At 31.4% G+C, this 72089-nt stretch overlaps 4 protein-coding genes, 1 long non-coding RNA gene, 2 other non-coding genes and 1 pseudogene across 7 annotated transcripts; 5 read left to right on the top strand and 3 right to left on the bottom strand.

Annotated features, from left to right (window-relative positions):
* The first annotated feature begins 17569 nt into the window (after positions 1 to 17569).
* On the top strand, positions 17570 to 21704 carry LOC100812406 (LRR receptor-like serine/threonine-protein kinase RGI2). The gene is made up of 2 exons (XM_003543901.5): positions 17570 to 20443; positions 20924 to 21704. Exons 1-2 carry the CDS (start codon positions 17647 to 17649, stop codon positions 21391 to 21393), a joined length of 3267 nt encoding a protein of 1088 aa, XP_003543949.1. The 5' UTR covers positions 17570 to 17646; the 3' UTR covers positions 21394 to 21704.
* A 4697-nt stretch (positions 21705 to 26401) lies between these two features.
* Positions 26402 to 26508, bottom strand: LOC112998910 (small nucleolar RNA R71). Its single transcript, XR_003264089.1, has one exon. It is a non-coding gene; the product is annotated as a small nucleolar RNA R71 (small nucleolar RNA).
* A 7705-nt stretch (positions 26509 to 34213) lies between these two features.
* Positions 34214 to 34285, top strand: TRNAM-CAU (transfer RNA methionine (anticodon CAU)). The gene has a single exon. It is a non-coding gene; the product is annotated as a tRNA-Met (tRNA).
* A 3301-nt stretch (positions 34286 to 37586) lies between these two features.
* Positions 37587 to 38507, bottom strand: GASA19 (gibberellin-regulated protein 19). Its single transcript, NM_001371552.1, has 3 exons — positions 38377 to 38507; positions 37965 to 37995; positions 37587 to 37873 (listed from the first exon to the last, which is right to left on the bottom strand). The coding sequence occupies exons 1-3, from the start codon at positions 38440 to 38442 to the stop codon at positions 37689 to 37691; spliced, it is 282 nt and encodes a 93-aa protein (NP_001358481.1). The 5' UTR covers positions 38443 to 38507; the 3' UTR covers positions 37587 to 37688.
* Positions 38508 to 39806: 1299 nt separating this feature from the next.
* Positions 39807 to 42078, top strand: LOC106795456 (uncharacterized). The gene is made up of 2 exons (XR_005888081.1): positions 39807 to 40966; positions 41069 to 42078. It is a non-coding gene; the product is annotated as an uncharacterized lncRNA (long non-coding RNA).
* Positions 42079 to 62387: 20309 nt separating this feature from the next.
* On the bottom strand, positions 62388 to 63388 carry GASA18 (gibberellin-regulated protein 18). The gene is given in 4 exon segments (XM_003541640.5): positions 62388 to 62631; positions 62634 to 62672; positions 62765 to 62795; positions 63233 to 63388. Coding segments are annotated over 4 exon segments (279 nt in total). The 5' UTR covers positions 63299 to 63388; the 3' UTR covers positions 62388 to 62488.
* A 5317-nt stretch (positions 63389 to 68705) lies between these two features.
* LOC100803131 (glycolipid transfer protein 3) lies at positions 68706 to 71128 on the top strand. Its single transcript, XM_003541643.5, has 6 exons — positions 68706 to 68885; positions 68980 to 69035; positions 69915 to 70045; positions 70157 to 70292; positions 70451 to 70594; positions 70682 to 71128. The coding sequence occupies exons 1-6, from the start codon at positions 68723 to 68725 to the stop codon at positions 70715 to 70717; spliced, it is 666 nt and encodes a 221-aa protein (XP_003541691.4). The 5' UTR covers positions 68706 to 68722; the 3' UTR covers positions 70718 to 71128.
* A 320-nt stretch (positions 71129 to 71448) lies between these two features.
* LOC121173266 (50S ribosomal protein L2, chloroplastic-like) overlaps positions 71449 to 72089 on the top strand; it is a 4822-nt pseudogene continuing 4181 nt past the window's right edge.

Here is a 72089-nt window from a genome sequence, read left to right as displayed (position 1 = left end):
AATGGTATCAAAGAAAAAGGAAAAGTCACAAGATCAACAAGTTGGTGGGGCCAAGGGGATAATACCAAATGGACTCTTACTAGTAGACTTATTAATGGAACTATTTTAGGCAAACTTAGCAGTATGAAATACTAGATTGCAGTCAATATTATCCCCTGCAAGACGCCTAAGGAAATCACCTAGATCACAACTAACAACCTCAGTTTGACTCTGTAGATGTGGGTGCAAAACAAAAGAGAATATTTAAACTAGGTGCCACACAACTTCCACTGGATTTCCAAAAGTAGCTCATAAACTTCATTCCTCATAAATTGAATTACATTGTTGCCAGAATTTCTATTTCCATTCCTCTTATTTTATTTATCTCTAAATCCATCTCCCGTTCCAGGTGTAGGATTTTGTTTCATAGACAATGAAACCAATGGCTATTGCTACCTTAAATACTAATAAAAGCCATCTGGATATTTGCTTCTGGAATGCTACCCTTGATTTAAGATATTTTTCAGCATACACCAACAATCCCCACCTGGTTTGTACTGTCAAGATTTGGTAGTTCAGCTTTCTTGACAGCCAATATAACTTTAGTCAGTGTTTCATACTTTGCAGTTGCACATAACTATAGTTTCCTCTAGAGAAGCATGTGCCTCTTTCTCCATAACAATTTAGCAATCCTCAGTTTCTTATCCAAATAATCCATCATTGTTTGCTTCTCCATTTCACTTATCTTTCTTTGTAATTGTAACCATTGCAAACCTCAATTATAATCTTCAACAATACAAAATTGATTACCAGCCTCAGCCAACTCACTCCCTATATAACAGAGTAGTTAATCACGCGCTATAGTGCTGCTACCATGCCGGTGCATCATATCACATGATGGCCCCACTCTTTTTTTGTCTCAGGTTGTGAAGTTACAAGATAATCACCACTCAGTTACAAGATATTAATTAGTTTATTGATATACTATTAACTATGTTACTCGTTTCTTTATAATTTTCCTCTAAACACATAAATGTAAGAACAAATAAAGGGTGAATAATGGCCAGAGTTATAATTTTATGATCCATTCCAACGATAAACAAATAATTGGACAATTTTGTTGGAGAAAAATACAAGAAGAAGAAAATGAAGAGGTCTACCATGAGTTACAAGGAGTTTATTGATTAACTACTAACCAAAAGTAACCAACTCTATCAACTAGCTAATAATTAGTAGTTTATTTATTAACTGCTAACCAAAAGTTACCAACTCTACCAACTCTATCAACTAGCTGATAATTACTAGTAATAATTGGAATGATGCCCATTGTAGATTGCATGAACAAATGAATTGGAATCCTTCCTTTAATAATCTTGTTCTTTTAGTTAGCAGCAAAAATAAAAGTGCATAAAAGAAGTGATAAAAATACATAAATATAAGAACTAAAACTTATTAGTCCAAAGAAAGATAAATCCAGAAATATTAGGGAAGCTCTTAGACACAACTACCTTGTTCTCTTTTCCAAATTCTTCATCATACTGCACTCCCTCTTTCATATGCCACCACATTTGTTCCACTTAGAATTTCCAATGTTGTGAGTGTTGATCCAATAGCAAGAAGATGCATGTGACCATAAGCCAAACCCATCAAGGTAGCAGCATAATATGCATTAACAGCTTCACTAGTACTCTGCTGATTTCTTCCATCTCCAAACTCTGTTAACCCTCCAACCCATGAGTGCAGTTTATAAAGGTCAAAACACCTTAGTCTTATGTAATTTGAGTTCAATCTTCTGATCAAGGTCATAAAATCAGCCATTAGTGAATAGGCTTGAGGCTTATACTTCCAACCCCACACCGGATCAATCTTAGCAAGCACTACAATTCCATAAAGGAAGTACCCCAAATGATGATGGTGATCATTGTAAATTCCAAACCCAAAATCAGCACCACCATCGGTAGATTGTTGATGAAGGATAATTAATTAACATCGTCTAATGTAATTTTCTTATTATGTATTTCATTTCAGCCTATTCATTTACATAACTTATTCAGTTTTGTGATAATTTTAATTAACTAATGTTTTCTCTTTACAGGCAAATGGCTACACCACCCAGCTCTCCTCCTCCTACTGGTGCAGCATCACAATCGCCATCTACCTTGAAGCGAACAAGAAAAGCCACACGGTTAAGATCATTGGCGACTAGACCAGTTGGGGCCAAGAGACCACTGGTCCATGTCGATCCTGCAACCGGGAAGGTCAACGGTCCCTACAACAAGAAGTTAAGAACATATTTGGGGATCGTCACTTGTGATAAGGTTGATGTGACATACAAGAATTGGAACCAAGTCCCTACTGCTCAGAAGGATTTGATATGGGAGGATATTCAGGTATTTTAGTTAAATCTTTCATTTTATTCATTGATAATCAAATTGTAATTTAGTAACAATAGAATGTATTTTTTTGTTTGTTAGACTGAATTTGATATCCTTGAAGCATCTGATCTAAGAACAAAAAAGAAAATACTTCAGACTATGGGAGAGCGGTGGAGACAATTCAAGTCTGATTTGATGTTGAAATGGGCACTTGTAGCCGACAAGGAAAGTGTCAACAACACTGTATGCGAAAAGTACGACATTAGCAAGGACAAGTGGGCCCAATTTTGTCAAACCCGCAGAGACCCATTGTGGGAGGTAACTAATTTGTGATTTTCATTGTTTTCAACTTTAAATTCACTTATTATAATACATTGTAATCATGAGTTTCATTAATGTTGACTTTTTGCAAGATGTGCAAAAAAAGGCACAGGCCATCAAAAAGCAAAACACAGCCCCTCACGTGTTGTCTCATGGGGGTTATGAATATTTAGAAAAGAAGTTAATGGATGAGAAGAGAAAGAAAAAACTGGAGGAAGCTTCTCAATCCGGAAGCACTGGCACCGTGATTGATCCTCCATCTCCCATTAGACGACATGTGAAATGGAAGATGGCCCGTGATGCAAGCTCCATTGGAGCTTGTAGGCCTAGGATCTTCTTCATCAATGGATTCCTTTGCTTCTTGGAAGATGAATGGCAGCGGAATGGAGAAAGGGAGAGAGAGAGGAGACGCCACTTCAAGGAGAAGATGAGTCTAGAAGAAGCTCACCACCATAGGAGGCCATGGATAAGAGCTTGGAGGAAGAAGGAGATGAATGAAGGGAGAGGGAGAGAAGAGCACGAAATTTTGTGCTCAAAAAAGAGCTCTGAAATCTGAAGTTAATATTCAAATGATCAAATTTTAAAAAAATGCACACACATGACCTCTATTTATAGCCTAAGTGTCACACAAAATTGGAGGGAAATTCAAATTTCACTTGAATTTGAAATTGAATTTGTGGAGCCAAACTTTGGAGCCAAAATTTCACTAATTATGATTAGTGAATTTTAGTTATGGTTCAGCCCACTAATCTAAGATCAATTCCAAGATTCTCCACTAAGTGTGCTTAGGTGTCATGAGGCATGAAAAGCATGAAGGACATGCACAAAGTGTGACTATATGATGTGGCAATGGGGTGTAGTAAGCAAATGCTCACCTCCCCCTCTAAAATTTAATTGGATTGGGCTTCTACCAATTCAATTAAATTTATTTCCAACCACACACATCAAATATCCACTTAGTGCATGTGAAATTACAAAACTACCCCTAATACAAAAACTAGTCTAGGTGCCCAAAAATACAAGGGCTGAAAAATCCTATATTTCTAGGGTACCCTACCTACAATATGGAGCCCTAAATACAAGGACCAAATATAATGACATCCTAGTCTAATATGTACAAAGATAAATGGACCCAACCTTGGCCCATGGGCTCAGAAATCTACCCTAAGGTTCATGAGAACCCTAGGGCCTTCTTCAGCAGCTCTAGCCCAATCTTCTTGGAGCCTCTTGCTCATGGTTCTAGTGATTGGTCCCTTCCTAGGGAGGATTGCATCATCCCCTTCCCCTTGAAGAGGATTTGACCTCAAATCTGTTAGTTCCTCCTCCTCAATATCAGCTCCACCTACAAAAGGAGTTAAATCAGAAATGTTAAAAGTGGTGCTGACTCCATACTCTTCTGGGAGGTCCAACCTATAGGCATTGTTATTGATCCTCACCAAAACCTGAAAAGGTCCTTCCCCTCTAGGGCTAAGCTTGGATTTCCTTTTAGTAGGGAATCTATCCTTCTTAAGATGGAGCCAAACCCAGTCACCCTCATTAAGAACTAGCTCTTTTCTTCCTTTATTGCCTTTAGTTGAATACACCTTTGTTTGGTTCTCTATTTGGTTCTTAACCCTTTCATGCAACTTCTTTACAAATTCTGACCTAGATTCCCATTCTTTATGTATAAAAGAAGTGTCCAGTGGGAGGGGAATGAGGTCTAACGGTGTTAGGGGATTGAACCCATAGACAACCTCAAAAGGGGACTGCTTGGTGGTTCTATGAACCCCCCTGTTGTAGGCAAATTCTACATGAGGAAGATACTTATCCCAAGACTTATGGTTGCCTTTCAGAAGAGCCCTTAAAAGGGTGGATAAAGACCTATTCACTACCTCTGTTTGCCCATCAGTTTGTGGATGACAAGTGGTAGAGAAAAGAAGTTTAGTTCCTAGCTTAGCCCATAACGTTTTCCAAAAGTGGCTAAGGAACTTAGCATCTCTATCTGACACAATGGTCCTAGGCAAACCATGGAGTCTCACAACTTCCTTGAAAAAGAGTTTTGAGATGTGGGAAGCATCATCCACCTTGTGGCATGGTATAAAGTGTGCCATCTTGCTAAACCTATCCACCACCACAAAGATAGAGTCTACACCTCTTTGGGTTCTAGGAAGCCCAAGGACAAAGTCCATACTAATGTCTACCCAAGGTGCAGATGGGATGGGTAAGGGTGTGTATAGCCCATGAGGCATCACCCTAGACTTGGCTTGTAAACAAGCCACACACCTAGTGCAATGCTTATGGACATCTTTCTTCATATGGGGCCAATAAAACTTTTCTTTGAGTAAGACAAGGGTCTTGTCTATCCCAAAGTGGCCCATGAGCCCACCCTCATGGCTCTCTTTCACAAGTAATTTCCTAATGGATCCTTGGGGTATGCAAAGCTTTCCCTCTTTGAACAAATACCCCTCAGCCAAATAGAATCCATCTTGGGCCTTTTTCCCACAACTCTCATAAATGGGAGAGAAATGTTCATCTAAAGCATACAAGTCCCTAATATTATCAAATCCTAAAATTTGAGCTCCTAGGGAGCAAAACAATGTGTGTCTCCTAGAGAGGGCATCAGCTACCACATTTGTTTTTCCCTTTTTGTATTTGATAACATATGGAAATTGCTCTAGGTACTCTACCCATTTTGCATGCCTCTTGTTTAACTTTCTTTGCCCTCTAATGTACTTAAGTGATTGATGATCACTATGAATGACAAATTCCTTGGAAACAAGGTAATGTTCCCAAGTTTGGAGGGCTCTTATTAAGGCATAAAGCTCTTTATCATAGGTGGGGTAGTTGAGGGTGGCACTATGAAGTTTTTCACTAAAATAAGCAATAGGGTGCCCACCTTGTAACAATACAGCTCCAACTCCCACTCCAGAGGCATCACATTCTAGCTCAAAAGTTTTAGAAAAGTCAGGAAGAGCTAGAACAGGTGCCTTAGTAAGCTTTTCTTTGAGCAAAGCAAAGGCTTGCTCTTGTTTTTCACCCCAGGTAAATGCCACATTCTTCTTCACCAGCTCATTGAGAGGTGATGCAATTGTAGAGAAATTAGGAACGAACCTTCTATAGAAGCTTGCTAACCCATGGAAGCTCCTAATATCTCCCACACTTTTTGGGGTGGGCCATTCTTGGATGGCCTTGATTTTCTCAGGGTCCACTTGGACCCCATTTCTACCAACTAAAAAACCTAAGAAAACTATATTATCTACACAAAAGGTACACTTCTCTATATTTGCATAGAGGGTGTTTTTCCTAAGGACTGAAAGAACTTGTCTGAGATGTCCTAAGTGATCATCTAGGCTCCTACTATACACTAAAATATCATCAAAATAAACAACTACAAATCTACCTATGAAATCCCTTAAGACATGATGCATAAGCCTCATAAAGGTGCTTGGTGCATTAGTGAGCCCAAAAGGCATCACTAGCCATTCATACAAACCAAACTTGGTCTTGAAAGCAGTTTTCCACTCATCACCCTTTTTCATCCTGATTTGGTGATAACCACTTTTAAGATCAATTTTTGAAAAGATATTGGCACCATGCAACTCATCAAGCAGATCATCAAGTCTAGGAATGGGGTGCCTATACTTTACAGTGATGTTGTTGATGGCCCTGCAATCTGTACACATTCTCCACGTACCATCCTTTTTGGGCACCAACAACACTGGCACAACACATGGGCTTAGGCTCTCTTGGACCCAGCCCTTCTCCAACAATTCTTTAACTTGAGACTCTATCTCCTTAGTCTCCTGAGGGTTAGTCCTATAGGCTGGCCTATTAGGAAGGCTTGCTCCTGGGACTAAATCTATTTGGTGTTCTATTCCCCTTAAAGGAGGTAGCCCAGGGGGTATCTCTTTGGGAAATATATCACCAAATTCATGTAAGAGTTCTTGGACCTTTGGGGGTAAGGTCTCAAATGTAGGAATTGTGGCAGTGCTAAGGGATGTTTCCCTTGATAGGAGAAGGTAAAAAGATTGTTTAAGAAGGAGTGCTCTTTTAATATCACCTTTTGTTGCAAAATGATTTTCCTTCTTAACAATCTTCTTGGAGGAATCCTTTCCCTCTTTTTCCTTCCCCCTGGCCTTTGAAGACAAGACTTTACTATCCTTCTTTTTCTTTTGTTTTTCTAATTTTTCTTCCTCATCCCTCTTATCTTTCATAGTTAGTTGATCTTTGGCCACCTGTGAAGGTGTTTGAGGATGCAACACAAATTTAGTGCCAAGATGGGTGAGGGTAATCTCATTAGTTAGGCCATTATAAATGATCTTCCTATCAAATTGCCACGGCCTTCCTAAAAGAATATGTCCTGCCTCCATGGGAACTATATCACAATTAACTTCATCCTTATATGTCCCAATGGAGAAAGGTACCTTCACTTGTTGGTTAACTATCATTTCCCCTTGCTCATTGAGCCATTGAAGTTTATAAGGTTTTGGGTGGGGAATGATAGTGAGGTTCAACTTGGAAACTAATCTTGTGCTACAACAATTGCAACAAGATCCACTATCCACAATGAGAGAACAAGTTTTATCTAAAATTTTGCATCTTGTATGAAAGATGTTCTCTCTTTGGGATTGAGATAGATCACAAGATTGACCTCCAAGGAGCCTTCTAACCATTAAGAGGTCACCTTCTTCATGAGGGTAGACTTCCTCACTAGACTCTTCACCCCTTACTTCATCTTCACTTCCACTAGAGGAAGGGCAAGAAGTAGTCTCCTCTTGACTACTATAAATGTCTTGACCCCTCATGATCATGGTTTTCTTTGTGGGGCATTGAGAGGCAATGTGACCTCTCCCAAGACATTTGAAGCATTTAATGTTGCTAGTCCTTTCTTGGGAACTAGTCTTAGGGGTGTATTTCTCTATGGTCTTACCCTTATCTTCCTTGGGTTTTGAAGGTGCAGCCCCTAAAATTCCATGGGCTTGGTCCTTCCTTGGATAAGAGTGAGAGCCATAAAATTTTGAAGAAGGCTTTCTTTTAAGTTGTTGCTCCACTCTTATACAAAGTTGGACTAGCTCATCTAGGTCCCTATATGGAAGGAGTTCAACCTTGTCCCTCACTTCCATATTGAGCCCACTAAGGAACCTAGCTATGCTTGTTCTTTCCTCTTCCCTAAGTCCAGCTCTTAAAAGGAGTAGTTCCATTTGTTGTCTATATTCTTCAACACTCATACTCCCTTGTCTAAGCCTTTGGAGCTTGTCCATAAGCTCCCTTTCATAGTAGGAGGGAATGTGCCTCTTCCTAAGGGCACTCTTAAGATCATTCCAATACTCTACTGGAGGATCCCCATGAATCCTTTGTTCTTTAACAAGGGAAGTCCACCAATAGAGGGCATACCCTTGAAAGCTAAGGGTAGCCAATGGAACTTTTCTCTCTTCGCTAATATGATGGCAAGCAAAGAGTTGTTCAACCTTCATTTCCCAATCTAAGTAGGCCTCAACATTATCTTTTCCGTGGAAATATGGGAGGCTAATGTTAACCTCTTGAGGCCTTCTATCCTTTTCTCTTCTTTGGGAGTGATGTTTAGTATGTGAACTATGACGCCCTCTATAATAGTCGCTAAGTTCTTCACTTAAACTCTTGCAAGAGTCATGACTACTATAGGAGGCATGTTTTTCTCTTTTCATTTCTTTCATTATTTTTCTTCTTTCTTCCTCTCTTATTTTCTCTCTTTCATCTTGACTTATTTCTTCCACTCTTTTTTTACCTTTTTCTTTTCTCTCTTGTTTTTCTTTCCACAACTTAAGGGATCTCAACTCATCTAATATCTTATACAAGGGGTCCTTAGGAGTAGAACCCTCACCATTAACACTAGATGAAGAATGAAGACTCATGTTGGTTCCTAAGTTATGGTTCTTTCTTGTTAGGGGTTTGAAAAAAAGGTTAAAGAAACTATGGTTGAAACTAGCCAAAATAAACACTAAAAAAGGTGTGAAAGATAAGGTAAAAACTAATTGGTAAAAGGCAAGCTATCTAGGCGGTTTGACAATGGAGGGTAAAGGAAATAAGCTATGAAAATAAGCAAGAAATTAAAGTGCAAGAAATGCAAACTAGGCGGATCCTAGGAGTGTTTGGATGACCTCATTTAAGGTTCCCAACAAAACACTCACTATCCTAAGGGGAAATTGCCTAAAATTATTACACACAAATGGAAGTAGGGTGACCTAGCGGAGGCTCCCAACTTACTTCCAATGAAAGGCCTTTTTGTTACAAAATTTGAAAGCAAAGCAAATTGCCAATTACAAAATTACAAAGAAAAAAAAAGTCCTCAATTGTGGTGGCTATTCTCTCTTTAGTGTTTCACTCAATTTGGAGTGCTTCTTAGTCCAATAGCTCTTAAGGTGGTTGGCCCCTTGCTTCTTGACTCAAATTCTTCAAGATATGGCACCAATCCTCCTTTCCAATTCCCTATATGGCAACTCACAAGCAAGGAAACAAAGAGACAAGCAATAACCAAAGACAAAAAAAAAATGAAATGAAAGCTAAACCAATAGAGTTTTAACAAGACAAATTTCCAAGGATTATTCAACAATTAAAGCAATGAAAAGCACAAAAAAAGCAAGCTAGGACTCAAAGAGAAACCTAGAATGGCTCTAGAGTAGAGTAGAAAAACTCTAAAAAAAAAAGACTCAAGAAACCTCTAGTTTTGGCACTTGTTTTCATAATAATTTTCAATTGAAATTTCAGAACTAGGATTGGTATAAAATAGGCACCAATTATAGAACAAATTTTGAGCCAAAACAACAAGCACACTTTCCTTTCACTTTTCTTTTTTTTTTCCTGGACACTGATTTTTCTGCCAACTTGTGAGATTTTTATTATTTTTTCCTTTAATCCAAATCGCTTGGTTCTTTTTTTATAATTTTGTTCCAGATGTCTAGAAAATTCAGTAAAAGTTTCAGCTCAAAAAACGTAGTGACCAGTTCCCAGTAATTTATACAAGTTCGTATGTTCAAGCTGCCAGCACCAGCGATTTCAGCCTAGAAATCAAGAGTAGTGTTTATGTTGCTTAAGGCTTGGATAGTTACAATTTGTGTTTGCTTATGCTCAATTATCTTGAATAACACAATTAAAGAGAGCTTAAGACTTATTTTGATTCACAAATCCAGCCACAACTCAGCACCACAACTGAACTTCATCATAGGCATCATGTAGGAAACTTAGAAAGCAAAAAAAAAGTTCAAGAACAAGACTACTTCTAGGATTTGATTTAGAACATGTTATGAACTAAATAACATGCATGAATTAGACTCAAAATTCAAAAGATAGGCTAAGAATGACAAGAATACATAAACAAATGTATCTAGAATTCAATCAACAAAATAAAATTCAACACAAACTTAGAACATAATGTGACAATTACTATGATTAAACATGACTCTAAGACAACATGGATTAAGTGATTTACACTTAGATTTTTGTGTTTTTTTTTCTAATCAATATTTTGGAACAAAATTTAGATCTAAAGGTTCAGCACAAGAATATTATGAATGAAAATTGATAGAACCTAAAATCAACACAAAAACAAGATTCAAGAGTAGATCTACAAAATTTGAACCATAGAAATGCAAGAACAAGTGTAGATCTAAGATTTAATTGGTTTATTTTTTTGAATCTACTCTAAACAGCACCAAACCACAAGACAATGGAGGATATACATGGAGAATAAGATGAAGAACAGGAATTAAAGAGAATTCACCGAACAAAAAGATAGAGGAAGCAAAAGAACATCACCTAGATGAAGATGCTCTGATACCACATGATGCAAGCTCCATTGGAGCTTGTAGGCCTAGGATCTTCTTCATCAATGGATTCCTTTGCTTCTTGGAAGATGAATGGCAGTGGAATGGAGAAAGGGAGAGAGAGAGGAGACGCCACTTCAAGGAGAAGATGAGTCTAGAAGAAGCTCACCACCATAGGAGGCCATGGATAAGAGCTTGGAGGAAGAAGGAGATGAATGAAGGGAGAGGGAGAGAAGAGCACGAAATTTTGTGCTAAAAAAAGAGCTCTGAAATCTGAAGTTAATATTCAAATGATCAAATTTTAAAAAAAATGCACACACATGACCTCTATTTATAGCCTAAGTGTCACACAAAATTGGAGGGAAATTCAAATTTCACTTGAATTTGAAATTGAATTTGTGGAGCCAAACTTTGGAGCCAAAATTTCACTAATTATGATTAGTGAATTTTAGTTATGGTTCAGCCCACTAATCCAGGATCAATTCCAAGATTCTCCACTAAGTGTGCTTAGGTGTCATGAGGCATGAAAAGCATGAAGGACATGCACAAAGTGTGACTATATGATGTGGCAATGGGGTGTAGTAAGCAAATGCTCACCTCCCCCTCTAAAATTTAATTGGATTGGGCTTCTACCAATTCAATTAAATTTATTTCCAACCACACACATCAAATATCCACTTAGTGCATGTGAAATTACAAAACTACCCCTAATACAAAAACTAGTCTAGGTGTCCAAAAATACAAGGGCTGAAAAATCCTATATTTCTAGGGTACCCTACCTACAATATGGAGCCCTAAATACAAGGACCAAATATAATGACATCCTAGTCTAATATGTACAAAGATAAATGGACCCAACCTTGGCCCATGGGCTCAGAAATCTACCCTAAGGTTCATGAGAACCCTAGGGCCTTCTTCAGCAGCTCTAGCCCAATCTTCTTGGAGCCTCTTGCTCATGGTTCTAGTGATTGGTCCCTTCCTAGGGAGGATTGCATCAGCCCGCACCAAGAAAACTAGGCAAATGACGTCTAAGGCAGCAAAGGAAATTGCTGACAAGATTGTAAGTGACTTTCAATTATTAATTGTAATTATGTATGCTTATTATGTGATTGAGTAAACCAATAAATGTGTTCTTTGTAGGATTCGTTGGAGAACCAGGCCTCACAAGGTTCGTTTATCGCCCATGGACGTCAGGATGTACTGACTGCTGCCATTGGTCGACCAAAACACCCTGGTCATGTGTGTGCTATTGGAGCGGTGTCACAATCAAGGACCTCCTGCACATCTTCCTCCATGGCTCCCGAAGACCTGGAGCAACTGACGCAACAAATCAAGGAGTAGCTGGAGGAGTCGATCACAGAAAAAGTGACTCGATAGCTAATATTATCCTTCAGCCAGATGTAGTCCTAGTTTCAGTTGCAGATGCAATCACAGGGTCTCGCACTGCCTCCTGAGCCTAAGGTTGGTCCTTCAGCTGCTTGTGTCAGCACAAAGGGGAGTTGTGTTGATCCCTCAGGGAACGATCCAGACATGGGTGACTCAGACAAATGCGGGTTGTACATCGATGAAAATCCTCCCCGCCTGGTTGCCCTAGGAAGAGTTTATGAGGGATCCATAATCGTTCAAAAAATTCCTTTGTTGCATGATCAAGTCAAGGTTTGTGTTGTGGAGGTTAGAGATGCAGGTATTTCAGTGTAGGGCAGACACTTAACACCTTCCTTGCTTGGCTGACACATATGATCAAGTGTTTATCAGAACAGGTATTTTAGTGTCATTAAATGCTTTTTTTCAATTAAAGTGTTCACTGTAATTAAATTATGTTAATTAACTATGTTGGATAAACAGGGAGTTGTGGGACCGGCAAAACCTGCAGATAGGCCAGATCATGAGGTCGATGATCCCCTGTATTTGATGACATTGACCATCCCACAGCTTTTTCTGAAGCCATTGCAAGTTATGTGGGATGCTACCGTGTTCGGGGTGTTTAATGAAGACTTCCCCTTGTACAAAAGCATGAAGATCTGTCTGAAATAACACACAGTGGTCAATGTCTCAGCATCTCTGTTATACAGTTGTGGATTCTGTAAGTCAATTTAGATTATTGTTAATCACCTAACTTATTATTTTAAATTCATACATAATTTACTTTGTGTTAACAACAATAGGCATATGGCTGAGACAAGTATGTGAGCGGGGAATACCAATGTGTATGGATTCCTCGAGCCACAGTCCATCCAGAGATCTGAGCAATCGCAATTTGAATAAGAAATTTACATGAAGAATTGGATGCAGAATTCAAAACGGGATATGTACCTAGGAGCCTACCTGAATGGGTAAGTTAAACTGAACAAATGAATTTAAATAATGTATAATAGTATAATAACCTATATTGGTCTCCACTGCAGTGCACATTAGCAAATGATCATTATTTTTCCTAAGGAAAATGTTGTTATCTGGTTTTGTTCGTTGCATAATAGGCCAAACAACTACCTCAAAGAAATAATTAACAGGTCAGTATTGTTTTTCAATACATTTGCATTATCATTAGTCAGGAACATCAATATTTTAATTGTACAATAACCATTCATGTTTGTATTCAACAATGCTTTGAAAGGACTTAACGATACTCCACAAAGTAAATCCAAGGCTGGTGCTAGGTGGATTGTTGTTAAAGTAAGTGATTTAAACAATGTTTCTACTTATATTTTATGTATGTGTACACTAATTTGTAGTTAACGTTGAATATCTAAATTTCATAATGTATTTAGTATAATAGACAAAAAGGAAGCACTGAGTGTGGGTATTACGTGATGCATTGGATGTCAACTATAATCTTAGGAAGTTTCAAGAATAATTGGAAAACGGTAATTGTTTAATTCAAACAAATTTGATTTTGTTATGATTGGTATTATATTATTAACTTATGTTTTATTTTATCATGCAGTATTTCTATGATGCTAGACCATTGGAACCAGAGAGATTGAAGGCGCTTCACATCCAGTGGGCAATGTATTATTTGAAAGTTAGAAATGAAACTTAGGATGTTTAGGCAATTTTGTAATTTTAGTTTACTTGTTTTACATTTTTTACAATTCATGTCTCCTTTTAACATTAAATATTCTTTTAATTCATAGTTATTAATAAATTTCTCATGGAATTTTTCTGCTAAAAACTGTTTCAAAACAGAATGAAAATTATATATGTTATGTTGTGTAGTCTGATGTAAAATTTGCAGGTTAATTTTTGGGTTTATTAAAAAAACAAACAGTGTATCAAAAAAAATCTCTAAAAACAACATTGGTTTTTAAAAAAAACCGATGTTAACCTACACTAACAACATCGGTCTTTTAAATAACTGATGTTAATTATCAACGTTAATATCGGTTTTCTAAAAAATCGATGTTAACGTATAATAACAATATCGGTGTTTTAAAAAATCGATGTTAACGTTGGCAGTTAACATCAATTTTCTACAAAAACTAATGTTAACGTTTTGGCAGTTGACATCAATTTTTTTGAAAAACCGATGTTAACATTGGAAGTTAAAATCGGTTTTTTTAAGAAAACCGATGTTAACTGCCAAAGTTGGTATGAACATATATACCTTTTTTGTGTAATTCTTATTATATAACATCAGTTATTTAAATAACCGATGTTATTTTACGTCAGTACTTTCAACATCGATTAATAACCGATGTTGAAAGTCCTAAATAACCGATGTTAAAAGTTTATTTTCTAGTAGTGTTTAATTAAAATTTGTTTGATGCTTTTTTAAGAGAAAATTTGTTTGGGTTACAAAGTGGCTTGTGTCTAAATATACTTTATCATGTCACTATCTTTAACTAATATGGGACTTCAATAGGCAGGGACTTGCCCAAGAGATTCAATGAATTGGGGGCCAAAAGAAAATAAATATATAAGCATTTAAATTCATACAAAATACTTATGTATTATCATATAAGAGAATACATTTAAATAGAAGATATTAAATATATTTTTAAAGATCCTAAATTACAATTGACAATAACCAATTTCTTAATTTATAATAAAAATTGGAATTTATGTTAACTATATCTTTCTTACAAAAATTCATATTAATCATATTTCAAAAATTAAGTAAATTTTAATAATTATGTTACTAATTAAATTATCTTTTAGGACAATAGTAACCATTATTGAAAAATAATTTACTTTCAAAATGTTGAAAAATTGAAGAAGAAAAATATTTGTTCTGACAAAGGCTACAACTTTAAACACAAATTATGACAAACACTTAGCATAACTTATAATTTGATATCTAATTTATTTTCCTAAGATTTAGGTAAAACACACAAGTTTGGATATGGTGTATAAATTTATTTAACTCTTGGATTAATCTTTAGTACATAATGGTATATTGGACTTCTCACACCCTATCATTCCTCATCCAATTCTCTTCCTTGTGAACCTCGACGCTATCTTGCACATCACTGTCCGGGGTGATTTCTGTTGGCTCCTCTATTTTTATCGATAGCCAGTCACAACCCACCATTGTCGTTCCCCTCGAATCACCACCCACTACCACCACAAGCACCATTGTCACCCACCAAACCTCCTTCTTTCCTTCTCCCCCTTCTTTTTGCAAGCCCCTTCTCTATTTTAATGAATAAGAAATTTGAACATAACAACATGGAACTAAGATCTAAATTAATGTACAATGCAGTAAAAACCCAGATTTGAAACACAAGCTCAACAAAGAAAAAAAATCCAAATCATGAAATCAAATATGATAGAAAATGACATCACATAACAAAAACTCAGATCTGAATTAACATACAATGACCAAACACAATATCGAACAAAAAAATGCTCCAGATATTTATCACACTTTTTAAAAATTGAAATGCTTCAGGCAGTGCTACGACGACGGCCTTGTTGGTGATATGTGCAATGTCGTCGGCTTTGCTCGCAAATTTCACCTAGCATAGGTGCGATCTTGTAGAAATGAACCCACGAGGAGTTGAATCCCAAAATGGGGAGGGAGCGAGCGCATTGGATCTGAGTGTGGTAGCGCTTGCGATGGGGAGACGAAAATGGCAATGAGATCAACCTGAGGCTTTGTACAAAATAGCTCAACACGAAACCCTCAAATCGTTGTTGCTCGTGTGCTTTAGATTGATGAACATAATCTTTACTTTGCAGATGATGTAATTGGAGGGTTGTGGAAAGAGTTTTGTTAAGGTTTTGAGGTTGTCGATCGGGTTTGACATAAACTTGAAGTTCAATGAAGAGTGGTTGTCGGAAGAGTTTGTGGAGAGGTGAGGGAATCAGGGAAAGGTTGTCGTGGTAGGCGTCAATGAGGGCACAGGGAGGTCGCGGTAGGCATGTGAAATGACATTTATAATCTCGAGTCTTAAAAAAATTGTTTAATTTGTCTTCTTTATAAATACAAATTTTTATTATATGTTCTTAAATCATTTTGCAAAACACATAATTATAATTTTTTGAATGAAATTGATACTGATATAATGAATTTTAATTTTTGAAAACTAGCAACAATAAAAGTTAATTAGAAACTAATGTTAAAAAAAATTATTTTAGGCTTAATTGTATTTTTTACCCTAACTTTTTAATTTTTGATGAATTTTACCTTAATTTTTTAATTTGGCATATTTTACTCACAACTTTTAAGAAAACTTGTGAACTTTACATTATATCATTTATCCATTAATAAGCATTAAAGTTAGGGATAAATTTCGTCAAAAAATAAAAAAGTTACGTGTAAAGTTTCCAAAAAAATTAAAATGGTAGGAGTAAAATTTATCAAAAAATAACAATTTAAGGGTAAAAAATACAATTATATAAGTAGTAAAATCACCGAGGATAAAATTCTTATGATTCTTTAAAGTTGGAGATAAAATATGTTAAATTAAAAAATTAAGAGTAAGATTTGTTAAAAAAAAAAAGTAGAGATAAAATATGCAATTAAACCTACATTTTATAGAAACTTATATCCAAACCAATTATTGAGTTGTTGTTTCTTCTGCCTTGTTGATTACACAGAGAGAAAATGGGACCCGAGAGGACCACCATGCATGCTTAGCATTTAGGTATAGTTCACTCACCATAAGAATGTTCTGCAACACATGATTTAATTTTGAGCTTTCGTATTTACTGTCCAACCAGGTATCTTGCCCCATATAACAGCATGTGCACCTAACCCAGAACACACTGAAACAGCCAACGCAGTCATTTTCGCAATCGATATCGTTTCGCATTATATGTTGCACACTATAGCTACAATACGTTCTGCCGAACCGTGTTCCAAAAACTTTATCAACTATATTGATATATCTGGTAAGCAACTTTGTGCTCAACTTGCTTATATGTTTTTTTCACAGTTTCTACATCTCTTATTAAAATTTACTGCAACAAAGGGTTAAATTAAAAAGTTGATATAGTAAAACACAACATTTTACCACATTTAATATGCACATTCATTAAAGGCTTTATATATACATCTCTCTTGCTAATGCTTCAAAATTATAGTATGTTGTTACTAGTTACTATTCTCGGAAAAATCTATACTTTAAATATAAACAGTAAATTCCACCGTACACCTATTCAACTAATACAATATTGTTCTAACTTAACTTAATGAGTAGTATTGAGATTTAGTTTTGTACATGCAAATATGTTAAATATTTGGAGAAAATTTTTTGCTACTCATAGTAATTTTTATCTGACTCGAGCACAATTTTTTCTATAAAAAATATGTGATTTATACCAAATATATATATAAAAGAGTTATGAGAAATCAATTTACTCCGAAGGATAATTTTATTAGAGTTACTTTTTATCTTAATCATTTATTTTATTAAAATTTAATGATTGTAATGTATTAATTTTAATTATTAAATTTCAAGAAAAACAGTAGCTAAGATGAAAAAGTTTCTCAATAACTTGATCCGTCCTCATAGTATATATATATATAAGTAAATGGAAAAAACTGAAAAAGAATAAAGGAACAGTCTACATCTTTATGAGTATTACTGTACATGAACAAATGGGAACTCCGGTATCCATTATCCAAGATACAACACAAATAATAGAGGACATAAAGAGTAACTTTAAGGAACTAGTGCTGTAATGCTTAAAACATAAAAAGAGAAATTGAAGAACAGTAGCAGAACACAGACCTCATAATCATCATCATGTCTAGCAATGCATTAACTCTTTTTATCTTGTTTCTCAACATCTCCTTGTTCCCAGCAGCCACCTCTTCTCTGAACCAGGAAGGTCTCTCTCTACTTTCATGGCTCTCAACATTCAATTCATCTGATTCTGCTACTGCTTTTTCATCATGGGATCCAACCCACCACAGTCCATGCAGATGGGACTACATAAGGTGTTCCAAAGAAGGGTTTGTCTTAGAGATCATAATAGAATCCATTGATCTTCACACCACCTTCCCTACACAGCTTCTTTCTTTTGGCAACCTTACAACTCTAGTCATCTCAAATGCAAACCTCACCGGCAAGATTCCCGGTTCGGTGGGAAACTTGTCATCGTCACTGGTTACATTGGACCTCAGCTTCAATGCTTTATCAGGAACCATTCCATCTGAGATAGGGAACTTGTATAAACTTCAGTGGCTGTATTTGAATTCAAATTCCTTGCAAGGCGGAATTCCATCACAAATTGGAAACTGTTCAAGGCTGAGGCAGCTGGAACTGTTTGATAACCAGATCTCTGGCTTGATTCCTGGGGAAATAGGCCAGTTGAGGGATCTTGAAATACTTCGAGCCGGAGGGAACCCGGCGATTCATGGAGAAATTCCAATGCAGATATCAAACTGCAAGGCTCTAGTTTATCTAGGCCTTGCAGATACTGGGATATCAGGGGAGATTCCACCAACTATAGGAGAACTTAAAAGTCTCAAGACACTTCAAATCTACACTGCACACCTCACAGGTAACATTCCACCAGAGATTCAGAACTGTTCAGCCTTGGAGGAGTTGTTTCTCTATGAAAACCAGCTTTCTGGAAACATTCCTTCTGAATTGGGTTCCATGACAAGCCTCAGAAAGGTACTTCTGTGGCAGAATAATTTCACTGGAGCCATTCCAGAAAGTATGGGAAACTGTACAGGCCTTAGAGTCATAGATTTTTCTATGAATTCTTTGGTAGGTGAACTTCCTGTGACTCTCAGTAGCCTTATCTTATTGGAGGAGCTTCTTTTGTCTAATAACAACTTTTCTGGAGAGATACCTTCTTATATTGGCAACTTCACCAGCTTGAAGCAATTGGAATTGGATAATAACAGATTCTCTGGGGAGATTCCACCTTTCTTGGGGCATCTGAAGGAACTAACTTTGTTCTATGCCTGGCAGAATCAGCTCCATGGAAGCATACCAACAGAACTCTCCCACTGTGAGAAACTTCAAGCACTTGATCTTTCACATAATTTCCTCACTGGGTCCATTCCAAGTTCACTATTTCATCTAGAGAATTTAACTCAGTTGTTGTTGTTATCAAATAGACTTTCAGGTCCAATTCCTCCAGATATTGGCAGTTGCACCAGCTTGGTCAGGCTAAGGTTGGGATCAAACAACTTCACTGGCCAAATTCCACCAGAAATAGGCTTTTTAAGAAGTTTGAGCTTTCTTGAATTGTCAGATAATTCACTCACTGGAGATATACCCTTTGAGATAGGTAACTGTGCTAAGCTAGAGATGCTTGACTTGCACAGCAATAAGTTGCAAGGAGCAATTCCTTCCTCATTAGAATTCTTAGTTAGTCTTAATGTCTTGGATCTTTCTTTAAACAGAATAACTGGCAGCATTCCTGAAAATTTAGGCAAGCTAGCATCTCTAAATAAGTTGATACTCAGTGGAAACCAAATCTCTGGTTTGATCCCTAGGTCACTTGGCTTCTGTAAGGCTTTGCAGTTGCTGGACATAAGCAACAATAGGATCAGTGGTTCCATTCCTGATGAGATTGGTCACTTGCAAGAACTAGATATCCTGTTGAACTTGAGTTGGAATTATTTGACAGGCCCCATCCCAGAGACCTTCTCGAATCTCTCAAAACTTTCCAACTTGGACCTCTCTCACAACAAGCTCTCAGGGAGTCTCAAAATACTGGCTAGTCTTGACAATTTAGTTTCTCTTAATGTCTCCTACAACAGTTTTTCTGGTTCTCTTCCTGATACAAAATTCTTCAGGGATCTTCCTCCTGCTGCATTTGCTGGCAACCCTGACCTGTGTATTACCAAGTGTCCAGTAAGTGGACATCACCATGGCATCGAGTCAATAAGAAACATTATCATATACACTTTCCTTGGTGTTATTTTCACTTCAGGGTTTGTTACTTTTGGGGTAATCTTAGCTCTCAAAATCCAAGGGGGGACTAGTTTTGACAGTGAAATGCAATGGGCTTTCACTCCATTTCAAAAACTCAACTTCTCCATTAATGACATCATCCCAAAGTTGTCAGATTCAAACATTGTGGGAAAGGGTTGCTCGGGGGTCGTGTACCGTGTGGAGACTCCAATGAACCAGGTTGTTGCAGTGAAGAAGCTGTGGCCACCAAAGCATGATGAGACACCAGAGAGAGACCTTTTTGCTGCAGAAGTTCACACCCTTGGATCAATAAGGCATAAAAACATAGTGAGACTTTTAGGGTGCTACAACAATGGAAGAACTAGATTGCTCTTGTTTGATTACATATGCAACGGGAGTTTGTCCGGATTGCTCCATGAAAATAGTGTGTTCTTGGATTGGAATGCAAGATATAAGATCATTCTGGGAGCAGCTCATGGATTAGAATATCTTCATCATGATTGTATTCCTCCAATCATTCATAGAGACATTAAGGCTAACAACATCTTGGTAGGTCCACAATTTGAAGCTTCTCTTGCAGATTTTGGCCTTGCAAAACTTGTTGCTTCGTCAGATTATTCTGGAGCTTCTGCAATAGTTGCAGGTTCTTATGGATACATAGCTCCTGGTGAGTATATATAAATCACCTTTATATTCTCACTTCTCACACCTAGTTCATTTTGGAAGTTTCCAATTAGAAACACATTTTATTCTCACATAAAAAATGTGCCAAAATAGACATACTCCAAAAATTAGTCTGTTCATACTTTACTGCCAGTCTTTTTTATTCCTTAATCTTTCTTCTAATAGTTCAATGAAATCAGATTTAAAATATACCACTTTTAGCATCTTCTTTTCTTCCTCATTTTACATTCTGTCCATTTGTGTTACTATCCTACCTCATTGAGAAAAATTATTCTGTACTATAAATACACCCAAGTAAACTGCCTTTGTTTTTTTTTTTTTTTAATAAGGTTACTTTCGTACCAAAGATTCAATTTAAGTGTCACATGTTTTATTGGCTGGGTGTATTACACTGAAATTAATTAAAAATTTTCTCTTAGTTTTGTGACTGTTGACTAATCATGCATTATCTGACTAATTGCAGAATATGGATACAGTTTAAGGATCACAGAGAAGAGTGATGTGTACAGCTTTGGTGTGGTGCTCATTGAGGTCTTAACAGGGATGGAGCCAATTGACAACAGGATTCCAGAAGGGTCCCACATTGTCCCTTGGGTTATCAGGGAAATCAGAGAGAAGAAAACAGAATTTGCACCAATTCTGGACCAGAAACTAGCACTGCAATGTGGAACACAAATCCCTGAGATGCTTCAAGTGCTAGGGGTGGCTCTCCTCTGTGTGAATCAATCCCCAGAAGAAAGACCTACAATGAAAGATGTAACAGCAATGCTCAAGGAGATCAGACATGAAAGTGTGGATTTTGATTTTGAGAAGTCAGATCTTCTACACAAAAGTGTTGTCACCAATCCAAAAGCTGCAGTTCAGTGTCCAAACTTCTCCAGATCTTGTAAACCTCTAACTGAATCACCATCTTCTTCAGTGTCACCACATTAATTACTAGATTAGTTCCATTTTTATTTTTCCTCTTTTAATTGTCTAGATTAATATTTATATATCTGATGGCAATTCAATTCCACATTGTAATTCATTTTCTATAGTCTTCTTTTAAGTTCACATTAATTACTAGATTAGTTTCATTTTTATTTTTCCTCTCTTAATTGTCTAGATTAATATTTATATATCTGATGGTATTTCAATTCCACATTGTAATTCATTTTCTATAGTCTTCTTTTAAGTCAAAACCACTCTCATAGGTTAACTATGCCTTAGAATTGCTGTCAATGTAAAGTACTACTCTTGTTTCATCCTCATTCCAATAAAAATCAAGACATAAAATATCTTCAAACTAGTTCCACCTTATAAGTTAGCAGTCTATAGTCTATGTATCTTCTATTTCTCATTTTATATTTATATATTTTTTTCAATATAACCATCATCTAATAGTTATTCATTTTCTAACAAAGGTTGGTTCTATTGGTAAGGAATGCGCTCATATCCTACAATAACATGAATTTGATTTTTACCACGATGTGAGACCTTATTAGTAGGTCATTTGTAATTGTCTCTATAAGCATTATTTGAACCCCGTGATCCAATTTATTGAAACTCTTTTTCATCGATAAAAATTATTATTCATTTATGGCAATCTAGGACAACCGAAAAAAAATGTTTGGTTCAAGAAAGAGATCAAAGCACCATGTGAAGGTGTTTTTCAATGGGGATTACGATGGTGGTGTGAAACCTGCAATCACTCCAACGTTCAAGTCAATGAGGTCAATGAGGATCTTGCATTGTGTGAAGAATGTAAATTGAAATTTACATACCAGAATTTTACGCTTTTATACCATGCGTAGAGGCGGGAAGATCAGTTATCCCGTTGTTATTAGTGCTAATCAGCTGTCGTTGCTTGTAGTACACGCTTCCTTACTGGGTCATGCAAAAAGCATGAGTCTCCTTATACATGTCGAGGGGAACCAAACCTGATCCAGGTATTATAGTCCATTGGGAGCAGCATGGCCCCCAGATGCAAGTCTAAGCTTCTCGGCAACCGAGATTAGAATAGCATCCCAAATCACTTATTGCTAGATCACTTCCAGAACAGTTGTCCCTAAAAGTCGATTTTTTTTTCATAGAAGCTGCAGACTTACAAGATTGTTGTATGTTTCCCATACATATACCTATCACAGTGACATCCCCCGGTTTACTTACTGCTACATCATTTCCAGAACACAAAACATGCTTTTTGGAGAGTCTACTCTCACCAATCTAAAAGCCTGTTCATATGACAAACCATGTTAAATGAAGTGAACACCGAACAACAGTTTCTTAGATCCAATGAATATTGGCAATTATTACTTAATAGATAAGGGAATTGGGAAAAGTCAGGTGACAGTGTCTTTTTTCCCGGCACAAAGCCTAGAGAACCCAAATCATGGAGAATAGAAGCATATGGACCACCATCTTTTCACAAACGTGCCCAATAATTTCATTTGTTATGATAAAGAAATCTCGTGCTACATGTTATTGAAAAGATCTCTCAATCTTGTAGTAATGCGATTGGATAAAATCCTAGGCCCACAATATCTTGTGTCCAACATTAAACAATCCCAATTTTCCCGTACACAAATATGAACATCGAGAATGGAAAAGGTAAGTAAACAGATGTAAATTATAAGTACTAAGGGTCCAACTGCTAAGCTTGAAAACCCAATTATAAACTAATATGATGATGTTGGATTGATAGATAATTATGTGTAATTAAAGATTTAATTTTTCTAGTTGATCAAAGATTTAATCTTAGATGGATCTCAGTATTTCAATAAATTAATTTTTAGTCTCTAACTCTCATAGAAAATAAAAATACTCTTTTAGGTAGTAGAAGTTTAGTTAAAATTGAGGTAGTAGAAGTTAGTTAGGAGTAGAGTATTGGAATGTGACTTATCGAATACTCAATTAAATTCATTTGTCATCCTATTTTTTTTTTTCTATTTCCATCCATCATATCTCTCTTTTTCCTATTTTCGTTCATCATATATTCTTTCCCAATTGTCAAATAGACCATTAATATTTGTGTCACACAGGTGTACTAATGTTGAAAGAAATCGAAATCATGTCACCGTTGTTTAAAAAATAAAAACCTAAAGTGAATATGAATACAATGGGATGAGCTATCACATATCACCATTGATGTTTTATATTAGAGGATGTACTGTTTCACTCATCATTTAATTATTACATTTTTTGTGTTGTGTTTAACAAAAAGTAATACCTAAGATTGTCCCAACTAAATATGCGGTTTAGATTGCATCAACCATGATGAAGGTAATGTTTATTTGTTAGATCATCATTATTAGGGTTGTTTTGTGTAGCAAAAAAGCTACAATTCAAATTCACCCTAAAATATCAACGATCCACATCTTATCGATCTATATGCATTATTTGTTCACCTGTCAGTCAATAATTAAAATATCAAACATTTGATATTCATAGTTTTTCAACAAATACCTTTTAAAAAATCAAGTCAAATAAAAATGTACAACGGAATTGAAATCATGGTTCTATTGTACATAACAATAAAATCATGATTTCAATGTATATTCTACAATTGCAATATATATATATATATATATATATATATATATATATATATATATATATATATATATATATATAGAAGCATAAATATGACTTTTTCTATATATATGTGATGTGCCATCATTTTCTTCTATTTTCTAAACCCTTTTTGCACCATTTTAATTATTGATTGGTCTTAATTGTCAATTAATTAGGCAGTTTTATTATTTGGGCTCATTTAGCTAATTTGATGTTTTTAATCTAATTTCAGGAATTAATGAAACATTGGGCTTAATCCGGATTTTAGTTGTGGACTTGAAGAGGGCAAATAAAGCAGCGCTTACCTTAGTTAATTTCTAATTAGGAAATTTCGCAATTTTATTTTATGTTGTTCAGTGTTTATTTCGTTTTGGGCCAGAGTATTGTAATAGGGCCCAGTGACTTTGAGTGACTCTTTTTAAATAGCTGCCTTGGGATTCGTGTAAGGCATGTTATTCTGCTATTTTCATTATTCAGAGCTCTGGTTTTAGGTTTTCACGTTTTTCTGTTCCCTTGTTACAATTTTCGTTCTTAATGCAAATTTCCGTTTTCTGCTTCTAATTACGAGTTCATTCGTGCTTCTTCTTCTACTTTCATTTACGTTTCTGTTCATTTACGTTTCTGTTCATTTATGTTTCTGTTTCATGTTTCATTTGCGTTTTCTATTTGAATCCATGGAAGGCTAGATTTTCTGGTGTTGTTTCCTTTTGATGACGAAGCCCAACTCTCTTTGAGGTTTCGCTTGTAATGTGGCTTCCTGACAGTTTTCCCTTCACCAGTTATCCCAATTTCGTGAATATTAATCAGTGCACGCTTCGTGTTCGATTAATTGCCTCTGAGCCTAACTTGCGTTCATGCTTAATGGATGAAGGGCTAACTGGTGTATGTGGTGCCTAATCACGTATTGAAAACCCTAAGTTGATTTTCGCTTAGTAAATTGAAACAGGGTTGGATTAAGTGGTTGACTGTTAGGGACGAATTTTCCATAACCCAGGATAAGAGAATGGCTTCTGAATCAGAGGAAACAACCCGTTTTTAATATTAGTATTTTCGTATTCCAGTTTACTTGTTCTGCTCTTTAATTACCAAACAACCAAACCCCCCCCCCCAATCGTTACTGTTACTGCAAGTATATTATGAACATTTGGTTTGTCACTGCTCGTTGGGAAACGACCTAGGATCACTTCCTAGTTACTGCATTTTCATGTTTATTTGATTCGGGTACGGCCTCGATCAAATTTGGCGCCGTTGCCGGGGAGCAGTATCCAAAGGTTCATAATAGCTAGTTAGTGTTGTGTGTTTAATCCTTTCGTGTTTTATGTTTAATTGTTAGTATGTGTGTTAATGTTGTTTAGTGTCCTGGTATTTTGTTTAATGTGTGTTTTGTTTCAGTTTTCCCATTAAGTGTTTCCCCTGTTTCAGTCTTGGGTGTTTTGCTGTGAAGAGTGTGCTTGCGGCAAAAACAGAGTAGTAGTAGAAATCAATTAGAGACGGATTTTAGCGACCACCCATGCTGAATTATTTGAGATTTTTTGTTTTAGTAGCTAGGGTTGTTATTTTTGGCTGATTTTTTTTTTGGTAACTTATTTTAATCCATATTTTGTGGGAAAAATAGCTAGAGCCTTTAGTTTGGTCAGATTTGAAAGTTCCAAAAAACTAGCAAATTTTGTGTTTGTCAAAACTTCAAACGGCCATAACTTTTGCTCCGGTTATTAGAATCGCAATTATTATATATGCATTTGGGGTAGAAAAAAATTTCCTACGCCGTGGCAGCCAGCCATAGGATGGCTGAGGTCTCCATCGTCCAAAAAAAGCGATTCTGTCAAAAGTTTTTTATTTTTCAAGTTTTATTCACTTATTTTTCTTAACTTACCATTTTTAGCTTTCATAGTTAGACTTTGAATTTTTGTCTGAAATTTTTTGTGCTATCTTCTCATCATTTTATAAGGTTGCTCACAAAATTTCAAGTCATTTGGATATCATTTGAGGGTAGCTGTAGTTCAAACCTACACCTTTATTTACATGATAAGGCAACTAGTTGTGTGCATGTTGAATGTAGTGTATGACTAGAGGTAATCCATCTGACTTACAACCCTTTGATCCTGAGATAGATAGGACATTTCATAGATTAGTTAGGCATCATTTTATACCTTTTGATCATTCTGAGCATTCCATTACTGGTGAATCTGTGCATTCTGTTATTGGTGATTTTGAACATCCTGATCTTGAGCATTATAATTTTGAACATTCTGATTCTGAGCATTCTGATTTTGCACATTCTGAGAACATGGCACAACCTCCACCCCGTGAGAGGACTCTAAGGGAAATGGCTGCACCTGATTTCACCTATGAAAGCTTGTGCATCCTTTTCCCTGCTTCCAGGACCACAGCCATCAGGAATGATATCTCAGGTATTAGACAACTCAGTGGAGAGAGCCTGTATGAGTACTGGGAGAGATTTAAGAAACTATGTGCCAGTTGCCCCCACCATCAGATTTCAGAACAGCTTCTTCTCCAATATTTTTATGAAGGACTCAGTAATATGGAGAGAAGTATGATAAATGCTGCCAGTGGTGGAGCCCTTGGAGACATGACTCCTGCTGAAGCCAAAAATTTAATTGAGAAGATGGCCTCCAACTCCCAGCAGTTTAGCGCCAGAAATGATGCCATAGTCATTAGAGGAGTGCATGAGGTAGCTACAAACCCATCTGCATCATCTGAAACTAAGAAGCTTGAAGGCAAACTGGATGCATTGGTTAACTTGGTAACCCAGCTGGCCTTGAATCAGAAATCTGTACCTGTCGCAAGGGTTTGTGGTTTGTGCTCCTATGCTGACCACCATACAGACCTTTGCCCTTCCATGCAGCAACCTGGAGCAATTGAGCAGCCTGAAGCTTATGCTGCAAATATTTACAATAGACATCCTCAACCTCAGCAGCAAAATCAACCACAGCATAGCAATTATGACCTCTCCAGCAACAGATACAACCCTGGATGGAGGAATCACCCTAACCTCGGATGGTCCAGCCCTCAGCAACAACAACAGCAGCCTGCTCCTTCCTTCCAAAATGCTGCTTGCCCAAGCAGACCATACATTCCTCCACCAATCCAACAACAGCAACAACCCCAGAAACAGCCAACAGTTGAGGCCCCTCTACAACCTTCCCTCGAAGAACTTGTGAGGCAAATGACTATGCAGAACATGCAGTTTCAGCAAGAGACCAGAGCCTCCATTCAGAGCTTAACCAATCAGATGGGACAATTGGCTACCCAATTGAATCAACAACAGTCCCAGAATTCTGACAAGCTGCATTCTCAAGCTGTCCTAAATCCCAAAAATGTCAGTGCCATTTCATTGAGGTCGGGAAAGCAATGTCAAGGACCTCAACTCGTAGCACCTTCCTCATCTGCAAATGAACCTGCCAAACTTCACTCTATTCCAGAAAAAGGCGATGACAAAAATTTACCTAACAATTTCTGTGCAGGTGAATCTTCTTCCACAGGTAATTCTGATTTGCAGAAGCAGCACATTCCCCCTCTTCCATTCCCTCCAAGAGCAGTTTCCAACAAAAAAATGGAAGAGGCAGAGAAAGAGATCTTGGAAACGTTTAGAAAGGTAGAGGTAAACATACCTCTGTTAGATGCAATAAAGCAAATTCCAAGATATGCCAAATTCTTGAAGGAGCTGTGCACTAATAAGAGGAAGCTTAAAGGAAGTGAACGGATTAGCATGGGCAGAAATGTCTCCGCATTGATTGGTAAATCTGTTCCTCGAATTCCTGAAAAATGCAAAGATCCAGGTACATTCAGCATACCTTGTATCATAGGGAATAGTAAGTTTGACGATGCCATGCTAGATTTAGGAGCTTCTGTTAGTGTTATGCCTTTGTCTATTTTTAATTCTCTATCTCTAGGCCCCTTGCAGTCAACTGATGTGGTAATTCATTTAGCTAATAGAAGTATTGCCTACCCTGTTGGTTTCATAGAAGATGTCTTAGTTAGAGTTGGTGAACTGATTTTCCATGTTGATTTTTATATTTTGAATATGGAAGATGGATTTTCTCAAGGATCAGTTCCCATCATTCTAGGCAGACCCTTTATGAAAACTGCTAGAACTAAGATAGATGTTTATGCAAGTACACTGTCCATGGAGTTTGGTGATATAACTGTTCATTTTAATATTCTGGATGCTATGAAATACCCATCTGAAGATCTTTCTGTATTTCGTGCTGAAATAATTGACCATGTTGTTGATGAATACATGACTGATCTTTATTCTAATCTGCATGCCTCTCACTCTTCATGCATTGAGTCTGAAATTGTACTTGATCATATGTCTGAATTTGATGCTGAGAGTGAATCTGAGAGTGATATTGATTGCATGCCTGGTGGTGGTGTTTTACCTCTTGAGATTGATTTTATAGAGTCAGATAGGACTAACCATGTTTCAGGAAGTACACATACCTCTGACTTTCTTTATGAGGTAAAGGCTGAGAAACCATCCCCTTCCACCACTGTCCAGCCGACCACACCAGAATTGAAGCCTCTGCCATCAAATTTAAAATACGCTTACTTGGATGATAGCAAGAGTTTTCCAGTGATTATATCTGCCTCCCTTACTGATGAGCAAGAGGAGAAGTTGTTGTCAGTTCTCAAGAAGCATAAGAAGGCTATAGGCTGGACCCTGGCGGACATTCCTGGTATTAGCCCATCCACATGTATGCATCAAATAAATTTAGAGGATAGAGCTAAACCAGTAAGACAACCACAGAGAAGACTCAACCCGATGATTCTTGATGTAGTGAAGAAGGAGATAACAAAGCTTTTGCAAGCTAGAATCATTTATCCTATCTCTGATAGCCAATGGGTGAGTCTTGTCCAGGTAGTCCCGAAGAAGACTGGCCTCACAGTGATCAGAAATGAGAAGGAAGAGCTGATTCCTCACAGTTGGAGAGTCTGCATTGACTATAGGAGGCTGAACCAGGTTACCAAAAAGGACCATTTTCCCCTGCCATTCATTGACCAGATGCTTGAACGCCTGGCAGGTAAATCCCACTACTGTTTCCTTGATGGTTTTTCTGGTTATATGCAAATTACTATTGCTCCTGAGGATCAGGAAAAGACCATATTCACCTGCCCCTTCGGCACTTTTGCTTATAGGAGGATGTCTTTCGGCCTGTGCAATGCCCCTGGTACCTTCCAGCAGTGCATGATTAGTATTTTCAGTGATTTTTTAGAAAATTGCATAGAGGTGTTTATGGATGATTTCACTGTATATGGATCCTCTTTTGATGGTTGTTTTAATAGTTTGGAAAAAGTTTTGAATAGATGCATTGAAACTAACCTTGTTCTAAATTTTGAAAAATGTCATTTTATGGTTGAGCAAGGTATAGTTTTAGGCCACATTATTTCCAATAAGGGTATTGAAGTAGATCCTGCAAAAATTTCTGTTATTTCACAATTGCCTTACCCCTCTTGTGTGCGAGAGGTGCGATCTTTTCTTGGTCATGCAGGATTCTACAGGCGCTTTATAAGGGATTTCAGCAAAGTAGCCCTTCCATTGTCCAACTTGTTGCAAAAGGAGGTGGAGTTTGACTTTAATGACAGATGCAAAGAGGCTTTTGATTGCCTCAAAAGAGCGCTGACTACCACCCCCATCATCCAGGCACCCGACTGGACAGCCCCTTTTGAGCTTATGTGTGATGCATCAAATTATGCATTGGGGGCTGTCCTTGCTCAGAAAATTGATAAATTGCCCAGGGTGATATATTATGCTTCTAGGACTTTAGATGTTGCCCAAGCAAATTATACTACTACTGAGAAAGAGCTTCTAGCCATAGTTTTTGCTCTTGAAAAATTTCGATCTTATTTGCTTGGTACTCGCATTATTGTTTATACTGACCATGCAGCTCTAAAGTACTTGTTGAAGAAGGCTGATTCTAAGCCTAGGTTGATCCGATGGATGCTTTGGCTCCAAGAGTTTGACTTGGAGATCCGTGATAGGAGCGGAGCACAAAATCTAGTTGCTGGTCATTTAAGTCGGATCGAACGTGTATCTGATGCAGATTCACCTATTCGGGATGATTTCCCGGATGATCATTTGTATATACTGTATAGTATTTCTGACTCTCTTTCTACTCCCTGGTTTGCTAATATTGTCAATTATTTAGTTGCTTCTGTTTTTCCTCCCTTAGCATCTAAACCCCAAAAAGATAAAATTAAAAGTGATGCTAAGCATTTTATTTGGGATGACCCATACTTGTGGAAATTGTGCAGTGATCAGGTCATTAGACGATGCATTCCAGATCATGAGACTGACTCAGTCTTGCAGTTTTGTCATTCTTCCGCACCGGGAGGTCATCTGGGTGTTCAAAGGACAGCTCGCAAAGTGCTTGATTGTGGTTTTTATTGGCCCACCATCTTTAAAGATGCGTGGAAGATTTGCAGCACTTGTGAGCAGTGTCAGAGAGCAGGAAATACACTTACATGGCGACAACAAATGCCTCAGCAACCTATGCTATTCTGTGAGGTGTTTGATGTCTGAGGTATAGATTTCATGGGTCCTTTTCCTGTCTCTTTTGGTTATGTTTACATTCTCCTTGCAGTTGACTATGTTTCAAAATGGGTGGAAGCCAAACCCACTAGAACTAATGATGCTAAAGTTGTCGCAGACTTTGTCAGGTCTAATCTGTTTTGACTGTTTGGAGTACCTAAAGCAATTGTTAGTGATCAAGGAACCCATTTTTGCAACAGGACAATGCATGCCCTGCTTAAAAAGTACGGGGTGGTACACAGGGTATCCACACCATACCACCCCCAGACTAATGGACAGGCAGAAATTTCTAACAGGGAAATCAAGAGAATTCTAGAGAAGATTGTGCAGCCAAGCAGGAAAGATTGGAGTACCAGGCTTGATGATGCTCTCTGGGCACATCGGACTGCCTACAAAGCACCCATAGGAATGTCTCCTTATCGGGTTGTCTTTGGAAAGGCATGTCATCTTCCAGTGGAAATTGAGCACAAAGCATACTGGGCAGTGAAGACTTGCAACTTCTCTATGGATCAAGCTGGCGAGGAAAGGAAGTTGCAACTGAGTGAGTTAGATGAAATCCGCCTAGAAGCCTACGAGAATGCCAAGTTCTACAAAGAAAAGACCAAGAAGTTCCATGATAGTATGATAGTTAAAAAAGACTTCATGGTTGGGCAAAAAGTGTTATTGTATAATTCTAGGCTTGGACTCATGAGTGGTAAGTTGAGGTCTAAGTGGATTGGTCCTTTTGTTGTTACTAATGTTTTTCCTTATGGTACAGTTGAGATCAAAAGCGACTCCACAAAAAAGAGCTTCAAGGTCAACGGACATCGACTTAAGCCATTTCTCACGAACCATTCTTTAGTGGACGTAGTGGTGGAAGAGACTTCCTTACTCCACCCTACTCTTCCTCCACCATGACTTAGGGAGTTTTTCTTTTCCTATCTCCTTCTTTGCTTTTATTACACTTGTCCGATTCTCTTTGATGATTTAATTGTTTTTAATCTTTTAATTGTGCTACATTGAGGACAATTTGTTGTTTAAGTATGGGGGGGAGTGTTCTTTGGTTTTGCTAGTTTTGTTGGTTTTGTTAATTTGTTAGTTGTGTTAATTTGTTAATGTTGTTAGTTTCGTCAGATTTTCAGTTTAATATTTTGGGTCAATTTTGTGTGCACGTACGAATTTGCATGTTTTTCTTTGAATTATAGGATATGTTCAAGAAATGGGTAATTGTTTTGAAAATAAAAGTTCTTGACATTTTGTGACTTGAAATCCTTGATTCTTCTCTACATGTCATGATAGTTTTGAAAGCTCAATTTGAAAGTGATGAGTTTACCTTTGTGAGAATTTGAGTCATCCATCATCATAATCATTTGGTGTGTTTTGCCCCATTGATTGCTTGCACAATAGCCTTGGCTTGATTCTTGTTGATGCGTCCTAATTCACATGCATATTTGGAAATGATTGAGGCAATTTTGTTCTTATAAGCTTCTAGCCAAATGGACTTACCTTGAATTAATTCCTTTGATAGCCCTTTTGAGCCTTGTTTCCCTTTCCTTGTTTTGAAGCTCACTACAAGCCTTAAGTGAAAAACCATGATATCACCATATCCTTAAGGAATTTTGGAGCTTTGGAATTGTTTTGGGAATAAGTGTGGGGGGTTTTTGTTTCATTGGACAACTTGTTTTGTTGGCTATGCTTCATGATGTATTTTGGGCCATACTTGATGTACATTGTATATTGGTTAAATGTTGGACATGCTGAATGAAATGTTGTTTCTCAAAGGCTATAGAATAAAAAAAAAGGATAAAAAAAAATTCGAAAAAAGAAAAAGAAAAGCAATAAAGTTGAGTGAATAAGATCTTAAATGGCACAAGAATGATGAAACTCTTGGTTCTACTCTTCATGTTTAATTTTTATCTTTACTTCTTTTTATTTTCTTATTTTTTTCTTAATATGCACTTATTCCCCTTTGCTCCTCTATTCCTTTGGGATTTAGCCACTTATTCCATATTTCTCCATACCTTGTCCTTGGCCCCATTACAACCTTAAAAGACCTTTTGATCCTCATGTGCTTGTGTTTGTGGGTTGATTGTCAATTTTAGAATCTTGCCAAGTCTATGTGGTGTTTGCTTTCATGGGTGCTTTGAGGGTAAATAGTAGCCTAGACACTTGAGAGATAGAGTGTATATCTTGTGAGGCTTTATCACTTTTCATTCTTGAGCTGATTAACTATTTTGCCATGATTGGGTTGCTTGGATGATTTTCATGAATGTCTTGATTTTTTGGATCTCCTTATGTTAGATGTTACCCATTCCTTTCATTCCTTGATGTTCATTGAGAAATATATGAATGTGTTTGTTTGTCTCTCTTTGATATCCTTGGATTTTGTTCTTTGTTTCATTTTGCCCAGGAGTGCAAAAGGCTAAGTATGGGGGGTTTTGATGTGCCATCATTTTCTTCTATTTTCTAAACCCTTTTTGCACCATTTTAATTATTGATTGGTCTTAATTGTCAATTAATTAGGCAGTTTTATTATTTGGGCTCATTTAGTTAATTTGATGTTTTTAATCTAATTTCAGGAATTAATGAAACATTGGGCTTAATCCGGATTTTAGTTGTGGACTTGAAGAGGGCAAATAAAGCAGCGCTTACCTTAGTTAATTTCTAATTAGGAAATTTCGCAATTTTATTTTATGTTGTTCAGTGTTATGTTACACAACAAAATTATGTTTCCATGAAAAAAACATGTTGGGAATAAGAAAAAAGTCATCCAAAAGGGTGATGAAAATAGCAACTGTCTTATAAAAAGGTAAACATATAAAGCTCAAATAAAGGACTAATATTACACAACTATTAAAATTTTTCAGAGGGGTGAGTTTGTTTTAACTTTAAAAAATTTAAAAAAATAAACATTTTTTATATAAGTATTTTTTTAAGAAATAGATACGACATTTCTTAAAATAAGCAAAAAAATATATTTTTTAAAAGGAAACATTTTAGAAAAACACATTAAAATGATGTATTGAGTTAGAATTTTAAATGATATAAATAAGTCTTGTGATATTTAATTAAGATTTTTATGATTTTTTAAGGAATACAATAAAATCTAGTGGTATTTAATTAGAATTTTTTTATAACTTAAACAAATCTTTTGATATTTAAAAATATATAAATTTCAATGAATTATCCATAAATATAAAAAATAAAAAATAAAAACTTTTTTTAACAATTAAGTTTAAACAAATCAATACACAAATGTCCATATTAAGATTATGCATGGATAGGCCTCCATCATTTTACAACACTGATTTGAACTTCCTAATAAAAAAAATTATTATTTAATTAATTAAATGGTTTAAAACTATTTAGTTTAATTTTGAGAGAGTCTAAATGCAGCTGGTTTCTCTTTGACAATTAAAAGTATATTGCTAGTTATTGATGTGAAGCAACCATTAAAAGACGCGAGTGGAAGATACTTTTCTTGATTTAAGAAACTAAAAATGGATTGAAAGGAAAACGTTTGAGGGAATTGTGTACGAGTTATTCCGGTAACTGATATCGATCAAACATTCAAACGTGTGTTATGCCTTCAGGATTTTTTACTTAATAATTGGACAAAAATTGTAAAGTATTATTTTAATATAACATAAAACAACAGTCAAATAACAAATCAGAGTGGCGCAGCGGAAGCGTGGTGGGCCCATAACCCACAGGTCCCAGGATCGAAACCTGGCTCTGATACAGAGTAGCTTCCGATTGATTTTCTTTTTGACAAATCCGATTACATTTATTATTTTCTCAATTTAATTTTTCTTTTATGTTTATGATTCCCAATTTAATTTAACGCTAAATTCTCTTTCCACTGTGACGGCTAAGTTAAAGCCCAGCACAAATACATTACAAATTTAAATTCAAATTTTCTGTTTCGCCCATTTTGGATGAAGTTATTTTATGAAAATAATTCGTTAAGGAAAACAAAAATTGTTATCCATCAACCATTGGTTTAAAATGAATTATAAATTTCTTTTAAAAAACATCAATTGTAAATTTATCCACTAACCTTGATATTTGACTCATTTGAGAGGTTAACGAAATAGAATTTTATGGGAAAGGATTGCCAGTTTAGATGAATTTATCATATGAAGAATAATTTGTTTTCACATAATTGTTTTCAATACGTAGGTTTTCTTACATTTTTTAAGTTAGAGTCTTTTTGAGTCTTGGTGTCATTCATTTTTGCATTTCCCTCACTCAATTAAAGGAATAAACCCTAACACTGAGAATGATTATTTGTGTTGATTGATAATTGAAAAAGGCAAAGTAAAAGTAGCTTAAAGCATAATGCAATAAAATTGATTTGAGAATGATTTCTGTTGCTATATGATTTATTCTCGTCATGTAAGTTAAGAATGACTTCACAAAAAGAAAATGATTTTTGTTGATTGAAAAAGAAAAAGGCATTGAGATCAACTAGCTTAGAGCAAATATATTAGTTAATATTATTACATAATATAACAAGCAAGGATTATTTGGAATCTGGAATGTATTTATATAGCTTAATTAATTATAATTTGTTAAATATTTAAATCACATCGTGTTGATTGAAAAAGATATTATATAATTTCTATATTCTTTTTAAACATTAGCTTAAAAACTTAAGAGTTTCACCCTTTCATCAAAGAATTTTCTCTAAATTATCTTTATTTTTTCTAAATTTCAACTTAAAAATTTAAGAGTTTAACCATGCTAAGATATCATATGATAATATTTCATTTTTTACTATTTCAATAATCTAAAAACACTACACAATCAAACAACAAAACAATAACAAGGTCTGCCAAACATACATGTAAGTGGGGATGTTACAATAGTAATTATATTCTAATTGATAATATAATTATATATTCAAATTTAAATTAATTATTAACACTTGGAAAATTTTAATTTATATTTATATTAAAAAATTTATGATATTTATTTTAGTCAAAGTAATTTTTAAAGTTATTTGTCATGAAAATGTAAATAACTTTTTTCATTCGCAATTAAGGATAAGTATATAATTATATTAATTAAAGTAATCATTCATTAGCATTTTTTAATTTAAGGAAATTAATAAATCAATACTAAAATAAAACACATCTCAATCATAAAAAATAATATTTATAAGTTTTTGCTTGAGTGAGTTTTATATAAAAATAATTAAAAATATATTAAAATATAATAATATAAAAAAATAGATTAAACCCAGCACCCGTGCATAACACGGTATTAAGCTATAATATATATATATATATATATATATATATATATATATATATATATATATATATATATATATATATATATATATATATATATATATATTGGGATCATGACAAATGACAATTTTATTTTCATTCGTTCTTTTATTAAATGCACAAATGCAATAAATTCTTATTAAATGCAATTAATTATTAGTAATCAATCAATTCTTATTAAAGGCAGTAACATATATTTTGAATAAATTTTATTACTCTCTTATTTTTATTTATAAGAGCTAATTAACTAATTCATGAAGATTAAAATATGATTAATTTATTTGATAATAATAAGTTTGTGCTAAATTTATAATTTTTTTCCTAAACTATCAATTGTAATTAATATTTTTCTCTCTTATAATTATTTGTGAATATACTATACGTCTTCTAATTATTTAATTTTACTGTATAATTTTTTTATTACTATTTAGATATTTAGATGTTGTGCAATTTATTTTAACAATTATATTATTTATAGCATTAATTTGTTTAAGATATAATGTTGATTATATCTACTATATCTACAGAAAAGATGAATATATTGTTGATCATATCTACTAGTATCCAAGTTCATATGCATCAATTTTAAAAACAAATTAATTATGGTTGCTTATATTTCAAAATGACATTTGTATATGAATAATAATATTTTTATTAACTTAAAAATAAATATTTAATTTAAAAAATAAGAAATCAGTTTTATGTTATTCCCACAACAATTTATAAAACATTATGTCTATTTCTCTCCATCACAATAATTAATTATATCTTTATCTCTCTTATAAGATTTGTTATGCAATTACATAAGAGCATTTATAATACATGGTTATTTAAATGGGTTGATTTATGAACTCTATAATCTATATTATCACATATATTTAAGAATTTTATAAAAAAAATAACTCTAATTTTAAGATTGTTAAAGTGAGTGCTTAACTACTTAATTTCTTTTATTTTTCTATTGTTAAAATAAGTGTTTAATTTAAATTAATAGTTGAGCAATGTTGTTTTAATGCTCAATTGACATTTTTTTATGTTATGTATGGTTTCTTGCTTTTAAGGCACTCGCATAAATAACTGTGTTGTAAATGCTCTAAATAACATTTCTTAAAATATAATGAGTAGTTTATATTCCTCTCTTTTTAGAGATACAGTATTACAATGTTATTTCTTCTTATATTAACGCATACAATTTAGTTTATTTGCCTTAATACCATTAAAATAAATTAAACTAATTTTCTTGGACAATTGCAAATATTATATTGTTCTCTCCTCTTATGTTCAAATATAGACTTTATCATATCCTTTTCTAACTGATGTACTTAAGTATTATATTATCTCACGCCTCTTATCTTAAAATAGATAGTTCAATTTAAAATATTTAAAGAATATAATGCTAAAATAACAATGAAGAATAAATTTTTTGAGATAAATATATTCATTACACTTATTTAAAAAACATTCTTTATTTTCTTTTAGATTTAACTTTTTTAAAAATACAAGTCTTTTATTTTATTTTCCTTGTTCTTAAACAATCAAAGAGTTAATGATTATTCATCCTAAAAGTTTCACTTTAACTTCTCCCTTTGCCAATTTCTTTAGAAACATTTACGAATCAAAAATTATTTTTATTGTTTATTATTTACTTCTTGATATTAAATTGTTATTATTTAATTTATATATCATCTTTTTTGTGAATAAAGTAAAATTGTAGGATTGATGGTAAAGAAGTTAAAAGATGGAAATAAGATAACCACAGCCACATTTATTTACGGAGGGCATATACCATAGCATGCCACAAGAATACAAATTAAATTTTATTGATGAATAGCAATAATGAAGTTGAATTAGGGGCACTTGGGAGTTCCTCTCTTTGTTTTCCAATTGTTATAACATGGACATTCTTCCTTGTGACCATAGGTTCCTGATGGAACGCACAGACATTTCGCACAGCACATGTTACAGAAGTTCAGGCACGCCTTCTTAGTCCGATCAGCCTTTGAACAACGATAATCGCAAGCCCCCGGACATTCTGAATTAATAATGCAACCAGTGTTTCAATTCTCAACATCAAATTTACAACAACAAAAAAAAAGTCTCAACAATATGACTAGAATCAGTACCTTGGGGCGTAAGTGATCCTTCGCCGCCACCCTGTAGATGTCAAAGAAAATAAAAAATCGGAAGTCAAAGGGGAGAGTAAATAATATATATGTTGCTTACACATTTGAACTATAATTATATTTAATTGGTCTCATTCTAATAACATATCTTAAGCTTTCTTTCAAAAACTGTGAACAAGGGTGAGAGAAGACAACAAATTCTTAAGTACGAATATATTTCGTATATTGTACGGATAAAAAAACGTAATTAATCTAAATAATAAGAAAATGTAGAAAAAAAGTAGAAAAGCAAAAAGTATCAAATGATAATAAAATTATATGATCACTAATCACTGTCTATAGCAGGCAGCTGGAGTTTTCAGTATATATTTATTGTTGCTGATTGTATAGGGAAAGAAACATCATCACTCACATAAGCAACTTGAGTCACAAAAGCCATGACAAAAATAAGAAGAAGTGCACACACAACTTTAGTCATGATGCTGTGATTGGTCTTTCTCTTGGAACAAAGTCTAACTAAGTTAATTAGAAAAGCAGCGAAGGTCAAGGAGTTATATAGAAATGCTGTAAAGTTCACGGAGTTATATAGATGCAAATAGAAAAAGTGATTGCACACTAATAATTAATATATTCAAGTTAAGATTAAATGTTTGAGTATTATCAAAGTTGAATTTTTTACTCAAACAATTATTAATCAGACTTTCGATCAAATTTTGAAGAATGAAGACAAAAAAATAGATATAAACACTCACCATGCAATTATATTTAAGAGTTATTTCTTTTGTCTTAATTTGGTTTTTGGCCGGTGCTTAAATTAATATTTCCATACATGCAACCTATTGAATTCCAATGTTTCAAAATATATATATAGAGAGAGAGAGAAGGTTTTATTTTACGGGATGGTGACATGTGACAATATAAACTTATTTTCTCTTTTATTAAATGCAATCAATTTTTATTAAATGCATGAATTTATATTTTGAGTCAATTATCAATTCTGCAAAAAATGATACTATTTTTTTAAAATATATATATATATATATATATATATATATATATATATATATATATATATATATATATATATATATATATATATATATAGTTTTGTTTTATGAGATGATGATGACAAGTGACAACTTCATATTCATTCATTTTTTATTAAATACAATTAATTCTTATTAAATGAATAAATGTAATCAATTCTTATTAAATGCATTAGCATATATTCTAAGTAAATTTTATTACTCCATTTATTTATATTTATAAGATCCAGTTATCTAATTCATGAATATTAAAAAAAATGGTTAGTTTAGTTAATAACAATAAGTTTATCTTAAATTTATAATTTTTGCCTAAACATAATTATATTTTTTTCTCTTCTAATTATTTATCAATATATTATATCTTTCTTTAAATTAAAGGTATTTATAGTCTAAGTATAATTAATGTAAGAAACATTATAGATTGAGTTTTATATATATATAACTATAACGCATAGTTGTTGATCATGTTTGTCAACACATATGTCAAACAATAGTTAAAATAGGTTCTGGGTAATTATTTTTTTTTCTTAAATCAAACAAATTCAATCAATAACTTTAATTTTACCAAGCTAAAACCGCAATATATCAATCAATCAATCTATTCTATTATCTATTATCTATCTATCTTCTATTATCTATATACAAACAAGGCCCTGACACTAATCCAATGGTCACGTGTCGCAGAGCCAAGCCCCCCTCATTTCCCGCCTAATATTTATTATTTTTATTTTATTAATTTTTTATTTTACTCAGTGGCAATGTGGCATACGCGTTTTACTTTTCTCGGTCTTGGGTAAGCAATGCATTTAAGTTTCCAACATGTCTCACAGTTATCAATGCACTAATTTTGTTCCCAAGGTTTTTGCATTTTCCAAACATACATTTCATTTTCAATTTTGCTTCTGACCTCTCTCCATTTCCCATTTCTTCTCAACTCTCCGTTTCCCATTTTTGTTCCTCTCTTCTGAACTCTCTGTTCCTCTCCATTCTTCTGAACTCTCTGTTTATCTCAAAACTTCATGAGTAACGGTTCATAAACACAAAACCTTTTTGTGTTTAGGTCCTTTTTTGGTGGTGTAATGGTTCAATATATTTTTTGGCATGTTGTTTGCAGAGAAGGTGGAAGAACACACTTTAGCTGCGATTTTTATCTCGATCACTAAAGGTGTGACCTTTTTGTTTATCTTTATGAGCTTTGTGTTTCTCACCATTTTTTTGTTGCGCAGGTATGTATTTTCATGTGGGTATCTCTTGCGTTCAATTATTTTTGGATGTTCCTAACCTCTCTATGGTCCAGAGCTCTCGATTTCTCTCGATGATGGTAGCTGTGACCTTTGTGTTGCTCTCGATCGCTAAAGCTGTGACCTTTTTGTTTAGCTTTTTGAGCTTTGTGTTTCTCACCATTTTTTTGTTGCGCAGGTATGTATTTTCATGTAGGTATCTCTTGCGTTCGATTTATGGCTTTGTTCATCCAGAAAGGTTTGATCTTTGTGAGCATGCGTTCCCTTTTTTCTGCGATTTATGGCTTTTTTCATCCAGAAAGGTTCGATCTTTCAGTGGCTGTCTCTGTGTTTGATTATTTTGTATTTTGGTTTTTTTACTTTTTTTGTACCACCAAAAAGGTCCAACCTTTGTGGGTTTTTTGCGTGCTCCTGACGTTTCCTAGCATGTTTGTGTATTTTTGGTTTGTTTTTTTTACGTTCCTATACTTAGCTTTTTGTGTTTTCGTCCCTTTTCGGTTCCTGGGGTTTTTGCCACTCAGATCCTTATGTTTCTCGATTTTTATCTCGATCACTAAAGGTGTGACCTTTTTGTTTATCTTCGTGAGCTTTGTGTTTCTCACCATTTTTTTGTTGCGCAGGTATGTATTTTCATGTGGGTATCTCTTGCGTTTGATTATTTTTGGATGTTCCTAACCTCTTTATGGTCCAGAGCTCTCAGTTCCTCTCGATGATGGTAGATGTGACCTTTGTGTTGCTCTCGATCGCTAAAGTTGTGACCTTTTTGTTTAGCTTTGTGAGCATTGTGTTTCTCACCGTTTTTTTTTTTGTTGCGTAGGTATGTATTTTCATGTAGGTACCTCTTGCGTTTGATTTATAGCTTTGTTCATCCAGAAAGGTTCGATCATTGTGAGCATGTGTTCCCTTTTTTGTGCGATTTATGGCTTTGTTCATCTAGAAAGGTTCGATCTTTCTGTGGCTGTCTTTGTGTTCGATTATTTTGTATTTTGGTTTTTTTACTTTTTTTTGTACGACAAAAAAGGTCCAACCTTTGTGGGTTTTTTGCGTGCTCCTGACGTTTCCCAACATGTTTGTGTATTTTTGGTTTGTTTTTTTTACGTTCCTATACTTAGCTTTTTGTGTTTTCGTCCCTTTTCGGTTCCTGTGGTCTTTGTCTGTCAGATCCTTATGTTTCCTTTATTTTTGTTGCATGTTCTTCTTTTGTTTGCTTTACCATCTTTAACTTTTCTATATACTGGCTGCACTTGCGCTATGTTCTTGGCCGAGAACAGCAAACAATCCAAGAATGACAACTCTCACAAAGAACACCAGTCATAGGTATCCCTCAACTGTAACTCAAGTTTGTTTTCTATATCATTCTTCCCCATTTCTTCATTTGTTTGTTTTGAGTCCGTTTTCATCTTTATCTTTCGGTGTCTATTTTGGTTATGTGAATTTCTGAAACAAACATACACTTTAGTCTGTTTACACCTTTGTTTTCCATCATTTGTTTATTGTGCTGCCTTCGTTGGTCATTTCTTTGTTGTAATGGGGTATCCAAACAGAAAAGGTTAAATCTTTCGCTGCCTTTTTTGGTTTTCTGACTTTTGTGTTCCTCACCCATCTCCACCTTTGTGCTTTCTTCCTTTTTTTGGTGGTGTAAAGGTTCAATATATTTGTTTGCGTTGCATTTTTGCATTCAGCTATAGCAATGGCAGGAAATCTTGACAGAAAATCAGCCTAAGCAGCAAAATTGGAGTGATGATAACCCCATTTAATTGATGAATAAATTTTTATGTTACTTTATTTTGACAGTTTAAAATTGTAATTTAATAATTATGATTTCCAGACAATGTATTTTATTAATATTGTATTCAAACATTGTCAAAAAAGATAGCTGCCTTTTTTTTTCCAGTTTATTATTAATGGAAATATGTGTGACTTTTGTATTACGGAAAATTAATTAGCTTCATACTTAAGAAATAGTTGCATTTCTATTTCAGTCCGCAATATTGTAGTATTGCTGGGTACACACATGAATTTGCAAAAAAAAAAAAAAAAACTGTTGGGTTCAAATTTAACTGGCTTTACATTGTGGTGTTGTTTATATCGGGATCACATAATTTTGGACCAATTATGGAAATTAATTTATTGATTTAACAGTTAATTTAAAATATTCTATTAGGATATGGAAGTGACAATTTCAAATTTTTATCTTCAAATTTTTAATTTTAAATTAATTCATTTGGTTTAACAGTAAATTGAAAATTCATTTGTGTCTATCTTCACTTCTCAGTTTCAAAGTGACAATTTTAAAATTCTATTCTGATTTATTCAACAAATACATATAAATAGCACTTTTAAAATAACGAAAGAAAGTGACTATTCCATCTAACGTACTGTCTTCCGTCCTTTACGTTTTTTTCATATGCGTGTCGAGCCAGTACATATTCATGCTTATATAGTGATATTTAAAGGAGAACAAAAAACTGTTTTTTAATTTCCAAAGTAGAAAGAAATACTACAAATAGTAAACTGTCTTTTGTATTCTCAAAATAAATACATTTTTAATATTAGTTATGAAACATGATTTGGATTAGTAAATTGAAACGTTTCAGTTCTAAATATCCAAAACTTAATTTTATAAAACTAAAAATAAAACAAAATGTTAGGGAAATTAAAAAAACCTTTTTATTAATATGTATTTAACAATCAATTTTAAATATTCTATTAGGATAAATCATTATTTTCAAACTAATAAACATATTCTATTAGGATATAGAAATAATCATTTGGATGTTGAGTTATTCCTAATTAGTAGGTATTTAACAATCAATTATATTTAAAAGTATATTTTATAAAACTAAAATGAAACAAAACCTTAGAAAAATTGAAAAGACATTTTCATTAATAGATACTTAACAATCAATTTTAAATATTCCGTTAGAATATGAAAATAATCATGTTACTTAACGATCGATTTTAAATATTACATTATCAATTTTAACATATTATTAAAACTAACTTCAATTTTGTATTCCTAATTATGTAATTATTTTTTCTTAGATTAAACAAATCATTATAATAAATTAATTATTTTATAATTTAAATGTTAACATGAGATTAATATTTCAAACAAAAGAAAAAATAACTAATAAATATAATTTAAATATATAAAAGATTAAATTTAAAATTTTGAAATTTAATTTATTCAAAGAAAACAAATAATTAAATTGATAAAAAAATTACACTAAACCAACTTCAATTCAAATGAGGTGCTTAACAATCAATTTTAACTATTAACGCTATCAATTTTAACATATTATTAAAACTATCTTCGATTTTGTATTTGTTTTCGACGTGATCGTTGTCAATTTACGAACATTTAATTAATAAGTATATTTTATTTGTGTTTTTGTTAATTTCCACTTCGAATTAATAGGTACTCAACAATCCATTTTTAAACATTCTGTTAGGATATGAGAATAATCATAATTTTTAAATTAATAACAATATTCTGTTAGGATATGAAAATAATGCTAATTTAAACGTTGATTTATTCCTAATTAGTAAATACTTGCATCAATTTTGTATTCCTAATTATGTAGTCATTTTTCCTTAAATTAAACAAAGCTTCAATTCTTGTCTCACTTCATGAGTACATGTTTCTTTTCTTTGTTTCTTTACTTTAAAGTTTAACTTCTCCACAACTACGATGATGTTTATCACAGATGTGTCGATATAGGATATGTCTCACATATTGTAGGTTTGTTACAACTATTGAATATTTTAAAAAAAATATTTTCATTTCATTTTTGGGGTATAATGAATTTCTTGATGTTTTTCATTTAAGAAATCAAAATGTTTTCTCAAGCAGCAAGAAATCATGGGTAAGTGTCTATTCTCATCCATCTTTTTTTATGATTAAAAAATGTGCACATGATGTATGATAACAAAAAAATCAACAAATATTGATGATATGTCTTTTGTTTAATTTGTTATTTTCATTTTCGTTTTTTGGGTATAATGGATTTCTTGATGTTTTTCATTTAAGAAATCAAAATGTTTTCTACAACCAGCAAGAAATCATGGGTAAGTGTCTATTCTCATCCATCTTTTTTTATGATTAAAAATAGTGCACATGATGTATGATAACAAAAAAATCAACAAATATTGATAATATGTCTTTTGTTTAATTTAAGGGACAAAAAATATTAAATTATATTAGTAATATGTCTTTGTTTATTATGTATCAAATGTATTTTTTCCCGTTAAATTTAATATTTAAATATTATATTTTTTTAAACTTTGTACTTAGTTTATTTGAAGGCATAGACTAACACTAATATCTTTTCCTAAAATTTGTTTGTTAACCAATCAATTATGTAGTTATTTTTTTGTGTCTCTTCATGTTTCATGGCTTAGTGTTCTTGATTTTTCTGTCGTGTTTTCTGCTGAAATCTCCATTCTTTTCTTTGTGTGGCCTTATTTTTTTGTGTGTATTACTTAATTTCTTTAGTTTATGATGGAGGGGATTCAATCAAAAAGAAGAAAAAAAATGCATTCAACAATTAGAAGGCGCGGGCTGACACTACTAATATCTGGTTATAGTCATGTGCATCCCAAAGGTTCTTTCATGTGCTTTCTTCTCATATTTTTATTGACATTGTAAGATTTCGATTACCATATGTAATGTTCTATAAATTTTAATCGTAGCTTAAACATGGATAAAAGGTTTATGTTCGGTCATTTTTGTGTCTGTATTACTTTTTTAATTTATGGTTTCATAACTTAATAAGGTACATATTATCCCATCATGTAATCGTTTAATTTACATATTTTTATTGTGCATCCTTCCTTTTATTCAAAATAATATATAATATCTTAAAATCATACTTTATTACCTACATGTAGCTTAACATTAATTATTCCAACTTTTCAATACTCAAATTGGAGTATCAGTCCGTGTATCGACATGGGTCATCAACTAGTTATTATATGAAACACAATTCCTTAGTGTGTCTCTTAGCACATGTGTCAAACTCGGGTTAAAATAGATCTCGCATTTATATATAATTTTTGTTAAATCAAAATCAATCAATAACTTTAATTTTACCAAGCTAAAATTTTCATATAATATAAAATATCTGATATATTAAGAAAATTCATTATTTAATATTTAAAGCAATAGATTAACAGTTTTAGAAATTAATTTGTGATCTATCTATATCAATATCAATATATTATATGCCAACCTTTTTTTTAGAAACTATGGTACGATTTAAAAAAAAAATCTTTTATACTAACCCATAACAATATATCTTTTCATTTGGTTTTTTAAAAAATACTATTAACGGCAAACTCATTTACTTAAAGAAAGAGAAATTAAAAATGATTATTTATTTAATTAATTGATATATAAGGCCTAAATTAGTATGAAGGGAAAAATTAAAAAACGATTAAAAAATTGGAACTCTAGATCTCAATCATGGACAAACTCATTTATTATTTTAAGAAAAAATATTTTTATACTAACCTTTTTAGTAGGAACTCTAGTATGATTTAAAAAAAATCTTTGTCTGCTAATCCATTACTATATCTTCTCATTTAATAATTTATTTAAAAATCAATATTAAGGACAAACTTATTTACTTTTAAAAAAAATAAAATGTTGGTATGATTTATTTGCTTAATCCTACAATAATATATTAATTGATTTAAGCAATTGATATATTAATAAAAGATTAATTAAGTTAATTAATATATTTAAGTAGCTAATTAAGGTAATCTACATGACGATTTAAAGATTTAATTATTTCTTTTTTAAAACGTTAAATTGAGTGAACATTGAACATCTCAACATCAAACCTTGCACAAGCTTCTCTTTCTACACTTTTCTAAATATCACTACTATGAGTTTTTACCTTGCAAGAACTTCTTATTTTCCTTCTTTTTTTACAAGGATTTTCCTTCTTCTACTATTTTGTAAACATCACTATATTTCTTTTGTTGTTATTAAATTCGTTTTTTGTATTTTCTTTCTTTAGGTAAGTATCTAACTTTTGGAACAGATTGTCATGTGGAATTCGTGATAGGTCAACGAGAGTTGTATATTTTGTTGATGTTTTTTTTATATATATATTTTTAAGAATTTTTGTATAGCCAAGCTAAATGCTGTTGTTATTGAATAAACATGACATATTACGAGTTTTTTATACGGTGGTTGGGTCTTCCTAACACGTCTTATATCTAGAAAATGACATACTTCAATAATAATATTTATTTTCTTTTAAAAATGTTTAATTTTAGCATGTTAATATTATTTAATTATTTCTACACAAGAAAGAAAAAAATAGTACTATTTAATCAATTTCATTCGTATAAAATTAATTATAATGCTTAAACAAAAATTAATTAGTTATGAAATTAAAAAGCCAAATTATATATATATATATATATATATATATATATATATCATTAAAAAATAATATAGATTAAATAAATAATATAACATAATATATAAATATTGATTTCAATAATAATAATTTATCTCTTAAAGAAATAGATTTATATGTATCATCACCATATTTATTTTCTTCCTCTAAAAACAAATTTTGGTTGTGTTCGACAAGATCTGAAAGTTCAAGGTTAAAAAGTCAACACGTCTTGGAAACTAATTTATTAAATTATAAGTATTTTATTGTAAAATTAGTTGTTGAAGTAATTAAAAAGTATGAAATAATTGAAAAAATAAAATTATGATTTATTTAAAAAAGATAAGTATGAAATTTGATAAATATATTAAGGATAAAGATGAAGAAAATATAAAAAGTTAGAAGCTAGTATTTTAAAAAATGTTACTTCAGGTGACATTTTAAAAAACGCAAGAAGTTATTTTAAGTTTGTCTTTATGTTTAGTCTGTCTACTTAACAAGCAATTTGAAATTATTGAGAGAGTTTTTCTTTTTTCGGTTGAATATATGAGTGATGTGCAAAATGCACTTCTAAAAGAAATAAGACAGAAAATATTAAATATGATTAGCTGACGAACTGAGGAGATTCATTAAGTTATGCATTTTAATTTATAATACATATTGGAATCTATCTATTTATATAAGTAAGACTCTGACTACCTTTTCTCTGTCATGTTGACACGTGTCCACCGCCTATTTTTTTTGTCCTGTTGACACCTGTCCATCTTCTCTATCTATTATACAAGCAAAGCCCCTTATGCTTGCTTCTTTGCTCAAAGCAAGACCCTCTGGATCTCTGTCGCTTTGACACCTGTCCAATAAAAAAATATTAAACCCTCCAATTCTTCTTGCTCTCTTCCGTCCACTTTCAAGCCCCTCTTTTATGCTCAACTCTCTTTTATGCTTACTTCTTTGCTCAAATAAACTCTCTTTTATGCTTGCTTCTTTGCTCAAATAAACTCTCTTTTATGCTTTCAGTCCACGTATCCTGCCCCTACACTGTCTTCCTTTTTTATTATTTTATTTATATTTATTTTGCTCATTTGTGGGAATCCCAATATTAACCAACACGTTGTCACATTATTTTTTAATTGCTCATTTGTACGTGGACAACAACTTCAAAGAATTCATTAAATTATTTTCTTTGACAACCAAAATTCAGTAAATTATTAAAAGCAAATGTTATCTGATTGCTAAGGAAATTTGTTAAGAAACTAAATGTCACTTTTTTTTATTTAAAATATTATTATTATTTTTATTAATATTACTATATTATATGATCATTTTTAATATATATATATATATATATATATATATCTAATAAATCTTTTAATAAAAATGTATTATTATTTATTATAAAAAGTATAAGGACATTGTATAGTATGATATATCCAAAACTAAAAATGAGTCGACACAAACGAAAACTATTAAAAGAAATAAATAGTAATTAATTTCCAAGTCTTATATTTTGCTTGAGGTGAGTACTTCCTGCGCCTTCTATTTTGCTTTCCAGATTTTACATTCTGAAAGAGGCATATGTTTTCGAAAAGTAATTTTTGGTGATGATAAAAGAAGGGATGCATGATATTGATGAACAAAAGCGACATAATAACGTACCTTAGGATAAAGATTTGACATAGTTGTAACATCTCTGGCACGGATCCGATTTGATTATTATTAATATTACTATATTATATGATCATTTTTAATATATATATATATATATATATATATATATATATATATATATATATATATATATATATCTTTTAATAAAAATGTATTATTATTTATTATAAAAAGTATAAGAACATTGTATAGTATGATATATCCAAAACTAAAAATGAGTCGACACAAACGAAAACTATTAAAAGAAATAAATACATAAAATAATGGAAAATGGACAAAAAGAAAAAGAAGAATTTTTATTTTTATTTTAATACTTTATACTTTATTTATGTGATGTGATTTTCCAGGAATTGACACCTGTCCATCTTCTCTATCTATTTATGCTTGCTTCTTTGCTCAAAGCAAGACCCTATGGATCTCTGTCTTGTTGACACCTGTCTAATAAAAAAATAATAAACCCTCCAATTCTTCTTGCTCTCTTCAGTCCACGTTCAAGCCCCTCTTTTATGCTTGCTTCTTTGCTCAAATAAACCCTCTTTTATGTTTTCAGTTCACGTGTCCTGCCCCTTTACTGTCTTCTTTTTTATTATTTTATTTATATTTATTTTGCTCAGTGCTCACACGGCTCCTCACATGCTCAAGTTTTTTTCCACAACCACAAGCCACATATCACTAATTGCCGGATTTCACCTCACCATTTAATTCTCTTTAATTCCAGAACTTTCTTCTCTCTTCCATTTTTGTTGCGTCCGTCCAGATTCTCTTCCCCCCTGTTTCTCTTCCTCAACTTCTTCTCTTTTCTTTTATATCAATATTCAGTTTCCTCTTTTTTCTCTTCCTCAACTTCTCCTTTTTTTTTTTCTCCGCTTTTGTTTCTCCTCCTTTATTCTTTTGCGTCCGTCCATATTTTGTTTCACATCAATATTCTATTTTTTTCCCTTTTTTGTCTAATTTTTTGTGCTTTGATTTTTAAGACAGTCTAACGACGGTGCTGAAGGTTACGAGGCTTTGCCCATGGAAGAGTTGGGATAGGCTACTAAAGAATAAAGGTATTGAAAAATAAAAGTTCCATTTTTATCTATTTTTTCTCCTTTTTTTGCCTAATTTTTTGTGGTTTGATTTTTGGGACAGGCTAACGGTGGTGTTGAAGGTTACGGCGCTTTGCCCATGCAAGGGTTGCAACAATAGGACTTGAGGTTACTGTTCTTTTTCGTTTTTTTAAAAGAAAATTATTTCCTATCATTTTTGCTACAAGAGTTGTTGCTGATTTCTTTTTATTTCTCTTCTAATTCTTTTTCATTTTTTAAAATGCAGGTTCGTAGACACAAAAGCTTAAATTTTTTGTGGTGTTCTGTCTTTATTTTGTTTTCTGACTTCTCTCAATACAAAAGTTTAAATTTTTTTGTGTTCTTTTGGCATGTTGTATGTAGAGAAGGTGAAAAAACACATTAAAGTTGCGATTTTTATCTCAAAAACTTCATGGGTTCAAGTTCGTAAACACAAAGGCTTAAATTTTTTTGGGTGTTCTGCCTTTATTTTGTTTTCTACGTGAGTACAGGTTCTGTGTTGAACAAAAAACATGTCATCTTTTTCATAATTTCCTTTTTTAAAAAAATTATCTTCTCCCATTTTTGCTACAAGAGTTGTTGCTCATTTCTTTTTGTTTCTCTTCTAATTCTTTTTCGTTTTTTTAAAATGCAGGTTCGTAGACACAAAAACTTAAATTTTTTGTGGTGTTCTGCCTTTATTTTGTTTTCTAACTTCTCCCAATACAAAAGTTTAAATTTTTTTGTGTTCTTTCGGCATGTTGTATGCAGAGAAGGTGGAAAAACACATTAAAGTTACGATTTTTATCTCAAAAACTTCATGGGTTCAGGTTCGTAAACACAAAGGCTTTAATTTTTGGGGGTGTTCTGCCTTTATTTTGTTTTCTACATGAGTACAGGTTCTGTGTTGAAGAACAAATGTGTCATTTTTTTCGTAATTTCCTTTTTCCAAAAAATTATCTTCTCCCATTTTTGCTACAAGAGTTGTTGTTGATTTCTTTTTGTTTCTCTTCTAATTCTTTTTCGGTTTTTTTAAATGCAGGTTCGTAGGCACAACAGCTTAAATTTTTTGTGGTGTTCTACCTTTATTTTGTTTTTTGACTTCTCCCAATACAAAAGTTTAAATTTTTTGTGTTCTTTTGGCATGTTGTATGCAGAGAAGGTGGAAAAACACATTAAAGTTGCGATTTTTATCTCAAAAATTTCATGGGTTCAGGTTCGTAAACACAAAGGCTTTAATTTTTTAGGGTGTTCTGCCTTTATTTTGTTTTCTACATGAGTACAGGTTCTGTGTTGAAGAATAAATGTGTCATTTTTTTTGTAATTTCCTTTTTTCAAAAAATTATGTTCTCCCATTTTTGCTACAAGAGTTGTTGTTGATTTCTTTTTGTTTCTCTTCTAATTCTTTTTTGTTTTTTTAAAAAAAATTATCTTCTGTCATTTTTGCTACAAAGAGTTGTTGCTGATTTTTTACATCTTCTCCATCTTCCATTTTCATTCCTTTCCATTCCTCTTCATATTCATATTCCGTTTCTATTCTATTTTTGTTTTGGTTCCATTTTCGTTTATCTCACTGCCTGTTCATTGTTTTTAATGAATTGCTATTGTATGCAGAGAAGGTGGAAGAAGACACTGAAGCTGCCATTTTTTACTCCAAAAAGCTTGCATTTTTATTTGATTTTTATGTCAAAAGGTTTGTCTCCTTTGTTTCTCTGTCTACATGTTCGTTTTCTTTGTTTCTGTGTTTCTCCATCTTCCTTTTTCGTTCCTCTCCATTCATCTTCCTTCATATTCTGTTTTCTTTGTTTCTTTGTTTCTCCAACTTCCATTTTCGTCCATCTTCATTCCTCTTCATATTCCGTTTTACTCCTATTTTTGTTTTAGTTCCATTTTTGTTTATCTCACTGTATGTTAATTGTTTTTTATGAATCGTTATTGTATGTAGAGAAGGTGGAAGGAGACACTAAAGCTGCCATTTTTAACTCCAAAAACCTTCGATTTTTATCTGATTTTTATCTCAAATAGGATTCTTTTCTTTGTTTCTCTATCTACAAGTTCGTTTTCTTTATATTCCATTTGACTTTTGTTTTCGTTTTGGTTCCATTTTTGTTTATCTCATTGCATGTTGATTGTTTTTCATGAATCAGTATTGTATGTAGACAAGGTTGAAGAAGACACTATACCTATCATTTTTTACTCCAATTATTACACTAAGTAACATAATATTATCATTATCTTCATATCCTAACGGAATAGGCTCATTAATTTGAAGATCATGTCCATTTTCATACTCCAACAAAATATTTAAAATTGATTGGCAAAAATTAATTGGCAAGTACCTATTAATGGAAAGGTTTTTTTCAATTTTCCTAACGTTTTTGTTTCATTTTTAAATTGGCAGTATAATGTTTAAAGCTGATTGTTAAGTAACATAATATTATGATTATCTTCATATCTTAACGGAATAGTCTCATTAATTTGAGAATCATGACCATTTTCATACTTCAACAGAATATTTAAAATTATTTCCAAAAATTAATTGGCGAGTTCCTATTAATGGAAAGGGTTTTTTCAAATATTACACTATCAATTCTACCAAATTGACAGCATAATATTTAAAACTGATTGTTAAGTAACATAATATTAGGATTATCTTCATATCCTAACGGAATAGTCTCATTAATTTGAAGATCATGACCATTTTCATACTCCAACAGAATATTTAAAATTAATTGACAAAAATTAATTGGCAAGTACCTATTAATGGAAAGGATTTTTTTAGATATTACACTATCAATTTTATCAAATGGACAATATAATATTTAAAGCTGATTGATAAGAGAATCTTGACGAGGCAAAAGAGATGGAGGAGAGAGAAGAAAGTTCTGGAATTAAGGGGAATTAAATGGTGCGGTGAAATCCGGCAATTAGAAAGCGACACGTGTGGCTTGGTGACACTGGAAAAAAACTTTAGCATGTGAGGAAGGTGTGAGCACTGAGCAAAAAAAAATTAATAAATAAATAAAATTAAAAAATGACATTGTAGGACACATGGGTTGAAGTGAGAAAAGAAGGATTGGAGAGTTTATTATTTTTTATTGGACAAAATTAATTGGCAAGTACCTATCAATGGAAAGGTTTTTTCCAAATATTACCCTAAGTAACATAATATTATCATCGTCTTTATATCCTAACGGAATAGTCTCATTAATTTGAAGATCATGACCATTTTCATACTCCAACAAAATATTTAAAATTGATTGGCAAAAATTAATTGGCAAATACCTATTAATGGAAAGGGTTTTTTCAATTTTCCTAACGTTTTTGTTTCATTTTTAAATTGGCACTATAATATTTAAAGCTGATTGCAAGCTCCTTTTACTTCCAAAATCACGAATTTACTATAAATTAAAATAGAGAAAGAACAAAATGTGATAAACAAAATACTCTTCACTATATGTGTCTTTCCTTCATAAATCGGGTTTATAATAGTGAAATCAATTTTCGTAACTTCATTATTATCAAAACAAAAAGATCATATCATACTTTTAATGAAAAAAATACGAAAGTGAAATGAATAAAATTACTAATATTAAATAACTCAGTGTAACTAATATAAAAAATATGTTTTGAATTTACGTTTTTCAGCAAATTGTAAACAATAAAATGCATTACCTGTAAATCATAATGATTAAATCACAACTTTAAACTGTCAAAATAAAATAACATAAAAATTTCTCCATCAATCAAAATGGGATCATCATCACTCTATTTTTATATGCAACTTCTTTTCAGATATTACACTATCAATTTTACCAAATGGACAATATAATATTTAAAGATGATTGATAAGAAAATCTTGACGGAGGCAAAAGAGATAGAGGAGAGAGAATTCGTTATTATCAAAACAAAAAGATCATATCATACTTTTAATGGAAAAAAAAAAAATTTCATACGAAAGTGAAATGAATAAAATTACTAATATTAAATAACTCAGTGTAACTAATATAAAAAATGTGTTTTCAATTTATGTTTTTCCAGCAAATTGTAAACAATAAAATGCATTATCTGGAAATCATAATGATTAAATTACAACTTTAAACTATCAAAACAAAGTAACATAAAAATTTCTCCATCAATTAAAATGGGGTCATCATCACTCTATTTTTATATGCAACTTCTTTTCAGATATTACACTATCAATTTTACCAAATGGACAATATAATATTTAAAGCTGATTGATAATAAAATCTTGACGGAGGCAAAAGAGATGGAGGAGAGAGAAGAAAGTTCTGAAATTAAGGGGAATTAAATGATGCAGTGAAATCCGACAATTAGAAAGTGACACGTGAGGCTTGATGGTATTGGAAAAAAATATCAGCATGTGAGGAAGGTGTAAGCACTGAGCAAATTAAAAAAATAATAAATAAAATTACACATGGATTGAAGTGAGAAAAGAAAGATTGAAGAATTTATTATTTTTTATTGGACAAAATTAATTGGCAAGTACCTATTAATGGAAATGTTTTTTCCAAATATTACACTATCAATTTTACCATATTATTCAAATCAGCTTTAATTTTCTATTTATTTTTGTCGTAATCATTGTCAATATATTAACATTTACATTTAATGTTTAAAGGTTCTATTTTTATCTATTTTTCCCCATTTCTTTTTGTCTAATTTTGATTTGTTTTTGTTGTCTATGTTTTCTTTGTTTCTTTATTTTTTACCGTGCAAAAGCTTAAATGTTTTTAGTTTGCCTCTATTGCATGCACATCTGGTAGAATAACACACTACAGGTGCAATTTTTATCTGGAAACTCCACGAGTGCAGGTTTGATTTTTTGGTTTATGATTAAAATTTTTCATATTCATCAAAAAGTTTTAGCTTTTGTCTTTTTTTGGGTTTTATGATTTTTCCCGCTTCAATCCACGTGTTATGCCCGTGTTTGCTTTTATTTCTTTTCCTCTTCCCATTATTTTGCCCCTCCCTCCGCGTGTCCTGCCCGGGTTTTTCCATCTCTTCTTTTCCCATTGCCATTCCATCCTCATTCTCACTCCGTTCACCCTTTCCCATTCCCATTCTCTTCTGATCCCTTTCTCTCACTCCTCATTTTTTCTAAAGAGAGAAAAGGTTGTGACAGACACAAAGAAAGAAGAGAAAGATCAGAAAAAAAGTGATAACGTAATTTCATGAGAGAGATAAAGAGGAGACAAGGGAAAACGTAGTTGCAACACCTGGCACTCAGGAGGGATTTTTTTGGGAAATAAATGAATTATTTATTAATTACAAAAACGAAATGTTGCTGGAGCTTCTACACCTTGCCTTGCATTTTCGGTTTATATCTGTATCATTAGTTAATTTTTAAAAAATGGTTTTTTACAGCCCAGAATCTTGGGCCTGTCTTCTAAGCTTTTTAAACATCTAAGGTTGCGATTTTTAAAACCAAATCTATGATTTTTATGTCTGCTTCCACCATTACATTACATTATTATTTATTTGAATTAGTTATTAAAAGCCATCTAATTTGGTAAAAAATCTTTGCTTCATGCCAAAAAATTAGTCTTCTCAGATTATTTATTTATTTTATTATATATATAATATATAATATATAACATAATTACTTTGTTAACACCTATCATATTAAATACATGTTGATTATTTTTTGCTCATATATTTGTTTCACTGCATTTTTATAAATATCAATATTGGTTGTGGACATTCAGTAAACAAAAAAAATAAAATTAGTCACAATGATTCAGATGACTCTCCACCTCCAATCTTGCCATACTCCATTGAATGCTCCACAATTCTCAAACCTTTTCGTATTCTGCCCCTTACACATTTTCACCAACCACTGTGTCACTTCAACATTTATTCTTCACAGGCCACTTCTTCAACATATATTCAATGTTCATTCCTTGAACAAAAAATACTAAAACAGCTTAGAGAATGCCTTCAGAGTTATCGACTGACTCAACCAAGACAAGTACCAGTTCTGATTTATCAATAGCTACAAGCAAGGTGCATGTGAAACCAATTACTCGCTTACTTTCTCAAAATATTTTGAACATTGTTCATTCTCTGTTTTCCTGAATTTTTTCCATTTCTGCTCCGTCCACTCTTTCTCTCCTGCGTTTTTTCCATTTCTTATTCTCTTCTATTCCCGTTCTCACTCCATTCACTCTTTCACTCCATTCACATGGGATTTTGTTTTGCTTCCTGTTGGCTTAGCTTTTAGTTTTGTATTTTACTTCCTTTACATTCTCGGCCCCTTGCATGTAATTGTTTATTTTTTTTTTGTTACTAAAATTTTTTATTTGGTTTTTATGTATATTGCTTTCGACTGAAAGACTGTTTAGCCTGAAAAAATGCGTGACCTTTGTCATACCTGCCTTTTCTTTGTCTCCTGCTATTCTGATCTAGCTATGCAGCCAAGCCTTCTTTCTTCCTTTATGTTTTGAATGCATGCACAAATATATTTTGACTCATTACTATTGTCAACTGTTATAAAGATTGTTTTGTTTATTTTTTACCAGCAGACAACGAATACACAATTTCCTTTGTTATTTGATTGTTAATCTATATTCCAGTCGAACGATACTTTATGCCAGCATCCTGTTAAGTTTGACATGAGTATCACCCTAAAAGTTTGATCCAAAAGATTAAAGGCACATTTACAGCAGTAAGAATGCTGCAAAATGAAACCTTTATGTCACAAACAATGTACATACAACTTTTTTTCATTTTAATATGTTGTTGTCATTCTCCACATATTTTAGACGTTCCTATTTCAGTGCCATACTTGATTTTCATTTTTGCATTTCCTCTCACTGCAGATTGAATATCCAACTCACACTAATCCATTAATCCTACAGTTCACTGCAGTATTCCATAATGATATGGTAATGTTACATACTAATTGTTTTTATTCTTCATGTTGTTTCATATTTGCTTTCTTGCTATAATTATTTGCAGGACAATATAGAAGTGCCCACTTTTTACCACCAACAATGGACACCAGAATACCCTGAGTTTGTCAACTTTAGATATGATGGAACAATATACCAAATCAAGCTAAGGCAGCATCGGGAAAAAGTCTACTTTGCGGAAGGGCTGAAAGAATTCAGAAAAGATTTATCAATTTACGAATCTGTGATCATTAAATTCTTGGCATGCAACAGCAAATCCATGTTTGATCTTTATTTCGTTCCCTCACTGGAATGCCAGACTTGCGGAAGGCCAGAAGTTATGTCAAGACAACATATTTGGACACTTGAAATCACACAATCAATTCTTGGTGCACCAGGACCACTGGTAACAATGAAAACCTCTTCAATGTTGCTTATTAATTCATGCTTATATATCATGCTATTTTTTTCCCATGCAAAGACTCCCCAATTATGCCATGACACATGTAAATGCCTTCAGTCAACACATGACCATTCTCAGGAGATTTGGACCTCCATTACAGTGGAATGTTGTGGTGGTTGATGGTGGAGTTGGGCGCAGATATGTTGTCCAACCATGGTATCAATTCCTTGCAGATAATGATTTCTCCCATGGTGATGAAGTCTCCTTCTATTACAGGACCATTGATAAAATATGGGAAATTGTCATCCGCCGGAGAAAGAATTGGGAGTATTAGAGTTAACTTATGTACTTTGATTTTTCTATCTTTTTGTCTTTTATGAACATTTTGTCAATTACATGGTCTCTTTCTTATTTACTTATTTGACTTTGAACATTAGATATATTATAAATGTTTAATCTTTTTTATTTTGCACATTAGCTTAAATTTTATTTCTCTTTTACACATCAGTATTGGTTCATAAAAACATTTTTATTTTATTTTTTGCCAGAGTTAAACATCCTACGCATGGAGTATATTTCTGATGCAGTTGAGATGTATTCCACATAAATTTTGGCTTTCAAATTTTGTTTTGTCATATGACATTGTTAAAGAATGTATTAGTGAGTTTTGAGTTTTCATGGTTTGAATTTGAATGAAATGAGTCTGTTTTATTTAATCTGCTATATTAGTAATTTATAACTGTTGTACTACGAATTTATTGTTTAGTAAACTGAACATTGTTGATGGAGGGATATTGTTGTCTACTCTGCTCATCTTACACATTCCCTGCTATGCTCATCTCATATTTATTTGCTGCTTATTCCAGTGCTTATGTTTTACAGACCATGTAATATCCATGTTCTGTTTTTAGATTTACTTGATTAGAAAAAAAAACTTATCCCACCATGCTGTGACCTTTCGATATTTTTGCTTCTAATTATTGAACATTTTAGTTTTTTAAAGTTACGGGGAAAAGTTTTTTGTTTTTTCCTAACCTTTGTGTTTTGCATTTTCGTTTCCCACAAAATTACCCTTCTTCACTAAATAAGAAACCCAATAGTAACATAAGCAATGGATTCTCTCATTCTCGTCCTGCATTTGGAAAACAACAGCACAGAGTAAAAAAAAGAAATAAAATATACAAAAAATTAAAGATTAAACAAAAATTGTGGATTTTTAAAGATATAAAAATCAAATTTTATATTTTGCAATAAAGAGATCATAGTTGTGAATTTTAATGATTTTAAAAATAGATAATCAATGTTTAATATAAATAAAGAGATCAAATTGTAGATTAAATAAAATTTAAAAAACAAAATTGCATTTAAGTTTAGCAATTTTTAACTATTAAAATGCTATATGTTTAAATTAATTTAAGCTGCATATTTTTTTACATTCAAATTGCTAGAATAGTTTTTTAACTTTAAACTACAAAGAGCATTAACTTTGTGTCCCGTAATCATATACATAACTAAAATTGTTCTAAAACATTATTTTTTATACATGATTATAATTTTTTTTGCTGAATTAGATTAAAATTTATTTAGGATAAGAAAAGGTTATTTTTAAATAATATTATTTATAGAGATTACAAAATTATTTAACATAACAACAAATTATTTTTATAGACTGAAACATTTTTTAAAACAATGACTAAAACATTATTTTTTTATAAGTGTAAATTATCTTTTATAATGAAAATATTACTTTCATATGCCCACTAAACATTTTTTAAAACAAACACTACAAAATTATTTTACAAAAAAACTTATTTTTTTTAAGTGTCAATTATCTTTTATAATGAAAATATTACTTTCATATGTCCATTAATTATGAAAATTTAGTCCCTTTTCACAATAAAATACATCTAAAATAAAAATTTTCCTGCAAAACCACAATATTTTTTAATTTATTTCCTATATTTCTTTTATATAATTTAAATCAATTTTAAAATGTTTTCAACACAATCAACTCTTGATACAAATTATCTTTATGTTATATACAAACAACACCCTGACAAATAGTATTTATGTCACTTACAGTAAAATTATACAAATAACACCCTGACAAATATTATTTATGTCACTTACAGTCGAATGATACAAACAATACCCTGACAAATAGTATTTATTTCACTTACAGTAAAATATCGACCCGTGCATTGCGCAGGCACTCCACTAGTATATTAATAAAATTAACTTTAAACTAAAATTGTGTTTACCGTGGTATTACAACTTGCATGGGATTTGCTCTTAATTATATGTGTGTATTTTTTTTTCTAATCATGGTACTAGTATGAAATACTCTCATTAAAAAATAGTGATTAATTTTTTGTTAAAAATTATAAGATAAATATTTGTTTCTTAATATAATTTATTTTATACTCCAAATTAATCACAGTTCGAATTCTAAACTATTTGATTAGAGAATATAAATTATTATTACTTATGTCAATCATTATTGGTGTTACATGTGTCTATTTTGAAATTGATTCTCTTCAACTCCATTCTTCATGGAGGTAACCACTAGAATTGTTCTGAAGTTACATCCTTGGAGTGATAGATGATTGCATAAGCATCAGCTCAAATTTAACACGTTGTCAACTCCTCTTCACAATGCGCAAATGTAATAAAGTAACTGATGCTTTCAGAAAAAAAAAGCAGTTGATGATAAATTTTTTGAAGCACTAACAGAAAAAAAATTAAAAAAATTATAAATTAAAATTAGTTTAATTTTTTTAGAGAAACTAAAATCACTTAGTTTATTAAAAACAAACTTATTTTAACATATGTATAAATTAATTTTAGCTTTTAAAAGAAACTTTTTTTTCCAAAGTTTATTTAAATAATGCATAAATTAAATTATACAAAGACCAAAGGAATTTAATTTAGTTGATCAATATGATGCATGAATTATTATAAATTTTTATGTATATCTTTTATTTCTAGAAATAAAAAAGTTATAAACAAAGATATATAAATTATTCATATTAATTAGATCCACTTTTTGTCTCTGATGTACGGTATTTGAGCATTTCCATTGAAGAATAAGTATGCAATATCTACTATCTCTTTATGCATAAAATAAGTTGTGAAAATTTAATTTTATCCTGTTTTAATTTGATTTAATGACACATGCTAATTTCTTTGTTTTATTTTTTTTGGCTTAATTACAAAATTTATCCCACTATTTTGTTTATTTCACTAAATCAATCTTCTCATTTTTTAATTTCCTATTTGAGTCTCCGATATTTCAAAATTATTATCTTAGTTCCAAGAGTTAATTTTAATTGATGAATGTTAAATTTTAAATGTTAACTATATTAGAAAATCACAAAAATTTCAACTCATCTATGTTTTCACATATATAATTTGTTCGAAAATCACAACTCTATTTTGCATTTTTTCGAAAAGGACCCATACTTTTTTTGTTTCTTGATTTGAGTGTGTTTCACATAAGTTATTTTCAATACTTAGGTTTTGTGACATTTATGTTGATTGATAATTGAAAAAAGCAAAGTAAAGGTAGCTTAAAGCATAATGCAATAAAAAATTATTTGAGAATGATTTATGTTGCTATATGATTTAATTCTTGTCATGTAAGTTAAGAATGACTTCACAAAAAGAAAATGATTTTTTTTTGTATTGAAAAAGAAAAAGGCATTGAGATCAACTAGCTTAAAGCAAATACATTGGTTAATATTATTACATGACATAACAAGGATGATTTGGAATCTGGAATGTATTTATATAGCTTAATTAATTATAGTTTTATATATATTTAAATTACATCGTGTTGATTGAAAAAGATATTATACAACTGCAACTGCAAGGTTTCTTTGAACTATCCTGATTTTTTTAAAACTTTAGCTTAAAAATTTAAAAATTTAATCATTATTTAATCAAAAATTTTTTTCTGAATTATTCTTATTCTTTTAAGACTTCAGCTTGATGAGATATAACCATATTAAGGTATCACATGGTAATATCTTATTTTTTACTATTTTAATAATCTAAAAATACTACTCAATTACACAACAAAATAATAACATTGTACCAAAGATACATGTAAATCGGGATGTTACAGTAATAATTATATTCTAATTGATAATAGAATTTATATATATATATATATATATATATATATATATATATATATATATATATATATATATATATATTATTCTACGGGATGATGTATATGAAAATCAAATTCTCTTGCTTAATCAATTCATATTAATTAAATGCACAAATGTAATATATTCTTATTAAATGCATTAACATATATTCTGAATCAATTTTATTCTTGTTTGACTTAATTATCTAATTCATGAAGATTAAAAAAATATTAGTTTATTTGATAATAATAAATTTGTCTTAAATTTATATTTTTTTCCCCAAACTATCGTTGTAATTAATATTTTTTTCTCTTTTAATTATTTGTCAATATATTATATGTCTTCTAATTATGTAATTGTAATGTATAATTTTTTTATTACTATTTAGATATTTAGACGTTGTGCAGTTTATTTTTAACAATCGTATTATTTATAGAATTAATTTGTTTAAAATATACTTTGGATTATATCTACTATATCTACATTAAAGATGGATATATTATTGATCATATCTACTAGTATCCAAATTCATATGCATATATTTTTTTTTAAATTAATTATGGTTCCTTATATTTCAAAATGACATGTATATGAAAAAAATTATGAATAATAATATTTTTTATTAATTTAAAAATAAATAAATATTTAATTTAAAAAAATAAGAAATCAGTTTTATGTTATCCCGACAACTTTATAAAACATTGCGTCTATCTCTCTCCATCACAATAATTTATTACATCTTTCTCCCTGTTATAAGATTTGCCTATTTGCAGTTTAATTACATAAGAGCATTTAAAATACAGAATTGTTTAACTGAGTTGATTTGTGGATTTTATCATCTATAATATCGCATAGATTTAAGAATTTTACGCAAAAATTACTCTAATTCTTTGATTGTTAAAGTGAGTGCTCTTAACTAAATTTCTCTCATTTTATATTCCTCTCGGTTTAGAGATACAAGTATTACAATGTTATTTCTTCATATATTAACGCATACAATTTAATTTATTTTCCTTAATACCATTAAAATAAATTAAACTATTTTTCTTGGACAATGGCCAATATTATATTGTTCTCTCCTCTTATGTTCACATCCTTTTCCAAGTGATGTACTTAAAGTATTATATTATCTTAGGCCTCTTATCTTAAAATAGATAGTTAAATTTAAAATATTTAAAGAATATAGTGCTAAAATAACAATCAAGAATAAATTTTTTGAGATAAATATATTCATTACACTTATTAAAAAAAATCTTTATTTTCTTTTAGATTTAAATTTTTTAAAAATAGAAGTCTTTTATTTTATTTTCCTTGTTCTTAAACAAACAAAGGGTTAATGATTATTCATCCTAAAATTTTCACTTTAACTTCTCCCTTTGCCAATTTCTTTAGAAACATTTACGAATCAACAATTATTTTTATTGTTTATTATTTATTTCTTGATATTAAAATGTTATTATTTAATTTATATATCGTCTTTTTTGTGAATAAATTAAAAGTGTAGGATTGATGGTAAAGAAGTTAAAGGATGAAAATAAGATAAGCGCAGACACATTTATTTACGGAGGGCATGCATATACCATAGCACGCCACAAGAATACACATTTTATTGATGAATATCAATAATGAAGTTGAATTAGGGGCACTTGGGTGTTCCTCTCTTTGTTTTCCAATTGTTATAACATGGACATTCTTCCTTGTGACCATAGGTTCCTGATGGAACGCACAGACATTTCGCACAGCACATGTTACAGAAGTTCAGGCACGCCTTCTTAGTCGATCAGCCTTTGAACAACGATAATCGCAAGCCCCCGGACATTCTGAATTAATAATGCAACCAATGTTTCAATTCTCAACATCAAATTTTGCAACAACAAAAAAGAAGTCTCAACAATATGACTAGAATCACTACCTTGGGGCGTAAGTGATCCTTCGCCGCCACCCTATAGATGTAAAAGGAAAAAAAATAATCAAAAGTCAAAGGGGAGAATAAATAATATACATGCTGCTTACACATTTGAACTATAATTATATTTAATTGGTCTCATTCTAATAACATGTAAAGCTTTCATTCAAAAACTGTGGACAAGGGTGAGAGAAGACAACAAATTCTTAAGTAAAAAATTAATATATTTTGAATATTGTACGGATAATTTAAAACCAAATAAATTAAGAAATCAAAAGAAAAAATGTTTAAAATATAAAAAAACGCAATTAATCTAAATAATAATAAATTGAAGGAAAAAAGTAGAAATAACAAAAAGTATCAAATGATAATAAAATTATATGATCACTAATCACTGTCTATAGCAGGCTGCTGGAGTTTTCAATATATATTTATCGCTGTTGATTATATAGGGAAAGAAACATCATCACTCACATAAGCAACTTGAGTCACAAAAGCCATGACAAAAATAAGAAGAAGTGCACACACAACTTTAGTCATGATGCTTTGATTGGTCTTTCTCTTGGAACAAAGTCTAACTGAGTTAATTAGAAACTGTGCGATGGTCAAGGAGTTATATAGAAACCCTGCGAAGGTCAAGGAGTTATATAGATGCAAATAGAAACAAGTGATTGGACACAAGTAAGTAATTAATGTATTGAAATTAAGGTTGAATATTTGAGTATTATTCTCTCTTTTATTAAATGCAATCAATTTTTATTAAATGCATTAACATATATTTTGAGTCAATTTTATTATACAATTATCAATTCTGCAAAAAATGATACTATTTTTTTTAAATTTAATATATATAAAAAGTTGTGTTTTATTGGATGATGACAAGTGACAACTCCATATTCATTCATTGTATACTAAAGGCAATCAATTCTTATTAATTAAATGCATAAATGTAATAAATTCTTATTAAATGCATTTAATTCTTATTAAATGCATAAATGTAATCAATTCTTATTAAATGCATTAGCATATATTTTGAGTAAATTTTATTACTTCATTTATTCTTATTTATAAGATCTAATTATCTAATTCATCAAAATTAAAAAAAAAACATGGTTAGTTTAGTTAATATCAATAGGTTTGTCTTAAATTTATAATTTAAGTCTAAATTATCATTGTAATTAATATTTTTTCTCTTCTAATTGCTTATCAATATATTATATCTTTCTTTAAATTAAGAGTATTTATAGTCTAAATATAATTAATACAACAAACATTATAGATGAAATGTTATAAGAAAGGAACACTCAACATTTCAAACTTAAATTTTATAGATAGGAATGAAGGGAGTATATATATATATATATATATATATATATATATATATATATATATATATATATATATATGCGGGGGCGTGGAGTGGATTCCTTTCGCACACATAAAAAAGTTTTTCTTTTGCAACATACGTCCCCTATATTTAGACCGTATAATTATATTTGTTTATATTGTTTTGTTCTGAATAAGATGGTAGTTTGCTTTAATTTATACAATAGCATAATTAAACATATACATGAAAGTTCAATATTAAATTGAAAAGATATTAACATATAAGTTTGTTCGGTAAATGTTATCCATCATGCACTACATATATAAGATCCTAGACAATACGATTACTGCTTATTTTTATTTAAGCTAGGTTATCCAAAAATTCAGAAAAATCCTTTTTCAATCATTAATATGAATTTTAAAAAAAATAATAAATTTAATCACTACAAAGAAATTATATATCAATGAAAAATGTTAGTCCTTAGACTTATCTTATAGAATGAGGTTGAGGTTAGCAAAAACTGTAGAAGTCAGGAATTAAAAAGAATTATATTTAATTATGTAATAATTATTCCATAAACCATAGGATTGGCTCTTGGAATTGTAATTTGAATTAATTCTGTAAAGACTTTCAAATATCTCTAGAGAATAACTACAGGCTTATCGAGGGGTTGAATTTAGAATTTAGTAAATTTAGTTGTATATTATAATTTATGGGATAGGTTTTAATATCCTAATTCCAAAAAAAAATTTGAATGTCATAATTAAAATTTAGAATTTCAGTTCTAATTTCATGTCTCAATTTTATATCTAATTCTGTTTTTTTTCTTCACTTTTTGATATTAGTGTAAAATATTTATAAATTTTGCTAATAGTTAGTTTTCCCGGATGAATTTTATTGGTCCCCTTTAGTTGATTCACCTTTTCAATCACGTTTTATTTATTTTTTATTCATAAAATTCAAGTTTAAAATTTTACTTAAGTAAATCAAACTCAATATTCCTTGAATCAACGGCTTATTGATCAATTATAAAAGACAATAATAATACAAATGGATTAATATGAACATATATCAAGTCAAAGAAGAAAAAGATTTTTTTTTCTTGGAACAGAATATTGTTGTTTTTAATCTAATATAATAACATATAATTAAATTGTGCTTTTGGTTAACAATAAAGCAATTTTTTTATATATATTTCTAAGGTGAGAACAGAATCTTTCCATTTCGACACTGACTAGCTAACCCAAAATAGAATTTAAATTTGTAATTATATTAAAAACTCTCTCTCTCTCTCTCTCTCTCTCTCTCTCTCTATATATATATATATATATATGAATTCAAGTCATTGTCATCGATATATAAAAAGACTACATATAATAATATAGATTCTCTCTCTCATTAAAATTGTTATTGGTTCAAAATGAAAATCCAAGGAGAACACACAAAAATAAAAATATCCAAGGAGGATTGACTTCTTTCAATATATATATATAAGCATATACTTTACATATTTTCATGAAGAAAGATTTTCAATTAGCGCGCATTAATTGTCAATATAAATATAATGATGTTAGTAAAATAAAAACAATATATCAAAATGTTAGTAAATATTAGCGTGAATTTATATTATAGCTTTTTTTTTTACAAAAATTTAGATTATAGCTAGAAACTCTTTCATTTATCTTCTTCAAAAATTAATTTTAGCCTTTTCTTCAAAAAATAATTTTAGTTTTTTTTGAAAAAAAATTAAACTAATTTTAACTTATAAGAAAAATTTAATTTAACTTAATTTGTTTCTTATTTTCCTTTTCTAATATAATATTTTCCTCCTCTGGTCCATCCCAATGTATATACGTGCATACATTAATGAAAAGAGAATTCAATTTTCTCTTGTCATGTTTTTCTCAAAACTCTTAAATGTTGCCAACTACTAGCTCATATTTTATATAAAAAAATACTCACATAATATTTCATTTCCATTTTTAGATATGCCAATATAATTAAATTTATGATGAGATAAAATAGATTCAATCAACTGCTACAATAAAGATAAGCGTTTAATTAATTACCAACATACATATTGTTGGTTCCAATGGAATTAGATTTAAGCTTGGTAAAGTAGTTTTCGAGTTTAAACAAATGAATAAAAAATATGATTGAGAAAGAAAATTTCTTTCAAAATGATTAGTTAAGTTTGTAAAAAAAAAATTAATTATCATCAAAAATTACTTTACATGAATATAACATTGTAACCTAAATTAAAAAAAAAAAACATGAGCACTCAAATATATTGAAGTTAATGATGTCGACGAATTATCATGTGCGAATTTCAACAAACAGCATCCATCAATTTTAAAATGCCTCAAGTTGTCATACATTGCCTCAGAGATTCCGCGGCTACCTTTTATTCTTTTCTCTCTTTATATATATATATATATATATATATATATGATATCAGGATGCATGCTGCTTGACGATGAATCTGTAGACTTTGATGTCATAATTGAACATGATCAAGAATAAAAAAAATAATTGGAAACGTTCAACCGTATCCATATATGGAGCAACTGGCTCACCGCCTGGACAAATTAGAATTAAGATGCATTTTATTCAGCTTATAAATTATTGTAATTCTGAATCCAAGGCCTGGTGCATACAATGATAGAGTTGTCGTTAGGTTGCTCAACAAGTGGTTATGAAACGGAATAACATCCGGCAGAACAGAACAATGATTGTCAACCTAATTACTCAAAATTACGAAAATTTCCTTGTTTAATTTGTATAGTATTTTGTTTCCCTTAAAGTAAGGTATTTTTAGAAGTTACAGGACTAATAATCTCTGAAAAGAAAAAGAATGTAAATTAAAGGACAATTCCTCCATATGTATAACTAGAAATCAAACTCATATATGTCGTGTGTAATTAAGGTCTAAACTATTAGTCATTGGTGTCTTTTTTTTTTTATATATATAAATTTTATAGTAAATTATTTATCCTCTTAGTTTTGAATCCGATTCCATTTCACATGTATACGATATATTTACTTTTTTTTATCACTAATATCATCATCATTGTCTCTATTATTATTATTATCTCTATTATTATTATTATAGCAAGATAAATTGTATTGAAATAATTAACATTTAAAAAAATATTATAGTAAAATTCACATTAATTAATTAATTTTTTTTTATATTATCTGTTACTCTCTAAATAAAACAGAATAAAAAGTTATCTTACTTTGTGTCATTCACTCCCTGAATCTTAATAAATGTGCGTGTAATTAGTCAACTGTAAAATGAATAATCACTTCCAAAATGCTACAATTTTTTGCCAGACCAGAAATGATAAATAACTTCGTGTGTTGGATAAGCTATATGTACATAGGCAGTATAACTAGGTTATGATTCGGATAATTTGGAAACTTGTTTTAATATCAACATGCATGGATTCTGGCAGTTTCCGGATGGCGATGATGTGATGTATTAACATTATATTGTCCATTAAAGTGGATGTCTGATGTGAATATGATATTTTATTGAACTTTGTTTAAGGGTAAATCATATCAGTCAATTAAAGAAGTTTTCTACATTTCAACTTATTAGGTACCGTAGTTTAAGCCAATTTATTGATAACCTTTTTATTTTTTTTATGGGATTATCAGATTTAAACTTAAATTCTTAGTGACTTTAATAAGCTAGTAGTGAATAGTTAGAATAGTTTAAGGAGTGTTCCAAAATTAAATTCTCATGTATTATGAGGGTAGTTTCATTTAAGATATTATCTATTTTGGTAGCATCAATCTTTATCCCATATGGGACTTTTGGTAACTCATCACAATTTTATTCTTATTAAAAAATATTTTGATGGATTGATAAAAAAGAGTGTTTATAAATTATCTTTAGTTACAATTTTTTTCTTCTATGTGAGACTTTTGACATACCAAAACAAGGAGTATAAATGAATCAATGACACCAATGACTAATAGTTTAGACCTTAATTACACACGACATATATGAGTTTGATTTCTAGTTATACATTAAAAAATTACTTATAGTTTAGACCTTAATTACACACGACTTATAGTTTAGACCTTAATTACTTATTTAACTTTTGCAATTTTGCTCGTCATCAAATCACAAAACATTAAAAATTTTGCCCACGCAAAAATAAAACGTCACAATTAATACAAAACCATAACAAAATTTATTTAATTGCGACGGTTTAAGAAAAAACATGTCACAAAACATCTTAAGTTTGACAGTTTTTTTTTTTTACGATTTACAATGTTGTGTAAATTTGCGGCTAAAATTTGCAATTGTTTTAGAAACAAAAAATTCACGATATTATGAAATTTTGGAAGGAAAATGTAATTAAACCTTTCTTTCTATCTCTCTTTTTTTTAATACATAATCTTATATTTACACTCTTCTCTTTCTCTCTAACAGTCAACTAATATTGGATGTCTAATGCATCATTTTCCAAAAAACAATTAAACATAAATAGAAGTCGAATCATGCTATAAGTCTAATAAAGTATTGGATATAGAACCCCCCAGATGTGTGCTGCCGCACGCAAACATGCGTATAAATATAATATGCATTACTGAACATGAATATGGAAAGGGAAGGGAATAAAATGAAGAGCACTAGGAGAGAAATGGAGAAGAAGTCAGAGATAGGTTTAGTCATTGAAGAGCTTTCTATGATAGCCATAGTTAAACCTGGTGAAAATCATGACTCTGCTCACATCCCCACCAAGCTTTTCCTCTCGATTTGTTACTTGGTTCTACAAGTTCTTGGTGAGTTTACTGATTACTCACTTTATCTCTTTAATCATGTTCAAATGTGAATGTGACTTAACACCTAAAACATTTTTCATTATGCGTCTAACAGATAAGATTGGGCCAACAATGGCTGTCTTGAGACAGGACGTGTACCAGAATATTAAGGTAAAGAGAAAAGTCAAGGCAGAGCCATATCTCACAATTCATCAACTCACCAAACCCCTTCTCTCCGTACTATTACTATGGGTTTTTCTTTCTTGGCTTAATTGTATATTTATCATTCAACTTTTATTATTTTACAAATTTTATTATTCAAGTTTTATTTTTACAAATTTTATCACTGAAATTTTCACTTTTGATGCATTTTATCACCATTGATAAAAGATGATGATTTTAACTATTGATATAGTGACTTTTACTTTGATTATATTTACAACCAATATAGAAAATCACTTTTGATGTATACAAATTTTAAAAAGTGACTTTTTACATCGTTTTGTTATCAATGTAATGATAAATACAAAAAAACTTGTAAATTTAGATCATAAAATTTGCGAAACATTAAAAGTTTGATAGTAAAATTTGTGGGAAAAAACTTGAGTGCTAAAATCAGTGAAATTATGAAAGTTAGATGCTAAAATTCGCAAAAATAAAACTAATGTTAAAATTCAAAAAATAATAAAAAATTGATGATAAAATTTGCAATTAAGCATTCTTTCTTTTCTTCTAAGTTTTGGACTTATTGGTTATTTGCATGAAGTTAATTTAGCTACTCCAAGTAGTAACGATAAATTATTAGATTGTTTAAGACTATTTGATCCTTATTAATGTTCACATGACATGCAATCAAGATTTATTAATTCTATTTCGTAAATTGAAAAACTAAAGTGCATATCAAATAGAAATTGGTCGAAATCATGGACACTAGGTGCTCCCAGATTACCTAATAATTTCTCTGTAGTTGACACATAGATGCACATTGGTGATCATTACTCAACTACCAGTTATTAGTTATCTTGTGAATTGAATTCTGTTTCGTTGCAGACATTGGAACTGATGCAGGAATCAAATCCCTCATTGCACTCGAATTTGGTTGAGATATTGAAGTCAGAAGCAACCGAAGGCAATTCTTGGAAAGGGTCAAGCTGCAGTAAGGCCCTTGTTTGGCTCACTAGGTGAAAAACCACAAATTTATCTAATATAATATATGCTTTGTTATTCCTCACATTAATCAGCAATATATAGAAAGAGTTCCATAAAATTATCTTTCTTGAGCTACTTTGCAGGACCCTGGATTTCACCTCGCTGTTGTTACAAACACTAGCAAATGATCCTGAAAAGAGAATGGAACAAATAGTTGAAGAGGCTTATGATGTAACTTTAAAACCGTGGCATGGATGGATTTCATCAACTGCTTTCAGAGTAACACCCACTTTCTTTTTTCCATTTTTTAAGCAATTCTCTGCTTGGTGATGGCCACTTTTTCAGCACATTCTTGATCTCATGAATATCTTTACTTCAAATAAATGTAGCAAAATTTAGCATAGTGACCAAAAAGTTTGCATTATATGGAATTGCAGGTGGCTCTAAAACTGGTACCTGAAAGTAAAACATTCGTGAATATTCTTAAAACTGAAGATGAAAACTATGACACCCTAAAGGAGAAAATGCAGATGCTGGTTTCTCTGTTTGTGCCTTTTCTTGAGGATATGCATTGTATTCTGGTAAGCTTCATTTCCTGCTTCCAAGCATAATATTAATTGGTCATGAAATTTCCTGTTGTGTGCTTATTATGAATATTTGTTTTGCAGAGATTGTACAACTTGGACAAGCTAAAGTCAACCTGAAGTCAAAGAGAGAAGAACCAATGTGTAGTTTCATGTATTTTGGCTTTCTTACGAGAAATTATTAAATGGTCCCACATCAATCATGACTTCTCTTAATCTTCAAACACTTGTTATTAAATATTATTATTCTTTTCTTGTATTTTAAAAAGTTATATATATATATATATATATATATATATATATATATATATATATATATATATATATATATAAAGATTGATTAGGATCTTGCACCTAGACCTCATAATAATTTCTCCTTCGTATCATATGGTTACTTCCATGTAAATGAAGATGTAAATAGCTTGTATACCAACTGATAAAAAAAAATATAGTTTGTATACCATAATTATGTAGTCTTGGAAATATTATTCCATGAAATAAAACAAAAGAATATTACTTTTGTGTATTTAATAAAAAATGTGTTTGGTTAACTATAAAATTAATTGAGAATATTTTTTATATTCTCAGAAATAATTAAGACATACATTTGGTTAAATTATTTTTTTCTAAGAATATATATCATAATTACGAAAATATTCTTATTATGATAAAAATGTTATTTTTTCATAAAACAAATAACTTTATTATAAAACCAATAAATTGCAAGCAAACTGTACTCAAAATGTTATATATATCCAACATTTTGGCGATAAAACCCCTCCAACTACTCCTTTATTAGTCATCAGAGTATGACCCAAAGTATAGATATACATATCCATACCACATCAGACATGCAGGAAATAATTGATCATGAACGAAAAATTATTGTGGGTAAAGTTAATGAGACTGGCGGTAAATAAAAATTGACACATGAACAATTTTTTTTTTTAGGATGTCAAAAAATTAGAGAACATAAGTGGGTGGGAGGAGGATATATGTGTATTTTTACTCAAATAAAATATTTGCCATGGGAATAAATATTCCTTACTCTTTTCATCGAGATTAAATATTGGTCGAAGGTGAGATTATTGCTTACTCGGGTAAAAAATATACTCGGAATTAATTATTTTATTACCTCATAATATATGTAGGATTATGTTTTCACCTTTTATATTTCCTGAACTAAAAATTTACCCATGAAACAAAAGCTCCATATTTTTTTTCTTTTAGGAAAAAGAAGGAACATGCATATCTGTATATTTATTGCACTTGATTAAAACGTATACATATAATTTAATGCTCATGAATAAAAGGTATTGTCAAAATGCGAAAAAAGAAAAACTTTTCAAAAGTTGTTACCATTTTTGTTATGCAATGCTATAATAAAGTACAAATTTTCAGGAAATAACTTGCACGAAAATTAAATGATGAAAAGAATAATAAAATCCATATTGAGTTTGAGTGATCCTTAAGGTTCAAACACAAGTGTATT

The sequence above is a fragment of the Glycine max genome, chromosome 13 (assembly GCF_000004515.6).
Source record: "Glycine max cultivar Williams 82 chromosome 13, Glycine_max_v4.0, whole genome shotgun sequence".
Taxonomy (NCBI): Eukaryota; Viridiplantae; Streptophyta; class Magnoliopsida; order Fabales; family Fabaceae; genus Glycine; species Glycine max.
This window is presented reverse-complemented; position numbering and strand designations above follow the sequence as displayed.

Bases quoted from the DNA above. Each gene is read 5' to 3' on its own strand.
- LOC100812406 (XM_003543901.5), top strand. From the start codon at position 17,647: ATGTCTAGCAATGCATTAACTCTTTTTATCTTGTTTCTCAACATCTCC. The intron at 20,444-20,923 runs GTGAGTATATAT...GACTAATTGCAG, and splicing joins TTATGGATACATAGCTCCTG to AATATGGATACAGTTTAAGG.
- LOC100803131 (XM_003541643.5), top strand. From the start codon at position 68,723: ATGAAGAGCACTAGGAGAGAAATGGAGAAGAAGTCAGAGATAGGTTTA. The intron at 68,886-68,979 runs GTGAGTTTACTG...TGCGTCTAACAG, and splicing joins CTTGGTTCTACAAGTTCTTG to ATAAGATTGGGCCAACAATG. The intron at 70,293-70,450 runs GTAACACCCACT...ATGGAATTGCAG, and splicing joins TTTCATCAACTGCTTTCAGA to GTGGCTCTAAAACTGGTACC.
- GASA19 (NM_001371552.1), bottom strand. From the start codon at position 38,442: ATGACTAAAGTTGTGTGTGCACTTCTTCTTATTTTTGTCATGGCTTTT. The intron at 37,996-38,376 runs GTGAGTGATGAT...TGACATCTACAG, and splicing joins TTGTGACTCAAGTTGCTTAT to GGTGGCGGCGAAGGATCACT. The intron at 37,874-37,964 runs GTACTGATTCTA...TTATTAATTCAG, and splicing joins AGGATCACTTACGCCCCAAG to AATGTCCGGGGGCTTGCGAT.